General features: G+C 35.1%; 10 protein-coding genes across 15 annotated transcripts in view; 4 read left to right on the top strand and 6 right to left on the bottom strand.

Moving 5' to 3' along the window:
* Positions 1-1,168, bottom strand: part of LOC133703039 (WAT1-related protein At3g30340-like) — a 1,873-nt gene extending 705 nt beyond the window's left edge. Inside the window, exons 1-4 of the mRNA XM_062127435.1 lie at positions 938-1,168; positions 635-697; positions 434-550; positions 1-329 (exon numbers count right to left, since the gene is read on the bottom strand). The exon at positions 1-329 is cut by the window's left edge and continues 86 nt beyond it. Of these exons, the coding sequence (XP_061983419.1) occupies positions 1-329; positions 434-550; positions 635-697; positions 938-1,119 (691 nt within the window). The 5' untranslated portion in view covers positions 1,120-1,168. The remainder of the gene's footprint in view (positions 330-433; positions 551-634; positions 698-937) is intronic.
* Positions 1,169-11,985: 10,817 nt separating this feature from the next.
* On the bottom strand, positions 11,986-12,978 carry LOC133702803 (AP2-like ethylene-responsive transcription factor TOE2). Its single transcript, XM_062127117.1, has one exon. It carries the CDS (start codon positions 12,976-12,978, stop codon positions 11,986-11,988), a length of 993 nt encoding a protein of 330 aa, XP_061983101.1.
* Positions 12,979-17,889: 4,911 nt separating this feature from the next.
* LOC133703263 (nuclear pore complex protein NUP98A) lies at positions 17,890-24,688 on the top strand. 3 transcript variants are annotated; one of them, XM_062127726.1, is made up of 13 exons: positions 17,890-18,047; positions 18,240-18,288; positions 18,613-18,921; positions 19,592-20,260; positions 20,395-20,613; positions 20,736-21,289; positions 21,623-21,671; positions 21,790-21,835; positions 22,172-22,310; positions 22,509-22,625; positions 22,741-22,915; positions 23,152-23,214; positions 23,707-24,688. In XM_062127726.1, exons 2-13 carry the CDS (start codon positions 18,270-18,272, stop codon positions 24,393-24,395), a joined length of 3,048 nt encoding a protein of 1,015 aa, XP_061983710.1. In that variant the 5' UTR covers positions 17,890-18,047; positions 18,240-18,269; the 3' UTR covers positions 24,396-24,688. The 3 variants fall into 3 exon arrangements, with proteins under 3 accessions (XP_061983710.1, XP_061983709.1, XP_061983711.1); XM_062127725.1 differs by having other exon boundaries at positions 21,623-21,707; XM_062127727.1 differs by lacking the exon at positions 23,152-23,214 and having other exon boundaries at positions 21,623-21,707.
* Positions 24,689-26,124: 1,436 nt separating this feature from the next.
* On the top strand, positions 26,125-27,635 carry LOC133703206 (large ribosomal subunit protein uL6-like). The gene is made up of 3 exons (XM_062127663.1): positions 26,125-26,590; positions 27,126-27,248; positions 27,413-27,635. Exons 1-3 carry the CDS (start codon positions 26,219-26,221, stop codon positions 27,497-27,499), a joined length of 582 nt encoding a protein of 193 aa, XP_061983647.1. The 5' UTR covers positions 26,125-26,218; the 3' UTR covers positions 27,500-27,635.
* A 118-nt stretch (positions 27,636-27,753) lies between these two features.
* On the top strand, positions 27,754-34,409 carry LOC133702802 (uncharacterized). Its single transcript, XM_062127116.1, has 12 exons — positions 27,754-29,825; positions 29,988-30,050; positions 30,239-30,355; positions 30,442-30,850; positions 30,967-31,118; positions 31,231-31,291; positions 32,123-32,469; positions 32,641-32,820; positions 32,906-33,164; positions 33,241-33,399; positions 33,475-33,626; positions 33,751-34,409. The coding sequence occupies exons 1-12, from the start codon at positions 29,578-29,580 to the stop codon at positions 33,926-33,928; spliced, it is 2,325 nt and encodes a 774-aa protein (XP_061983100.1). The 5' UTR covers positions 27,754-29,577; the 3' UTR covers positions 33,929-34,409.
* Positions 34,410-34,545: 136 nt separating this feature from the next.
* LOC133703207 (WAT1-related protein At4g08290-like) lies at positions 34,546-37,154 on the top strand. Of its 2 annotated transcripts, none has more exons than XM_062127664.1 (5): positions 34,546-35,480; positions 35,582-35,642; positions 35,729-35,978; positions 36,055-36,219; positions 36,293-37,154. In XM_062127664.1, the coding sequence occupies exons 2-5, from the start codon at positions 35,626-35,628 to the stop codon at positions 36,374-36,376; spliced, it is 516 nt and encodes a 171-aa protein (XP_061983648.1). In that variant the 5' UTR covers positions 34,546-35,480; positions 35,582-35,625; the 3' UTR covers positions 36,377-37,154. The 2 variants fall into 2 exon arrangements, with proteins under 2 accessions (XP_061983648.1, XP_061983649.1); XM_062127665.1 differs by having other exon boundaries at positions 35,582-35,646.
* Positions 37,155-42,626: 5,472 nt separating this feature from the next.
* LOC133703204 (probable cinnamyl alcohol dehydrogenase 1) lies at positions 42,627-45,177 on the bottom strand. Of its 3 annotated transcripts, none has more exons than XM_062127661.1 (5): positions 44,544-45,177; positions 44,109-44,213; positions 43,677-43,797; positions 43,351-43,581; positions 42,627-43,002 (listed from the first exon to the last, which is right to left on the bottom strand). In XM_062127661.1, the coding sequence occupies exons 2-5, from the start codon at positions 44,173-44,175 to the stop codon at positions 42,696-42,698; spliced, it is 726 nt and encodes a 241-aa protein (XP_061983645.1). In that variant the 5' UTR covers positions 44,176-44,213; positions 44,544-45,177; the 3' UTR covers positions 42,627-42,695. The 3 variants fall into 3 exon arrangements, with proteins under 3 accessions (XP_061983645.1, XP_061983646.1, XP_061983644.1); XM_062127662.1 differs by having other exon boundaries at positions 44,702-45,177; XM_062127660.1 differs by having other exon boundaries at positions 44,673-45,175.
* A 965-nt stretch (positions 45,178-46,142) lies between these two features.
* Positions 46,143-48,981, bottom strand: LOC133703203 (probable cinnamyl alcohol dehydrogenase 1). Its single transcript, XM_062127659.1, has 7 exons — positions 48,836-48,981; positions 48,374-48,478; positions 47,940-48,053; positions 47,614-47,844; positions 46,980-47,265; positions 46,700-46,850; positions 46,143-46,582 (listed from the first exon to the last, which is right to left on the bottom strand). The coding sequence occupies exons 2-7, from the start codon at positions 48,460-48,462 to the stop codon at positions 46,386-46,388; spliced, it is 1,068 nt and encodes a 355-aa protein (XP_061983643.1). The 5' UTR covers positions 48,463-48,478; positions 48,836-48,981; the 3' UTR covers positions 46,143-46,385.
* A 4,386-nt stretch (positions 48,982-53,367) lies between these two features.
* LOC133703074 (RING-H2 finger protein ATL79-like) lies at positions 53,368-54,405 on the bottom strand. Its single transcript, XM_062127482.1, has one exon. It carries the CDS (start codon positions 54,388-54,390, stop codon positions 53,533-53,535), a length of 858 nt encoding a protein of 285 aa, XP_061983466.1. The 5' UTR covers positions 54,391-54,405; the 3' UTR covers positions 53,368-53,532.
* Positions 54,406-59,141: 4,736 nt separating this feature from the next.
* LOC133703948 (large ribosomal subunit protein uL6) lies at positions 59,142-60,704 on the bottom strand. Its single transcript, XM_062128698.1, has 3 exons — positions 60,214-60,704; positions 59,549-59,671; positions 59,142-59,371 (listed from the first exon to the last, which is right to left on the bottom strand). The coding sequence occupies exons 1-3, from the start codon at positions 60,583-60,585 to the stop codon at positions 59,285-59,287; spliced, it is 582 nt and encodes a 193-aa protein (XP_061984682.1). The 5' UTR covers positions 60,586-60,704; the 3' UTR covers positions 59,142-59,284.
* Between the last annotated feature and the right edge of the window lie 7,398 nt (positions 60,705-68,102).

Genomic DNA, 68,102 nt, shown 5'->3' with positions numbered 1-68,102 from the left:
ATTGAATTGCACCGAAGAAGGACATAATGGCTGTGCTAGAATATTGACAGGGGTATCTCCTGCCAATATGTGATTGGAGTACAAACCAAGAAGACCACAACAAGGTTCCTGCAAGCAAAGCTATACAACCAAAGGTCCATCTCTCGGCCCTTCTAGCATGGCTCAGCTTTAGACCATGATCCATGGCTCGAGTTACAGCTTGATTGGGTGAATGGTTAAATAGTGGCGCTCCTCGGTAAACAGTCAACAGTATGGCACCTGCAACACACACCAGGGCCCCGAGTGTTTTGGCTTTGCCACTGTTGGATTTTATATGAACAGTCTCCATTCTGCAAGGCAGTAGAAGCAAAGAAAGTTAAAGCTGCGAACCTACGATGTAAGAACACAAGACTTTGCAGAACCATGGAAGTTGAAAGTAAATTGTTGTTCATACTTGAATGGTAGTGCCATTATAAATGTAACAACAGGAACCATGTTGACGAAGGCACATGCAAATGTAGCAGATGTGTATTGAATGCCGATAAGGAAGAAGTATTGTGTCAGTGATGCCCTGCAAGGAATAATTAGTTAGGAGTTTTCCATGATATTAATGGCAAGGACATTGGAAACTTGAAAAGGCTTAAACAATACTCACCCAACAATGGCACTAAGGAACAGGTAACATGAGATCCGAAAGGTGAGCTTTGGTCTGCTACCCCTGCAAGCAAGCTTGATTTATAAGATTTGTTGCTCTAATACCTCAAAATAGTATCAGAATTAATGCTACAAGAAAATCTTCTATCCTTATTCATTAACTTCGCCGAACATTTGATCCTAGCTAGCTACCTACCTACCTACCTACATGCCTGCATAGAACTATTCTGAAGAGGGGCACAAGTTTATACAGTCAAGAAATCAAAATAATACTAGGCAGAATGTTGGCCTAAAGAGCTACTACCTTTCCCAGAAGTAGCCAATTGGACCCAAGAAAAGAGCAGAAATCGAAAGCCGGTAGGTGATAAGGACCAAATGGTTAATCCCCTCATCAAGGACTTTCTTTAGAAGAATATTCACAATGGAAAAGGCAAAATCAACTGTTATCATCGCAATGAAAGGTTTCCATTCATTGCAATCAGCCATTGAATTGAGCACCCTTGAAGGAAGTAGAGTAACACCTCTCTTATCTCTCTCTTTGCTGTATCAGACACCACAACTTATGCACAGATTTATTGCTCTAAATAAATGGACTCAGGAATAAGTGGGAAGAAAGCAAGATTAAATTCTTCAAATCACATCAATGCTTTAAGCAACCAACTTTGACAATAGTTTAATATTTATTCTCTTCTTTACACTTTCTTTTGACTGATACTTTCCAAAAAATGGAGATTACAAGAGAATCATCTAGCATGGCTCATACAAAAACAGTGAAGAATCAATGCGTGATTTCATCCGCGAAAATGGCAGAAGCAGTAGATTATTGGCCAGAAGTTTTCATTTGCATTTTCTTCTAGACTTTATCTACGCGGATGATGTTCTTCGTTTGTTAATTGTTAGCCTTGCCAAATATAGTTTAATGGCATCTTTTGAGTGGAGATCTCCTGCTTATAGCATCGAATACTGCATGATGCATACCCCAACAATATAAAGAAAACAGTAAGCACGAGCTCTATATAATTTTGCCCCCATAGTATTACCTCATAAAAATTCTAATTTAAAATTTTATTATTTAATATTTATTTTAATTAGTTTATCTTTCTAAAAAGTATTCAAGTCCTAAAACAACCTTATAACAATCAAATTTTGTCAAGAAGTTTCAAAAATATAATTTTATAAAAGAGTTGGTTCCGGTCAAGATGTCCGGAAAGCCTCCAAATTAGATCTAGAAAATGTTGTTAGTATTAATTTTATTATTTTTTCTTTTTATTTTAGATTTAGATAGAAAATTACGAGTTTTCTTATCACTAATCACTATGTAACCCAAGACTTTTCTTGAATTTGATCCTATCCCATCTTCCATAAATATTTCTGTAAGAATATTTACATTACACACAACACGACATCTTTTTGAAACAAAATGGCTAGCATGCTCTGCATTCAGGCGTATAGAATTGTATTTCCATGAAAATGCCTAAATTTCATCAATCACACATACAGTACTGCATTTAATTTCTACAAAAATAGCTTGTTTTATTTTTCTAAATTAGGCTGAAATGAAGGCTATCATGCAGCAAATTCTATACAACAAAAGGGTAATTTTGAACCACTGTTTCCTGGCCTCACAAGAAAAACTAATTCTGAGCTCAAACACTGTACAATCCAATGGCTGAGTTATCTCGTCCATTATCGGTGCCCCTTCATGAAATGCCTGAGTCATTTCTTGCACCTTCCTGTTTCCTCGTATTCCATCCTAGATTTGTACTCCAAGCTGAAAGTATTCCCCTCCAATATCTCACTTAAGTCATTCATGGTTTACACCTATACTCAAAATCAGATTTCACTTCAGTCATTCTTTCCGATCTTTCGGTTGCTAGTACTTATTCTTCCACAGCTGGCCAGTAAATATTCAACGCGAATGCGGCACATGTAATCCTGGCAGATTGTACTCTTTTAAGTGCAGGTTAATGTTGGGTCATTCAAGCAATCAAAACACATCAAATTTACATGGTTCGACAACTTGTCTACTCCACGGAGCTACTGGTTTGTATTAATCAAGTTTAGAAACAATACAAACAACAAAACAAGGAGAAGGAGAAAATTCTTCTCTACTCAACTCAACTCTCCCTAGCTCTCTCTCTGTGTTTCTCTCTTTTTCTCTCTTGTTCTCTCTGCACTTCGTCTCTCTATCAGCATCTCTATTTATAGCTGAGACACTCTCCTTTAGTCAAATATGGCAGCCATCATTTTCAATGGTTAGGTAACCTACCATGCCTAACCTTGCAGCCATGTTTGACAGCAGCCATGCTTGACATAGCTGCCACCACCACCATCTTGTGTCCACACATAACAATTTTCCACTTGGACACAAATGGTGCTAGATCTGTCTTTTAATCTCTGAGACCAACTGAAGTTTTACACAGCTTTAGTTTATCAAGAGTAACTCCTTTGGTTAACATGTCAGCTGGATTCTTGCTTCCGCAGATCTTTTCTAGCATCAGTTGCTCCTCGTCTAGCAATTGTCGGATGAAGTGATATTTGATCTGAATATGCTTCGTCTTGGAGTGAAATGCTGGATTCTTGGCAAGGAAGATTGCACTCTGACTATCGCTATACAAAGTACCATTTTCATTCATCTTGCCCAATTCTTTCAGGAAACTCTGTAGCCATACTATCTCTTTTGCAGATTCTGAAACTGCAACATATTCAGCTTCGGTTGTTGAAAGAGCGACGATCTTTTGTAAGGTCGAACTCCAGGAAACAGCAGTCCCTCCTAGAGTATATACATATCCTGTAGTGCTCTTTCCGCTATCAACATCTCCTGCTAGATCAGCGTCTACAAAACCTTCAAGTTTCAAACCACCAGCTGTGAAGGTAAGACATGTCTTTGATGAACCTTTTAAGTATCTCATAATCCATTTCACCGCCTCCCAATGTTGCTTTCCAGGATTGCTCATATATCGGCTTACAACTCCCACTGCATGGGCAATGTCTGGTCTGGTACAGACCATAGCATACATCAAAGAGCCGATAGCTGAGGCGTATGGAATCTTATCCATGTATCCACTTTCTAGCTCAGTTTTTGGTGACTGGTCTTTGCTGAGCTTGAAATGATTCCCCAGAGGTGTACTTACTGGTTTAGCATTATCCATACTAAACCTGCTGAGAACCTTCTTGACATCCTCTGTTTGTGAAAGTTGTAGTATGCCTTTGTCTTTATCTCTAATGATTCTCATGCCAAGTATTTGTTTAGCAGCTCCCAGATCCTTCATTTCAAACTGTTTTGACAATTATTGTTTCAGCTTGTCAATCTCCTCAATGTTGGATCCTGCAATCAACATATCATCCACATATAATAGTAGAATGCTGTAGGAGTTGTCAAAATGTTTGACATAGCAACAATGATCAGCCTGGCATCTTGTGTATCCCGAACTACACATGAAGTTGTCAAACTTCTTGTACCACTGTCTTGGAGCTTGCTTCAAACCGTATAGGCTTTTCTTTAGCTTGTAGACTTGGTTCTCCTTTCCTTGTATTTCAAACTCCTCTGGTTGTTGCATGTAAATGTCTTCCTTCAATTCTCCATGAAGAAAGGCTGTTTTTACATCTAATTGTTCAAGATGTAAATTCTTTGTTGCTACTATCCCCAGAACAACTCTGATTGTTGTGAGCTTCACAATTGGAGAAAATATCTCAGAGTAGTCAATCCCTTTCTTTTGTTGAAACCCTTTTACAACAAGTCTTGCCTTAAACCGTTTGCTTCCGTCATGCTCAGTCTTTACTCTGTAGACCCACTTGTTTTGCAAAGCCTTCTTTCCTTCAAGTAGTGTGGTCAGCTCCCAGGTCTTGTTCTTCAGCAACGAACTCATCTCATCCTTCATGGCTAACTCCCACTTGCTTGAGTTTCCATCTTGTAAGGATTCTTTATAACTTAGCGGCTCACCACCATCTGTCAGTAAAATATAATTCAGTAGAAGTGTGAACCGTTATGGGGGCTTTATAGTCCTTGAAGACCTGCGAACATAAACAATTGGTTCACTTGGCTCTACATCGTCTTGGGTAGTGGTGGGTACAGATGTGCTTGAATCTTCTTGTAAAGACTCTTGAGTTTTGTTCTGCTCGGTAACATCGGGAAGACCTCTAATCTTATGAATTCAGATTTTTGTGGACTTGTATCTGAATCAGTCATATCTGTTTCTGCACTTGATCTGTCTTTGTACAAAACTTTCTCATTGAAGATCACGTTCCTGCTTCTGATAATCTTTCTGCTTCTGATAATCTTTCTGTTCTGATCATCCCAGAACCGAAATCCAAATTCTTCATCTCCATAGCCAATGAAGAAACATTTCTTGGATTTGACATCTAGCTTGTTGCGAGCATCAGAATCTATATGCACATAGGAAACACACCCAAAGACCTTTAAATGAGAGAGTTGTACCTCTTTTCCTCTCCATACTTCCTCGGGCAATCTGAACTCCAAAGGAACTTGATGGTCCACGGTTGATCAAGTAAACTGCAGTATGAACTGCGTCAGTCCAGAATGTTTGAGGTAGCCCTGAATGCAACCTCATGCTTCTAGCTCGTTCATTGATGGTCCGGTTCATTCGTTCAGCAATGCCATTCTGTTGTGGTGTGCCTGGAATGGTTTTTTCCATTCTGATACCATTAACAACACAATACTCCTTGAAACCTCCATCAATGTATTCTCCTCCATTATCAGATCTTAAGCATTTCAACTTCAAACCTGATTCATTCTCAACCATAGCCTTTCACTTCTTGAATGTTTCGAACACATCAGATTTATTTTTTAGAAAGTAGACCCATACCTTTCTGCTGAAATCATCAATGAAAGTTATGTAATACCGAGAACCTCCAAGAGATGCCACTGGAGAAGGTCCCCATAAATCTGTGTGCACCAATTCTAGTTTTCTTGGTCTTAAGGCCCTGCCAACTTTTAAGAAACTGAGCTTCTTCTGTTTTCCAAGAACACAGCTTTCACAAATGTCTAGATCAACATTTTTAAGCTCTGGCAGTTTTCTCTTCGACTGAAGTATCTTCATCCCCTTTTGACTCATATGGCCGAGTCTACAGTGCCATAGCTGTGCTTGATTTTCTGCTTCAGTAGAGGCAATAATGTCTGCAAATTTTGTGGTCATATACAAGGTGCCAGTTTACTTTCCACGAGCCAAAACCATTGCTCCCTTTGATACCTTCCACATACCTCCAGAAAAAAGGATTGAATGACCACTCTCATCAAGTTGTCCGACTGAGATCAACTTCTTCTGTAGTCCAGGAACATGCCTTACATTTTACAAGTTCCATGTAGATCTATTCATTGTCTTGATCTGCACTTCTCATATACCCACAATCTCCATTAGTTGTCCATCGGCCAGATAGACTACACCGTGATCTCCAGCAACATAGTTTTGCATCATCTCATGGTGTGGTGTACAGTGGAATGAAGCACCAGAATCAAGAATCCAATCATCAATTGGACTTTGTACAGCAAAGCGTCTTGCACCTCATCTGTGGTAGCGTTTGCAGAGTCAGCTTCATGTTTTTTCGGTTTTGTGCAATTCCTCATGAAATGACCAGGTTTGCCACAATTCCAACATTCAACCTGCTTTCTGGGTCCGGACTTGCTTTTACTTCTGTATCTTGATTTGGATCTGCCTCTGGATAAGCCTCTATCATGTCTCCTCCCTCGAGTGTTAATGTTGAGAGCTGATCCTGAACTTGAACTTTCACCTGAGTCTTTCCTTCGCACTTCTTCAGCTAAAATCAAGTCTCGGATGTCATCATATTTCAGTTTGGATTTTCCAGCTGAGTTGCTCACGGCTGTCTTCATACCTTCCCAACTGCTTGGAAGTGAAGCTAGTAAAATGAGTGCACGGATCTCATCATCAAACTCAATCTCTACAGATGACAATTGATTTGTGATGGTATTAAAGTTGTTGAGATGTTGTGTGACGGAGGTGCCTTCTGTCATTTTCAAGTTCAACAACTTCTTCATCAAGTGCACTTTATTGTTTGCCGAGGGCTTCTCATACATCCCAGACAAGACTTCCATTAGTCTTGTAGTGGATCTTTCTTTTGTAACATTGTGAGCAACTCTTATTGATAAGGATAACCGGATAATACCCAAAACTTGTCTATCAAGAAGTAGCCAATCTTCTTCTGGTATATTCTCTGGTTTGCTCCCCAACAGAGAAAGATGAAGTTTCTTCCCATATAAATAGTCTTCAATTTGCATTTTCCAATATCCAAAATCTGTTCCATCAAATTTTTCAATTCCTGCAGCCTTTATTTCATCTGCCATTTTTAATGTATCTCCGATTTGAATTTGTCAAATTTGACCTTACAGATGTGTCCGGAACGGCAAAAAATATTGAAAACGACACTGAGATCACCCCAATCGGACTTCAGATGGCTCAGATCTTAACAATCAAAGTTTTGGATCAACAGATGGTGCAGATGAAGCCGCGTGTCAGGCCAGAATAGTGTCTGCGAAGCACTGGATCAAAACCCACTTTGATGACGTGGCCAGATGACGTGTCCTCCAAGTAGGCCAACCGGGACCCCCTTTGCTGACATGGCAAATACACGCGTGATTCTTGCTAACGTGGCAGTGTCTGACGTGTCTGCTGACTAGTCGGATGAGGTGTCAGGCGACTTGCTGGTGTGTCAGGTGACGTGTCAGATGACTGTACAATATTGCTGGCATGGCTGCTGACTGGCTGATGACGTGGCGGGTCAACTCGGTTCAGATGCAGGCATCCGGGCAGAGACGACGCGTGGAGTGCGTGCTACGTGTGGGTGCGCGTAAGCAGTGGCTTCGTCGGCGCGTGTGGGCATGCAGGATGCCGGTTCTTCGCCGGGTTTTCACCAGTGAATTCGTCTTCTCTTGCTCTACAGGATGGTATGTTCAAAAACAAGTTTTGAGAACTTTGATTTTTAAGTTTGGATCAAACACCCTTCTTTTTAAGAACCAGGCTCTGATACCAGTTGTTGGGTCATTCAAGCAATCAAAACACATCAAATTTACGTGGTTCGGTAACTTGCCTACTCCATGGAGCTACTGGTTTGTATTAATCAAGCTTAGAAACAATACAAACAACAAAACAAGGAGGAGGAGAAAATTCTTCTCTACTCAACTCAACTCTCCCTAGCTCTCTCTCTGTGTTTCTCTCTTGTTCTCTCTTGTTCTCTCTGCACTTCGTCTCTCCCTCAGCATCTCTATTTATAGCTAAGACACTCTCTTTTAGTCAAATATGGCAGCCACCATTTTCAATGGTTAGGTAACCCACCATGCCTAACCTTGCAGTCATGCTTGACATGGCTGCCACCACCACCATCTTGTGTCCACACATAACAATTAAAATGGGGGATCTTAAGAGCTAAAAGTTATTGTGATTATTCATCACTAATGGAGAGAACTTTTACCCTCACCAAGCTACTGCTGAGCAGGCAATAGGAGGAGTACTGTTGTGTTGATTCGCTAAGAGATGCTTTAACACTATCAAGATATTGAATGTGTCAACTATCTCCATCTTTGAGCTTTTTGGTTAAGGCCCTAGTACCCCCTGCACCTTCATTTTTTTTTATCAAATCATAATGTAGCATCGAGAACCTTTTCCTGATTCTATATTCCAATTACCGACAACTTTCTGAAGGGAGGGCCAAAGCCATTCATTTGCTTATCGTCATTGTACGGTCGTACTATATGTGTTTCGGTAGCTGATCATAGCATGTCCCAGGTGATCTCTTTCGGGAAAGTAATAGATTGTAATGGACCATACAAGTTAGCCAGGTTAGAATGGATTTGTTGAATATTTAAGATAAGATTCAGAACATATGGTATTACCGGGTGTTAAATATGAAGGCACTTCTTGATGGATGGACATATTTTATACAATTTAGGCCTATGAATGGAAGCATTGGGGCCCAATTTGGTGGACCCTTGTTCCCCGCCACTTCCTCCAGTTCCTGGTTGAAACCTAAACTCGTTGCTAGAGGAAGTGATGCCTGAACTCCTAGGGTCAAGTCTGATTCTACGAGGGTCCATTTGGTTTTGATTATATAGAAGAGGAAGTTGTTAAAAGGAAGTATCTAATAATGATAGCTTCTTCTTCGGGAAAGGACAGAACTTGCTTAAAAAATCTTCAAATTCGTTTTTATATAGATCGTAAAAAAAAAAGTAAAAGAAAGAAAAGATAAATGACTAAGGTTATAAAATGAACATTTTTTCACTCTTATAGTTGATGGATGAATAACTTTTCATGTCATTTTGGATTTCTAAAAATCCACTTAATTACTTACTACATTAATAACAAATTATCACTTTGTTTCCTAAGGGATCTCTTTAGATTAAGGCAAGTACTATGGCCCCAAGGATCCCAACAATTCCATGATGGATCTTATGGGAAAAGTAAAAAGTTTTTTATTAAAGATGACCTTTCAATATGCAAAGACTTGAAGAGCTACTGATGGATTGACATATTTTATATGACTCAAGCCCACAAATAAAAAGGTCAAAGATAGAGTGATGACCTATCATGTATAAGCTTGATATGATAACAAGTCCGGGTGATATGGGTTTAGTTCTTTTGTTAAACCTAATAGCCTTGAATTCAGCTATATGTCGAGCCTAAATACCTATGGGTCTAACAAGATGTCAAACTCAACATCTTTAAATTCAGCTATACGCTGAGCCCAAGCATTTATAGATCTAACGAGATGTCAGACCCAATCCATTTTGGGCTTGGCTACACGCTGAGCCCAAGCATCTAAAAGTCTAGTGAGATGCTACACCCAACACCCTTAGACTTGGCTACGTGCAAAGCCTAGATGTTTATGAGTCTAGCGAGATGTCAGACCCAATTCCCTTTAGGCTTAGCTACATGTTGAGCTCAAGTACCAATGAATTTAGTGAGATGTCAAACCTAATACCTTTAGGCTCAGCTACATACTGAGCCCAAGTGCCTGTAATTTTAACAAAATATCATACCCAAATCTTTCATGCTCACACCGGGCCTAAGTGAATGTGGATTTGACACAACACCAGATCTTAGGATAATCATTTTTCTATACCTCTAGGTGTATGAAAATCCTCTAAGAGTTTGATATATTTCAATTGACATTAATGTTATGAAATGGTTATTCTCATTCACATTGATGTTGTGTGTGAAATAAGACATAAAAGCCTTGTATAGCTCTATTGTTTGTTTGTCGACACTAAAAATATGAAAAGATGATTCATATTAACATTAATGTTGTGTAAAAGATATTTTTATTAGCATTAATATTGATGTAAGAGATTTTCTTCTCACTTAAATATTCAAAAGGAAAAGATTTTCAGCCCATTGAAAAAAGAACATGTTTCGTAGTACAAGGACAATAAAAACCCTTTAAACCACCCAGGTAAGGGGTTTACAATCTTTATTCTCTTATCATATATTGTCGAAGCATCTATCATAAAAGACCAAAACAAATATTCTTATTCTTAGAGTTTAATACCTATTTCTTTATTTATTACAACCCTTTACTATAAAATTATTGACTTAATTATTGAAGGGTTCCAAAAACCCTACAAAAAAAAACTGTTTTGCAGGAATTGACTCCTCAACCACTAATCCCCTGCTCTTTCAATTTTTAAAAGTGAAATATTGACTAAAAAGTGTGATCATCCATTATTCAAACACTCCAACAATATTCATGAGCATATTAGATAAGAAGATCATCACTTCCTTATTTTGTGTTTCCAGAGGACTAGTCTAATTTAAAGATGGCTTTCGTATTCCTTTTCTTTTCCATTTTAGTGTATGAAATCCTCTTCCAATGAAGTATTATCAGGTATCTGATATCTAGTTAATCACATGATTAATTCTTAATTAGAGAATCCTGGTCAGGTAGTTGTATGGAAGTTGTAGTAGCTGCAATTTCATCAACCAACAGCAACAATGACAAAATGGGTAATCAGCCTCAAGGCCGTCAACAACGAATAAAGAGTTTCTCAAAGTTTAATCTGTTCTGTTAATTATCTTTCGTATTTAGTGAGATTACTTGAGCATCCCGCGTAAAACACACATTAAGATAATCTGTCAACGTTGATGATGATTAAGACCCTCAACTACCTAATCCCTTCTGTCCTTTCCCAATGGAGCAAGAGAGAGGATAAAACTGTAGTCATTTCAGATTGCTATAGGATTTCCCTTTCAGACACTATCATAAATAGTAAAATGGTGTTTAATTAACCTCGTCGGGCTCGCACTGTCTCTATCATGTCCCTGCACTGGGACAAAAATGCCATGTCAAGAACAAGGAAACATTTCATACTGCTAGCATATATCTTACCAAGTCCAAATGAAGTAACACCATGTTATTTTATTTTTCTTAATCTGATGTCTTTGGCTTTTAATTGCAGGGCCATTCTAGCTTTCCCTATCATGCTTCTTAGTAACATGGACTCAATCAGATATTTGTCGTTTCGACGATCATCACAAGGAAACAGTCATCTTACATTTCCAGGCTTCAAAAGTGCGAAATGTAACCTTCTTTTTTATTTTATTTTATGGACATAAATTCTAACAGTTGTACTTCACTATGAAGTACTGCAACTTGCAACTGAAACAATATCATCGTAATCTTCACATATTATGGTCTAGATTTATACATTATCGTCGTAATCTTCATACGTTATGGTTGATCAATAACTTACTGTGAGTAAGAAAGCCGGTTCTGGATTTGATGGTTAGGGATTCAAACTTCAGGATATGAACTGTTATTCCATTGTCCATTCGACTTGTAAGTGTTCTAGAGCTTGCTAGCCTTACCATTGCTTGCACAGGATTCCTGTTCCATTTGATAGTAAGAAAATAAATTATAAATTTGAGTGCTTAAGCTGCAGGGCAAGAAGAATAAATTATAAATTTGAGTGCTTAAGCTGCAGGGCAAGAATTTCCAGTCTGATAAGATTGCTTTCTCAGAAAAATATAAAACTGAGTATTTGACATTATCAGCAATGCTATATGCTTTATATTCTTTTATGCTTCAGAGGGAATTTTTTCCTTTTTGTGATTAAAAATAGAGAGAATAACTTCATAGTAGAGGCAGTATAATTCCTCCAATAAATAAAAGTTTGTGAAAGATACTTTGGAATATTACATGTAAAGGGAAAATTACACATACTTATCACTGATCAATCCCTGGAACGAAAAAAATTCTGGAACTTGAAGCCCTAGCTATATACAGGTGGGAGTTTATAGTGCATATCTAAAATAATGATTAGCTGGTAACTGTTGTTGGTTTCAAGTTATAGACACCAACAGAGGAGGGAGAAATGACAATGTGATCCTAACACTGAGGATACAAGAGAAAAGGATCCCAACTGCTGCTATTAGCACCAGTCCAACAACTATTATCACAGTGCAGCTCAGCAGACCAAACACCTTCTGTTGGTCCATCAATTTGAGGTGATGGCATGTTTGTTGTCATCGTTCGACTAATCTTGTTCATAAGCAGCTCAGTGGCGCACGGATACGGATACGTTGAATCAAAACTTGGTTGGGTTGTCGCAGAAAGTGGCCATGCAGAAGTAGCAATTGTAGTACTAGAGGTAAACAAAGCAGCCTGATCGGAAATATGGTTCATCTGTGTGGCCCAGGAGACTTCAGGTTCACTAGGCCATTCCATGTTTACTGTTGCTGTAGTTTGGCATGGTTGACTCCACTGAGCTGCCGCAACATGACCTGCCATCATGTCACCATGATCAAGATCTAAGACAAGGTCACCCTTACCTATTCCTGAACTACCAGGATCCTGAATAGCGTTGACAGTTCCAACTCCGTGAGTAATGGAAGCTATTGATGCCAGCTCTCTCTTAGAATTGTTTTTGTGGGAAATATTCGCAATCATGTCAGGCTGCACACTTGAAGAGCAATTAGCAGATGGAAGCACCCGCAATCCCTTGCCATCAAGCAGCTTGGCTTTGAGTGCACCGAGAATCCCTTCTGCTTCAGTTCCCGTCCCGCAAACGTCCTCAGACGAGAAACGCTCAACTTCTGAAAGATTAGCCCGACCACCAGGCCCAGAATTTGGTGCAGGCTGAGGCAATTCAAAGTTTGTACGAGCATTAGCACCGCGCAATGCCCGAGCTGCGTCATCATATGCTCTTGCAGCATCCTCAGCAGTATCAAAAGCTCCAAGCCAGAGCCGAACCTTTTGCAACGAGTCCTTAATCTCTGCCACCCATCTCCCTGATGGCCTCTGCCTAACCCCAACAAACCTGTGGTGTCCCCTTGTTGATGACTTCCTTCTGCCTCTTAAACCGCCACTTGGTGCCCCCATATTTTCTTCACCTACTACAAACTTGACCCTCTACTTAATCGAACCGTGCCAGGGTCCAAGGAGCTGGTTTTTATAATGCTAAAACCATGCAGGTACCTGCTGATTCCCATGTATGGACAAGTGAGAAAATGATAAGCTCAGCTAGACTGAATATTGCAGGTCATGTTGTTTACATCGAAACAAGAATAACATATTTGCAACATTACTGAATTCGTTGCTTTTAATAACTAGAACAATTCATGCGAGGAACCATTATCCGACATGGTAGTATAATACACAGTAATTAAACTCTGCTTTGCGGGGTTGACTTAGGCAGTGTTTGGGAACGCGGCTGCGGCTTCGTTCCCAAAAAATTTAAATTTTTTTTACTAAAATTTAATATGATTTGTACGTTTTGAATTATTTTGATGTCAAAAATAATTTTTACAAAATAAAAAAACATCATTGGCATGTATTTTGACACGAAAAGTTATTTGAAAAGCACCCGCAATCATGCTGTCAAACACACTCTTAGTACCCGACCTCAGTTTTATAAAAACTAATTTAGACTTCATTAGATGTTTGCTGGTTGCGGTTACTTTTTAAAGTATTTTGTATTTAGAAATACATTAAAATAATTTTTTTATTTTTTAAAAATTATTTTTGATATCAGTACGTTAAAATAATCTAAAAATATCTAAAAATATTAATTTAAAAAAAATAATTTAAATTTTTTCAAAAACTTTTTTGAAACGCAAAACAAACAAACTAATCTTCCACTTCAACTAGCAACTCAATGGTTTAAAAAGATTTTTTTAAAAATAATATTATTTTAATTTAAAAAAATAATCAACCTAACTTAAAAAAGATTTTTTAAAAAAATAATATTGTTTTAATTAAAAAAAAATAAAACTTAAGTTAATTGTACCTATATGTAACCTGAGTTTTAAACTAAATAATAAATTAGAGAAGTATTCCACGTACAGCTAGTAATTTTGGTTGTGTACTTCCGCCTTTCTTTTAAAAGAACATGAGTTTAATATAATTTCTGGCAATTTAAGCTTTGATAATTCAAAAATTAAATTTAATTAGCCATCATTTGGGCTAATGGGTTAATTAGTATTAATTACAAATATTTTTGTATTTTTTTTAATTTCTCACTTCTTTTCTTGTAAAATATAATTATTTATGATGATTCAAATGTTATTGTTTATAATATCATATCAAATATTATTATGTGATAAAGTATATATTTCCTTCACTTGAATAATCACAGGGTACTCGTCAATGAAAAATAAAAGATAATAAGGTCCCAGTGGTTTTAGTTTTTTTATTTATTATTTTAAAAATAATTACAATCCAGTCCCTCAACTTCTATTCTATCAACTTTTTAAATTTTCCAAACTTGCTTGAAGTTGTTTGATTATGAACATGACCCGAACTCAAAATCTGATGTGGAACGGAAATATATTACCACTAATCCCTTCAAACACAACACCTAGATTATAGTCTACATGTATATCTACAGAAAACAAACAAATAGCGTAGAGATAAGACTCGGATTGGGATTGATCTAGTTAAGGAAGGATTATCGAGTTATAGATTTTATTTATCCGAGTCAATTAGAAATTAGATTGAGTTGTTAAATCACTCCAATTTGATTTGTTTAAAAAAATCTAGCTTAGATTAGACTCTGGATCATTAGATAAATCAGTTGAGTTACGCCGAGTTTAATAATATCATAATTGAATTTTTGGTATTAGCATGGATTTGGAAACTAGTTATCTTAGGTAATTTTATGACACAACAAAATTAATTTAAACCCTTTTGCTTTTTGATTTTTTTTTAAAAAACAAAATCTACTAAATTGTCATGGGTCTATGTTCAGGGGTGTTTGGAACAATGATAAATGTTGTTATTTAAAATGATTTTGTTTGAAAATGTATTAAAATATTTTTTATTTACTTTTTTAAAATTTATTTTTAACAATAATTTTAAAATGGTCCAAAAATATGAAAAAAATAATTTAAAGAAAAAAAAATTGACAAAACAGAAGGTGAACCGCTACGCTAAAAATATCCTTAATAGATTGATAAGAAGTTAAAGCTATGTGGTACATTACGAAATTACATAAACACCCACACACATGAACGTTGGAATAACGCTACTTGTTTCGCTATCTGTATACCTACAAATGATATTTCACTTCTCCATTTTCTTTTCTCTAGCCAATAGTCATTACGAGAATGTTTGAGAGTGTGGTAATGTCTGTGTTTGTTTTTTAAATTTACTTGAAAATGCATTGAAATATTGTTTTTTAGTTTTATTTTTGATATTAACATATCAAAATGATTTAAAAACAAAAAAAATAATTTGAAATAATTTTATTTTTTCAAGTTTTTATATAAATCAGGTTGAAACTCAATACCAAACACCCCCAGATAAGTGAATAACTACCCAAAATGCCTCAAATGCTCCTTTCATGCTTTGAAATTATAGCTATAACCAAACCTACCTTTTGTTAAGGTGATTTAGAGCTTGTTTGACAGTGTGGTTGCGAGTACTTTTCAAATAACTTTTCGTGCCAAAATGCATGCCAATGATTTTTTTTATTTTTTAAAAATTATTTTTGACATCAGCACATTAAAACGATCCAAAAAGTACAAACCATATTACATTTTAGCAAAATAAAAAAATCAAATTTTTTGGGAACGCAGGTTAAACCGCGTTCCCAAACGTTATCTTAGAGTTCTTCATAAATGAGTTTTGTTTCAAATTAATTTTTTTTATTAAAATAATATTATTTTAATTTAAAAAATAAATTAATTTGTTGACTCGGGGTTGATTTGTACTTGAGCTAGATCAATTCTCATGCCATATCTTATAACTATACTTGGAATTACTCAACTCTCAAATAAAAGGTAATTGGAAAGATGACAAAATTTGACCATATCATTAAAAAGCCTATGAAATTTATAATTTTTCAATAAAAATAACATAAATAATAAATAGAGTAATGCCTTCTTGGAAACAAAACATAAAACTAATTACATAAAATCTACGAATAACAATTAAGTAAAGCAAATTCACCATGATTAGAATACCATCAAGGATTAGATGTTTAACAACATTCGCAATAGTTTTGAAACCCGGTCCAGCTTGGTAGGTCGATTTGGAACCCGACTAATTCAGAGCTGAAATCGGACCGAGTTGAAAATAATAATAATAAAAAAATTCAGGTGTGACTCGGCAAAATCAGGTCACACATTGAGCAGTTATTTATCAAAATAATATTATAAAAATTGCACTTTAAATTAAAATCTTAAGCCTTTTTGAGGCGTGTATGAAATGGTGGTAAAAATTATTTTAAAATTTTTTATTAAAAAATATTTTTTTTTTATTTTTTAAATTTATTTTTTACACAAACATATCAAAATGATTCAAAAATATAAAAAATTATTTTGAGAAAAAATTAAAAAAAACTCAAAACTTCATGGAATAGTGGTTGCACCACTGCCCCAAACATACACTAAAATTTATTTTTGACATCAACATATCAAAACGATTCAAAAAAGTTAATTTAAAGAAAAAAATCAATTTTTTTAAAAGCGAGGTTCGACCGCACTTCCAAATACAAATCACATTTGAATTTTAAACTGCAAGAATATTTAGCATTGAGATTCAACCTGTTTTTCATTAAAATTAGAATTTTTTTTCTTCAAATTAATATTTTTAGTATTTGTTGATTGTTTTGATATAATAATATCAAAAATAAATTTTAAAATTTTTTAAAATTTATTATTTTAATATATTTTTAAATAAAATATATTTTACAAAACATCTAATATGTAATTACAAACATCTCCACGACATTGACAGCACTTTAACGCTATTCTCTGCCACAATTACCAAAAAAGGTTCTGAATTCCTGATGCAGATTTAGAGCACGTTTGGGAACGCGGTTCAACTCGCGTTCTTAAAAAATTAAAATTTAATATAGTTTGTATATTTTGGATCGTTTTGATGTGTTGATGTTAAAAAGAATTTTTAAAAAATAAAAAAAATCATTAACATGCATTTTAGCACGAAAAGTTATTTGAAAAACACTTACAACCACATTAGCTCTTAGAAACAACGCTACTCTCTCTGTCTCTGCACTCTTTCACCCCTCCTTTTTATCCATCTCAATGCTTTGTTTGTTTGCACAAAAATAATTTTTTTTAAAAATTAATTATTTTTTATATATGATAATATTATAAAAAAATAAATAAATAAATATTTTTCAATTAACTATATCATAAAATATAACTTGAAAAACTACTTACTAATATATATTTATCTAATTTATTGAAAAAATAAAAACTAAATCTCACATGTAAAAAAGTTGAAAGAAAATAAAATTAAAAAAAACATCTAATTTCATAATTATTTTAAATAAAATAATTATAATTAAAAAAAATAAAGACCAAATCTAAGATAAAAAAAAATTAAAAGAGAATGGAATTGAAAATAAAACTCAATTTAATAAATTATTTCAAATAAAATAAATAAAAATTAAAAAATAGAGATAAAATATGATAGATAAAAAATTTTAATTAAAAAAACAAACAATAATAAAAAATAAAGATTAAAACTTATATAAAAATAATATTTTAAAAAATAAAATAAAAATAAAAATATTCAAAATAAAATATATAGTAATGAAAAAATTAAAGATGGAGTTTGATATAATTAATAAATAACAATATATTTTTAAATTTTCATAAATCTTCAAAAAAATATTTTTTATTAAAAATAAACTAAATTTTTATTTAACTAAAAAATATTTTTCTTTAATTAATGTTTTTAATAATAAACAAATATTTTTTTTTAAAAATAACATTCAAAAAAACTACTTTCATTAATGTTGCTCAAGTAACTCAGCAGCATAGCCCCTCTCTCTGCAAGATAGGGAGGAAAAAAAAAAAGAGCCAAACACCACTCTATTTTACACGCCCAAACCCTTCCTTTCCCTTCCCTGCCCTCCCCTCCCTCCTTCCTTCTCTATTTCAGATCCAAATTAATCCTCTAAGTTCCGTTACCACCTCCAGGTAAACAACCATTAAACCCTAACTAATTTTCTCTTAATCTCTATTATCTTTTCGATCTGTAATTTTGAATTTCTGTCGCAATCGCTCATTAATCGTAACATTATCTATTTCGATTATGTTCAGCATTCAGTTTTGATTCAGTGATTGGTAATGTAATTAGCGATGATTACTTTTGATTTTGTTTGAGTGCAGGAGGTAGAGGATTGGTCAATAAAAGGAAGGATGTTTGGCGCTAGCAATCGTAAGTTATTTTTTATGATTTTTAATTTTTTTTCTATAATGCTGAATTCGGATTTCTTTTGAGTTAGAGGAAAGAGGCGAAAAATAATGAAAGAAACACGAAATAGATACGGAATGGAAGTGAACTTAAAGCTGATTATAATTACAGTGCTGCCATTGCATATTTTTGTGATTTTTTGCGTCGCGAATAGATGGATGGATGATTGTTGACGTGCTATTTTCATAATTTTGGCTCATGTTCTGTTGGGAGTGTAATGTATTTGTCAGTGAGATTCCGTATGGGTAATGTGTGTGCTAAAGAGTTGAAATTTGTGTTTTGTAACAGCTTTTGGACAATCATCAAATAGTCCGTTTGGGACAACGCAGCCGGCTTTTGGTCAGACCAGTAATGCAAGTAATAATCCTTTTGCGCCGAAGCCATTTGGTAGTCCAACAACTCCTTTTGGTGCACAAACAGGGAGTTCTATATTTGGTGGCACTTCAACTGGAATGTTTGGCACACCCCAAACTTCTTCATTCTCTGCAACAAATGCTTTTGGTAGCTCAACGCCTGCTTTTGGAACATCTAGTACCCCTGCTTTTGGAGCGTCTAGTACCCCTGCTTTTGGTGCTTCGTCATCATCAGCATTTGGTGGTAAGTTTTTATTTTTATTTCCTTTTCCACCGGTTATCTATTCTTGGGTTATGATTTTGCTATGTAGAGGTAAGATTGTTGTGCTTGTACAGTAAATGCATATGGATTGTTGACTAACTCTGAGATGTCGTAAACTTTTGTCTTGGAAGTCTTATAGCAGACAAGTTTTCAATTCCTTAGAAAAGCAAGTGTTCTAGGAGGTGATTTGGTTGCACAGCGTGTTGGTTATTTTTCTAAAATCTGAATGCTTCTTGTTGTTTCGCCCTAGTTTTTGAGCTCATTGTTTCATTATTGTTTGTTTTCTTCAATGAAATTGGTAGATGTTGAGATTTAATTAATTATGATACATAATGTTTACTATTTCATTTTTTACCTGTGCATTTGTTTTGACTACTCTCCGCTCTCTGTAGCAGACTTATACTCGCTTGTTTTTCTTCTTAACTTGGTGATTTTCTTGCCTTTGTGTTCTTCCTCATCAAGATTTTACTGGCTAACTTCATCTGCCTTCCCTACTAGCATCTGTATATCAAGACAAACACATGCATGTGCTCAAACACTCATGCGCGCACACACTTTAAGTTTGTGTTAGTATCCTTTATCTGATTGGTTTTCTTTCCTGGTTTTACAAATGGACAGCACTTTCTCACTCTTTCTATATATTTATTTGCAGGTTCTTCTGTTTTCGGTCAGAAGCCTTTTGGAGGCTTTGGGTCTACTGCTCAAGCGAGTCCTTTTGGAAGCACAAATCAGCAGTCACAATCAGCTTTTGGGAATAGTTTATTCGGTTCCACACCTTTTGGTGCACCAACTCAGTCTGCATTTGGGGCTACAAGTACTCCAGCCTTTGGCGCTACAAGTACGCCAGCCTTTGGCGCTACAAGCACTCCACCCTTTGGCGCTACAAGCACCCCTCAAGCCTTTGGCGCCACAAGCACCACTCCAGCCTTTGGCTCCACAAGCACCACGCCAGCCTTTGGCTCCACAAGCACCGCCCCAGCCTTTGGCGCCCCAAGCTCCACCCCAGCCTTTGGTGCCCCAAGCACCACCCCAGCCTTTGGCTCAACGGCAACTCCTGGTTTTGGTAGCACAGGAACTACATTTACCAGTTCCCCGTTGTTTGGAACTGGTGGAGCTTTTGGAACTTCCACCACTTCAGGTTTTGGAGCTTCAACTACCACACCTGCCTTTGGGGCACCGACCACTTCTGCTTTTGGGGCTACTTCATCACCATCCTTTACGTTTTCATCCAGTCCAGGTTTTGGCCAATCAGCTTCTGCTTTTGGGAGCAGCCCATTTGGAAGCTCTACATCAACTTTTCCAGCCCAGACTTCTCCCTTTGGTGAGCCTTTTTAAGTTTATTGTTTTGCAATTTGCAACAAGACCTGTCTTGATAATGAGAGTTGTTTTTCTAGAGTAAAAGGAACTTGAATGGCTTACATTGCTTGACTTATATTTTTATGATATGGTATGTAGGAGCCCAGAGTACAACATCACCATTTGGGAACAATGGCTTTGCCCAGTCAGGTTTTGGGGCGCAACGTCCTGGAAGTAGAGCATCACCATATGCAGAAACAGCTGAGGCAGAAGGTGGTGCACAGGCTGGGAAATTATTGTCGATATCAGCCATGACTGCATACAAAGATAAAAGCCATGAGGAGCTAAGGTGGGAGGACTATCAATTGGGAGACAAAGGTAATTTGTTTGTGATTACGTCGGAAAGTTCTGGACATTTTTATTCTCATTGCTAATAACAATGAAAAACACACACCATGCATATTTTCTCCAACAACTAATGCTGTAATAATGAATTACAGGTGGACCACTTCCTGCTGGTCAATCTCCTGGCGGGAGCGGATTTAATGTCTCAGCCTCACAGCCAAATCCTTTTGCTCCTCCAACTGGACTTGGTCAAACGTCTGCAAATATATTTTCTTCAACAACTACAAACCTGTTTGCTCCAAAAACTCAAACATCTACACCTTCATTCAACACAACCTCCTTTGGCCCTTCAACATCTTCCAATCTCTTTCAGTCATCAACAACACCTGCATTCTCAGCTGGTTCATCTCCGTCTCTTTTTGGATCAACAAGTACACCTAGTTTTAGTTCAACACCATCCTTGTTTAGTTCTACTGCAGGCCAAGGAACTGCCTCACCATTTGGTTCTAGTATGTTTAATAACACCCAACCATCTCTCTCATTCCCATCAACCACACCTTCACTGGGACAGGCTACTGCATTTTCACAGCCCAGTCCATTTGGACCAAGTACCACTAGTTCATTGTTCAGTAGCCCTTCCACTGGTGGCCTTTTCTCAAGCACCCCGTCTCTGATAACTCCAAATCTGGGGGGGTTTAATCAAATGACAGTAAGTAACAATTAATGTTGACGAGTACTTTATCATCATATTTAATTTCTTCATTTTATGAGCAGAAATGATGGTATTGAGCATTATCAGTTTTAATACCTCCCAAGCAACTTAAATTCTCAGCTCCATCCCTCATTTATTTCAAGCTCTTTCTGCTTGTGTACATGGGTGGAAGTGGAATGAAAAACAAACATTCCAAATCAGAAATCCTTTTTGGCAATTTGTGTAGCTTGTTATGATTTGTATGCAACGTGTGTATATTTGCGAGTGATTTAAGTTCCAGTGTTGGCACATCTGGTAAACTTTTATGACTAACTATAACTTTATCTGTAGCCATCTCAACCAGCACCTTTTCAAATGTCTCAGCCAGCTCAGAATGCAGGTACTTTTGCCTCGAACTTTAGTCAGACACAAGCAGGTATCTTTGTTTTTCTTTTTCATCAGTTAGTTTTTAAGTATTTAATTTATGGTGCTGACATTAGTTGTGTGCTATTTTTCAGCTGGTATGAGTGGCTTTGCTGGTTTATCAAACAATTTGGGGCAATTGTATGTTTTTGCTTCACTCTCTATAGTAGTTGTCTGTATGCATGTGGCAGTTGCATGTCTTTGCTTCACTTTCTATATTTAGCTGCTGTGTGCATGTTTGTTTGATTTTTCATATCATGTATGCTAGATGTACATGCTTAGAAGACGTGTTCTCCTTCATGCTCTGCAATGCTTATGTTGTTTTTATTAAGACAGGCTTCCTGTCTGTTCTTAACATGTGCACTCAATGTGAATAGTGTTCTGTTACCCCTCTTTCTTATGGTTCGTGAAAAGATTCAAGCTACTGGGTAATTAATCAATTTATGATGCATATAACAATGTTTTTTTGTTTAACAGGTCTACCCCACAAAGTGCTGTTGCTATACAACCAGTTCCTGTTACAAATCCATTTGGAACACTTCCTGCAATGCCTCAAATGTCTATTGGTCGAGCTGGAACTACACCTTCAGTTCAATATGGGATTTCTTCTATGCCTGTAACTATAACCTGTTCTGAACTGAACTTGTTTACTATAGAGTGTTACATTGATTTTTGACTTTTTTTTTTGTTTTCATAATGTAAATCAGCTTTGCCTCATCTTTACTATTATTCTGTGTTATTGCCATTGATTCTTGTGTCTATAAAATGTAATTGGAGAAATAGCGGTGACTTTTGGCTCTTTATTTTCTATCAGGTCATTGAGAAACCCTCTCCTGTTAGAGTATCATCCTTATTGACTTCTCGGCACCTGTCACAGAGGAGGATTAGGTTGCCTGCTAGGAAATATTACCCTAAGCATGATGGTCCGAAGGTGATTAGATTTGCAAAATTTGTTCCTTAAAATGGCTATTGATTGCCTTGTCTATAACTGGATTTATGGAGAGGTTGCACATTGACTTGCTTCTTTGCTCAACTATTGCATTCAGGTTCCATTTTTCAGTGATGAAGAAGAAACGCCCAGTACACCAAAGGCAGATGCTCTTTTCATTCCGAGGGAAAACCCAAGAGCTCTGGTGATTCGTCCTATGGACCAGTGGCCTTCAAGGGCAAGTGCAGAGAAAGCATCTCCATTGAATGCATCTGCACCAGTACATGAGAATGGTAAATTTCCAATCTAACAATGCTACCTCAGGTCTGCAATATTTTTGTAGTGTGTTGGCATATTCTGGCTAACTTTGATTGACACATGGAAGGGATAGGCAATGATGCCCCAGTTATTCCAATGCTCTAGGGCTTTACTTTCCTTTCATTCCGTGTCATCATATTATAGCGTCATTGTTGCTGTAATTTGTTTTTTTTAACAGTCCAAATTTAGCTTATTACCTTCTTTTATCCAGGAAAAAATTCAGAATCAGACTTTGCCATTCTCTCAAATGGTTACACTGCTGGTGATAAAAATAGTAAGATATTGTTACATTTGTAATATTCACCCTTTCTTCATTTGTGCTGAATGATTCCTGAAATTGACATGGCCAAAACTGCTGCTGCTAGTTTATGTTGAAGAGTTTGATCTTGCCCACTTAATAAGATCTTTTGGGAGGTTGCGTGGTATATTCAAACTTCTGACTGAACTTCATATGACAACCGATTTCATGAACTTCCATCCGGTGAAGTCTACGCTTCGAATGTCATTTTCTTCAATAGGCACGCTTTTCCATGGAAACACAGCTGTTCTCCATTTGTTGCATGTTTAAATTTACCTTATGACACATACGTCTTGTGCATTATTCTAACCTCAAACCCAAATATATTCTTGGGGTTTGTGTAGTTTTTTATTATTATTATTAATTTCTGTAGCTTATTTCAAAAGGATTTTCTTTGGGTATGGCTTCTATTGTCCCTGAATGGATTTTATTTTTTTTTGCTTGTGCTCATCACTATTTATTATGCAGAAAATTTGGCTGAAAATGGTGCAATCAAGGAGCAAGCCCCCCATGTCAAAGTCAACCAGAAACCTAATGGAGTCCATGAGGATCATTCAGCTCAGAAAGAGGAGTCCTACATGACACTTAGTGGTCACAGAGCTGGCGAGGCTGCAATTGTGTATGAGCATGGAGCAGATATTGAGGCACTAATGCCAAAACTGCGACGTTCTGACTATTTTACTGAGCCTCGTATCCAGGAACTGGCAGCCAAGGAGAGGGCTAAACCAGGTTTCTGCCGCCATGTTAAGGATTTTGTGGTTGGAAGGCATGGCTATGGAAGCATCAAGTTCTCGGGTGAAACAGATGTTCGACGGCTTGATCTTGAGTCCCTTGTTCAGTTTAATAACCGGGAGGTTATTGTGTACATGGATGATAGCAAGAAACCACCTGTTGGACAAGGTCTCAACAAGCCCGCTGAGGTAACACTTCTCAACATAAAATGCTTTGACAAGAAGACTGGACGTCAGTTCACAGAAGGACCTAAAATAGAGAAATACAAGGAGATGCTCAAAAGGAAGGCCGAAGACCAAGGTGCTGAATTTGTTTCATATGACCCTGTTAAAGGAGAGTGGAAGTTCAAGGTCAACCATTTCAGCAAGTACATGCTGGAGGAGGAGGAAGAGGATCGGGATGCGCAAGCTACCGCAGATTGTTGACAACTGCAGGCAGTCCCGAGGGAGTGATGCAAGGGTTTTTGTTTGTTTTGAGGAGGCCTGGACTTGTATAGGATTTTTATCTAAGTTGTGATATATTAGCGCGAGTAATGTGTTTGTGTATCACTAGCTCTCGCTTCTTCCTTTCCTTGTCCAAGTTCTTACCCTTCATCTTTTCTGCACACCGGGCTTGTTGTTCTTTTAGTTTCACTGTTTCTGATCTCTGTAGGGGACAAAATGGAGGGATAGTCGATTTCCTTTTTCTAGTAAATTGATTCCTTTTATTGTGTTTGAAATTCCCATTCAAGTTTCTCTTCTTTGTTAAATCTCTTCTTTTACTAATAGAAATCACAAATCCCACTCGTTGGTGATTTTATTTGTAATCTAACAAGGGGTGAGGATAGACATAACCCTATGTATGGATTGCAGGCTGGTTTTCATGGGATCGAAACTTGGATCTGATTTCTTGTTGATTAGTCAAGACATTAATTTAATTTTATAAAACATGGTTAACTCTAGGTTCCTTTTTAGGTTAATGCTTACATGATCAAGAAAATAGTAATTAAGTTTCTACTAGTATCTCAAAAACGTGAACAAACTTGGAAGATTATTACAAAATCAAAATGGTATCATTATTCAAATTTCTTTTAAGCAAAAAATTACAAATTTAATTATATTATTTTTGATATAAAGCATATGCTAAATTTTCAAAATAATGATTGTGTTTTTATGATGAAAAAGAATGATATTTTTTTAAAAAAAAAATTATCTCAATACAATGACAGTGATAGCCGTTAATAATTGCTGTTATTGATAATACAGTAAATAATTATAATGATAATGGTAAAAATAATAATACAACTAATAATAATATATAATTTTTTTTTAAAAAAAATCAATTAAACCATCATTATGATTATTTACTGAAAAAAAAAACATCCCTTATATTATTTCAAAAGCAAGTTTTTAAGATTTGAGGGATGCAAAAAATAATTAAAATAAACTTGGAAATAAAACAAAATGAAAATTCATAGAGATAACAATTGTTGGGGGTACAAAATATATATTTCTTATAAAGAAAGTTTTAACTTTGGATGGTACAATTAAAAATATTTCAAACTTTTAGGATTGAAATGCAACCCTTATTACCATGATGATCAAGAACCAAGAAATTCTTTTTCATGGATTCTCACCTTCTATATCTCTCCTCTCATTCATTCAACAAGTGTTTTCCAACACTTAACATACTTTCTAGACACACTTGATCTCCAACAAATTCATGCCTTACAAGTGATGGATACCTTGAAAAACAATTAAATTGTTAACTCTTGCTATTTTTATTATTTTTAGATGATATTTTCTCTCTCCTCTCTAACTCAATGGCTAAAATGTAAAGAAATTAAACTTTTGGATTAGAAGTGAAAATACAAAAACTATGAAGACCGTACAAGAAAAAAAGAATTGGATGTAATTGGATAAAAATCAAGCACCTAAAGTTTTCCAAAAACTAAAACAAAATTCATCAAACAAGCTTTTGCATAAATAAAGGAACAAACAAAGGAAGGAAATGTGGGTTGGGCTGGGCTTCAGAAAAACCCATCCAGCAATTTCAAACTGGACCAAGCAAAAGGGCCTACATCACCCTATCATATTTTAGGGTTTAGGCCCAAAAACACAAAAACTTTAGGGCATTTTTTGTAACACTCTACCCTGCTTTACTCTAATAAGCTGCCGCCCGCTGTTATATAATTAATTTTGTTTTTCTGATTTTGTGGCCTTGGAGAGAAACTTGAGTTGGAGAGGGCTGCTGCCGACGCCGAGAAATCATGAAGACAATCCTCTCTTCTGAAGCGATGGATATCCCAGATGGGGTTAAGATCAAGATCAATGCTAGAATCATCGAAGTCGAAGGCCCAAGAGGGAAGCTTACAAGGAACTTCAAGCACTTGAATCTTGATTTTCAGTTGATCAAAGACGAGGAAGGGAAGAGAAAGCTCAAGATAGATGCCTGGTTTGGGTCAAGAAAGACCAGTGCTGCTATTAGGACAGCCCTTAGCCACGTTGAGAACTTGATCACTGGGGTTACCAAGGGCTACAGATACAAGATGAGGTTTGTGTATGCTCACTTTCCCATTAATGCCTCCATCGCCAACAGCAATACTGCCATCGAGATCAGGAACTTCCTTGGCGAGAAGAAGGTAATGATTTCTTATTACTTTCGAGAAACCAATTGTTCTTTAAGGCTGGTGTTAGTGTTTGATACGTTTTGCTTCGAAAATTTTTTAATTTTATTGATTTTAGGTTTAGAAACTGAAAAAAATCGTATTTTTTTTAAAAAAATCTTATTGTTCAACTGTTGATATTTTAGCTGGTAGCTGATGGTTTGTGAGATTATTCTATTGGTTATTTTTAAATGATGTTGCTATTGTATGACAAATATACAAAGATTATTCTATTGTTTATTTATTGCTGATCTAATGCAATATTGATCTGAGACATAGTAAATGTATTGAAATATTGTTGTGAGATTAATCTAAAGGAAGAACATTCATTTGGTTTTGGTGTAGTTCTGTGTTGAATTGTTGTCAATGGATATGGATATGATATGAGTAGTTGTTGCCAGTCAGCAGTGTTATGAGTTTTGACCATGTAAAAAAAACCTGATGTTTACTTTTTGCGGATGATTTTTATTGGTGGATCAATGGTAATGCTGTTTGTGTTTGGTTTCTTAAGGTGAGAAAGGTTGACATGCTGGAAGGTGTGTCTATTGTTCGGTCTGAAAAGGTCAAGGATGAACTCGTCCTAGATGGCAACGACATTGAACTTGTCTCCCGGTCTGCTGCTTTGATTAATCAGGTTCGTGTGTGCGATGATGCTTGCGTACCTGAATGTGCACTTCTGTATCTGAATTTATTCTTTTGTTCAAAAAACTTCGGTGCACCTTATTTTATATATGAATCATGCATGCCCAGCAGCTTCCATTTTTCTTCATTTGCTGAAAAAGTTTTTTCTTTGAACAGAAATGTCACGTGAAGAACAAGGATATCCGCAAATTTCTTGATGGGATCTATGTGAGTGAGAAGGGAACTGTTTTTGAGGAAGAGTGAGTCAAGGAGTTTTAGTTTTGTTCATCTGGTAGTTCTCTTCGTGCTCTATTAATACCCTGGATGCTTAAGATGTTTCATCGATTTTGTCTGGAGTTTTCATTTCATAAAATTTTGATTGTTCTGCCTATGTTCTCAATATTTGGTGTGCCATGGGATTGCTCTCTTGCTCTCTTTTTAGCTACCAGCACCGATGCTATTGTTACCAAATCTTGAACATTGCTGGATAGTTTGGAGTCATAAACCATGGAACGGAGTCCAAAACTATTTACAGGATTGGAAATGCAAAATGGAAGAAATTTCTGAAATCAAAAAGTTGACCTAGGAGGTTGAAATTGAAAAATAAAAATCGAGAGCCAAAAAAAAGAGGCAATTGAGAAAATAACAAAAATGTCACATGAAAGCAGCTAAAGAAATTGAAAATTTTACTGACGCCACTTTCTACTAATGAAGACACCAAACTAGAAGACGAAGTCACCAAGTAGCACTGGTTTTCTTGCTGTGCTCTTGAAATAAGGGGGGAGTAGATTTGTACATCTTTGACAATATTTATCTTTGCTGCATGAGAGTGGATGCTTTAGATTTATGAAATTATTCGTGTTAAGAATCTACGTAGAGGATCATTGCTCTCAATTCTTTCTCATAATTGTTGGGTACAAACACCAAACTAGAAGACGAAGTCACCAAGCAACATTGGTTTTCTTGATGTGCTCTTGAAATGAGGGGGGAGTAGATTTGTACATCATTGACAGTGATTTATCGTTGTGCTGCATGAGAGTGGATGCTTTAGATTTATGAAATTATTCATGTGAAGAATCTACGTTGAGCATCATTGCTTTCTTTTTTTCCTCATAGTTGTTCATGCAAAGGACCTGAATCGAATAAAAGCGACGCCTCAACCCTAAAGATAAAATCAAACATTTTCATGAGGGTAGTGGTGGTCACGTAAGCTTTTCAAAACAGTGAGCATTCAGAGAGATTACCATCCAACGAGGGTCAAATACAGAGGTTAACGTCGAAGAGAGCCAAAGCAGCTTTCTCAAATAGAGGGTCAAAAAAGCAATCTCAAATGCTTTTCAAAAACAGAGAGCAGCCGTAGAGAGACATTACCGTCCAAGAGGGCCAAAGAAGCAAATCTCAAATGCTTTCCAAAACTTTGAGCAGAGACATGGCCATCCAAAGAGGGTCAAAGAAGCAATCTCAACTGCACAGTAGTAATGGCCCTGCTATCCAAATCAAACAATTCCAGAGCACGCACTTGTTTGTCAGTATAATTATTAATTTATTAGAAGAAACATAAAGGAGCTAAAATATAAATATAAAATATTCCAATTCTAACCACCATGTCTCCTGGATAAGAGTACGAAACAACAGACTTTATGAGAGACGGTGCAACTTTAAAACAAAAAGAAACCTAAACCTATAAATGGAAAGAGATCAGACGTATAGCAAAAGAAGGGAAACGTCAACAATTTTGAAGAACACCAACCTTGAAAAAGAACACATCTTATAAATAGATTACTTCTACATTTTCTCTAACTGCACAATGTGTGTAATCTTGGAAGAAGACAAAAACAGAACAAAGGATAAAAGTCAAATTTGGAGGTGGTTCGAACAGTTCGCTGGATATCTTTGATGTTCCTCTCAAGAATAACACAGTGGAGTTTCTTCGGCACGATCCCTCTGTATACAGTGGAACCTATAGTGGTGCCCTTTATTATAACAACTTACCTTAATCCATTTTGTAGCATTTTTCTCTATTGCTGTCAATTCATTTATTCCAGTCTCGAATAATAATGTAAAGTAATATCAACTTGTAAGGGACTTGTATGTTATAATATTGGCTCATCCCATGTCGTCGATTTTTGACTCACATCGAATTAAGAAAGTAAGAGGAGATGATTCTGTATGCTTGTCCAGTCATTTCTAATGATCTTGAAGAGGGGGACACTTTCCACCCGCGAATGAATTAAGTATCTGGTGTCTTTGAAAATGACAGGGATGCGATTCACTGCTGACACTTCCCACAGCCATGTTGTAGGTTTACTTCATTGCTAGTAGTTTTCACTTCCTTTATATATATGTTGCCATTCGAGCGCTCTTCTTTATCCATCATGGCCTGCATAATGAAGCTTTACAAAGCTTTGAAGGGTGCGGCAATTAGCCATCAAGTCCTGTTGGCAATGACTTTCATTCAGTTTGGTTTTGCAGGGATGACCTTAATATCAAAGGCAGCGCTAAATGCTGGGATGAACCCTTTAGTGTTCAATGCCTATCGGCAAATGATTGCCACGCTTGTGTTGGCACTCCTTGTTCTCTTGATGGAGAGGTTGGTGCTGTTCTTCTCATTTCTATCTTGATCATTTCATGTTGTTTTGCTTTCATGTTTGGCTTGACTTCAAGTAAAATGATTCCTACATGTTTTTCATTCACTGGCAAGCGGTAAAACGGGGTGGATGAACTAACACTCTCTATCACTTTATCCCTGTAGGAAGAAGAGCGGATCGGTGTCATTCAGCCTCTTCTGCAAGATTTTTGTGGCTGCTTTATTAGGGTTAGTTGATGTATCGACAGATTTTTCAATATAGAACTGTTTACTTACACTTTTAACTTTTGTTTGACAGGGTTAAACTACTTTCAAATTCCTAACTAAATGGTGTCTTTTGTTAATGAAACAATTTGTAATCATCTTCATGAGTGAAGCTAGATTAATTTTTATGTGTCTGACTGATGAAAACGTAGGCCAACATTAAGCTTGGATCTATACTACGTAGCACTCCATTTAACCTCAGCAACATTTGCAGCTGCTATTCTCAATTCCATTCCAGTTGTCACATTTTTCTTAGCTATCATTATGGGGTAAGATGGATGATTTTTCTTTTGCTGAAGAAAAAAAAAAGAGCCAAAGATAGTTTGCAAAATTATCTGAAAATTTGAAATGGTAGGTTGGAGGCTGTAGGTTGGAGATCATTCTATGGTGGACTAAAGATCCTTGGAATAGTCATAACTGTTGGAGGAGCCATGCTGCTTAGCTTCTACCGAAGACCTTCGACGAGACATCCTAACTCGCCAAGTCCTGGCAGCAACGATGGAACATTCTTTGTTAATAAATTGGAGGGTAGAACGAGATTGATCTTAGGACCTGTTCTAATGTTCCTTTCTGCCACAGCTTGGTCAACATGGCTTGTCGTTCAATCAAAATTGCTGGAGCTTTATCCAGCCAGGTTACGCCTCTCCACTCTACAGTGTCTCATCAGTTCTGTGCAATCTACTATTATAGCTGCAGCCTTGGAGCGAGAACGTAACTCATGGAAGATAAGATGGGATATTCAACTTGCTTCCCTTGCGTATTGTGTAAGCCTTAGCTTTCCACACACTACTTACTGTCATTACCATCTCACCGTCATTAATATTTATATCCTCCTTTTGCAGTTCATATTCAATTTATAACTTGCTTGAACGAATTGCAGGGTGTATTCGTAACTGGGGCTGCATATGGACTCCAAATTTGGTGTATAGAGAAGAAAGGGCCGTTTTACGTTTCCATGTTTTCTCCACTTGCATTGGTTTTAACTGCCATCTTCTCAGCAATTTTATGGGCTGAACGATTGAACTGGCAAAGGTTTGTTGCTTTCAAGGGAAAGATACAAATAGTAATAATAACCACAATTAAAGTTTTTCTATTGTGCAGCCTTCTTAGTTTGTATCTTATGTTTTTGGTGTTCTTTCCACAGTATATTGGGAGGCATTCTGATTGTTGGAGGTCTTTATGGTGTCCTGTGGGGAAGAAGCAAGGCTGAGAAACAAGAAATACATAATGGTGAATCTCCAGCAGAGCAATCTCCAGATATTGAAAAACACTGACTGTTTTCTGTGCTTGTGTGTTTCTCTCATGTATAAAGTAGTGTAGCAAGTTATATCTAGTAAATTCCTACTCAGACTGACAATAAATTACCTTTTCTTAACCTCAAATGTCCTTTTTTTCCCGTTCTTCTTTTTGTCTGATAACAATATTCAGCAGAATGACATTAATTATTCTATCGCAAAGATGGAAAGGAATTGGATGCTCTCAACTCAAGTCTTTATTAACCAACCTTTTTTTCCTCCAAAGGAATCACTATCGCTTATGAATGTTGTTTCCGGGTTGCCAAGGGTGATATTCACCGCTGTAGAAATGCAGAGTTAAGAGCATCCAGTTCTAGCAAACATACACAATTTAGACCACATACATAAAAATTCCCTTGGTATTTTCTTACATGGACAAACTAACAACAGGCTGATGAAGAACCTTACAAAATATTTTGTGAATTTCATGTCAACTAACCATAACCAATCGACAAGGAGCCAATTGGGTACTTGAAGAATAAAGACATAAAGTTGCTCCCTCTAGACATCAGAATTGAAGCATAAACAAGCTGATCTATTATTCCCAGGAAATGAGGTTTAATCTTGAACAGAACATGTTCGTGTCACAAAATACTCTTAATATATATATTTCAGATAGTGGCCATATAATTACAGCAGAAAATGTGGATATGGAAAAGGAAAAAGCAACTTCAGAAATAGCTGGCTACTGGTTCGTAAAGAATGCTCTTTCAGTAATAGTGGGGCATCCTTCTTATCTAGCATGTTGCTACACTGATTGTGAATTCCACTAGCTTAAGAAAGAGGTGTCATTCTTCCACACGAGACAGAGAATTTATTATAGAAGAAGTGGCTGAGATTGATCCTTTGTTACTATTTAAAGGGAAAAATGATGAACTATTTTCTCTTCCATTGCAGTGGAAGCAATTCTTAACCATGCAAGCCTGTGCTCCATATGCAGCGATGTTACTAGTTCAATTCGCTTATGGAGGATCTAATATCCTCATGAAAATTGCTCTTGAGAAGGGACTGAATCAAATAGTATTTGTGGTTTACCGTCATGTCATTGCAGTGATTTTGTTGGGCCCTTTTGCTTATGTAATTGAAAGGTAAACAAGTAAGATTGTCGATGCATGTATTTGTGGGAAATTAAGTTTTTTGATGCCTTGATGTACTCTAAAGCATAAAACATAAGTACTAACAGAATGGTTTAAGACATCATGGATTCCTAAGGAGAATATGAGAAAATTTGTAATTTTTGGAATGTATTTGTAAAGCAGGAAGCAGCGCCCTTCGCTTTCATTGTCAGTGATCATAAAGATTTTTGTTCTTTCATCACTAGGAACTACCATCCATCTTAATGTTTACTATGCTGGTTTAGCATACACTTCTCCGACAGTTGCAAGTGCGTTGAGTAATGTTATCCCGAGCTTGACATTCATCATGGCAGTTTTACTCGGGTATGTATGTGCTCAACCGACCTTATAATGAATCAATTTCAAGTTCACCAGATCAAATTTATTGATTTGCTTCCATCTTACTCAGGATGGAGAAAGTGAAGACTGAAAGCCCTAGAGGATGGGCGAAAATGTTGGGCACCGCTATTTGCATAAGTGGCTCTCTGGTTTTTACCTTCTGGAAAGGAGGATATCTGTTTAAAAGTTTTGAGAACAGAGCATTAATAAACATCTATAGCACCAAAGGTTCTGCTGGTGAATACAGGCATGCTAAAGAAAACTGGATTAAAGGTTCTGCACTTATTCTTACCAGTCATGTTGCGTGGAGTGCATGGCTAATTCTCCAGGTAGTCATTCGTTTGTTTTATTTGAAGTGGATATGTTCATTAAGGTCTAGCTGATAATTCTCACCTGCTCTCTCAGGCTGTGGTTTACAAAGTCTATCCAGCTCGTTTATCGCTGAACACTTTGATTTGCTTCTTCGCATCAATCCAATCTTCTTTTCTTGCGCTGGTTTTCGCAAGAACTACTGCAATATGGAAGCTGGACTGGAATGTGCAGCTCCTGACCATTATATACTGTGTGAGGGTTTCTGAAATAACCATCTAACTTTGAGACTGCTAAATTGCTTGTTACTTATGTATATTATGTTTATAGGGAGTTGTGATCTCAGCATTAGGCTACTACCTGCAAACCTGGTGTATTAGTCACAAGGGGCCAGTTTTTGTAGCTATGTTCAGTCCACTACTACTTGTCATTGTTGGACTATTCTCAGCATTTGCATTTGCGGAGAGACTTCATTTGGGCAGGTGAGCTATTCAATTCTAAAGTTTCTCCACCCTTCCCGTTCATCAGTTAGTTACAGGTTGCCATTTCAAAACAATTCAAGCTGTCCATTCTTATTTATCAGTACCATTATTTGGCATTTCCCAGCTTGATTGGAACAGGTCTCATTGTAGTGGGTCTCTACTGTGTACTGTGGGGTAAAAGGCAAGACAATAGCGCTGCTCAGAAGCCTGATGAAAGAAGAGGCTTGGCTAATGGTAAAACATTGGAAATTTCCATAAATGACTACCCACTGACAAATCCTGACACAAGCGGAAGGAAGTGAAGTTTCAGACTTACCTAGACTAATTCAAATGCAAGACTGTCAGCAATTATCAATGTGGCTTTTGAAGTCTCAGTGGTATCTTGTATTTGAATAAACTTCACCAAACACACTTCTTTTCTACTCATCAACAAACAGTGATAAATGGGATCTCTTGCTAATTGCTGACAAAGGATCCACCAAATACAATGACTAGTTAGTGGGAGTTAATGCCCTGAGGCATCGTCCATTTGCCTAGTAATAGTAATGTTGTGATGAATGGACTATTTCGTTTCAGTGTACTGGGTGGTATTCTTATTGATGGAGGTCTTTATGGTGTCCTGTGGGGGAGAAGCAAGGCTGAGAAACAAGAAATACATAATAGTGGATCTCCAGCAGAGAAATCTTCCGATATCGAAAAAGACTGTTTTCTGTGCTTTTGTTTCTCTCATATATAAAGTGGAGTGGCATGTTATATCAATTAAACTGCTTCTCTGACTGACAATGATTTCCTTTTTCTGTTCCTTTGCTGTCAAATTCTCTCTTAACCTCTAATATCAATTTCCCCCCCTTTTCCTTTCTATCTGATAAAAATATTCTGCAGCATGACATTGATCAATCCATTGCAAAGATAGAAGGAATTGGATGCTCTAAACTCAAGTCTTTATTAACCACCCTTTTGTTCCCACAAACGAATCATCATCGTTCACAAGTTTTGTTTTCCTAAAAAGAATTGTAACAACACGGGATTTTTTTTCAGATATCACCGTAGAAATTTATAGTAAAGAGCATCCAATTCTAGCAAACACACAATTTAGACCACATACATCCGAATTCCCCTTCTATTTTCTCACACAGACAAGCTAACATTAATAGGCTGATAAAGGACCTCACTAAATATTTTGTGAATTTCATGTCAAGTAACCATAACCAAACGACGAGGAGCTAGTTGGATACGTTGAAGAATAAAGACACAAAGGTGCTCCATGTAGACATCAGAGTTGAAGAATGAACAAGTTGAACTATTATTCCCAGGAAATGATCAGGTTTAATCTTGAACAGAACATGTTCGTGTCACAAAGTACTCTAATATATATATTTTCAGTTTGTGGCCATAGAATTACAGAAGAAATTGTGGATTTGGAAAAGGAAAAAGCATCTTCAGAGATAGCTGGCTTCTGGTTCGTAAAGAATGCTCTTTCAGTAATAGTGGGGCATCCTTCTTATCTAGCATGTTGCTACACTGATTGTGAATTCCACTAGCTTAAGAAAGAGGTGTCATTCTTCCACACGAGACAGAATTTATTATAGAAGAAGTGGTTGAGATTGATCCTTCGTTACTATTTAAAGGGGAAAATGATGAACTGTTTTCTCTTCCATTGCAGTGGAAGCAATTCATAACCATGCAAGCCTGTGCTCCTTATGCAGCGATGTTACTAGTTCAATTCGCTTATGGAGGATCTAATATCCTCATGAAAATTGCTCTTGAGAAGGCACTCAATCAAATAGTATTTGTGGTTTAACGTCATCTCATTGCGATGATTTTGTTGGGCCCTTTTGCTTATGTAATTGAAAGGTAAAGAAATATGATTGTGAATTCATGCATTTGTGCGAATTAAATTTTTTTGATGCCTTGTGTGCTTTTAAGCATATAACATAAGTACACTTCTCCGACAGTTGCAAGCGCGTTGAGTAACGTTATCCCGAGTTTGACATTCATCATGGCAGTTATACTCTGGTGTGTATGTGCTCAACTGACCTTATAATGAATCAATTTTATGTTCAACGGTTCAAACTTTATTGATTTGCTGCCATCCCATCCAGGATGGAGAAAGTGAAGACTGCAAGCCCTAGAGGACGGGCTAAAATGTTGGACACGGCTATTTGCATAAGTGGCTCACTGTTTTTTACCTTCTGGAAAGGAGGATATCTGTTTAAAAGTTTTGAGAACAGAGCATTGATAAACATCTATAGCACCAAAGGTTCTGCTGGTGAGTACAGGCATGCTAAAGAAAACTGGATTAAAGGTTCTGCACTTATTCATGTTGCGTGGAGTGCATGGTTAATTCTCCAGGTAACCATTCATCTGTTTTATTTGAAGTAGATATTTTCATTAAGATTTTGCTGATAATTCTGACCTTCTCACTCAGGCTGTAGCTTACAAAGTATATCCAGCTAGTTTATCACTGAACACTTTGATTTTTGCTTCTTCGAATGCATCAATCCAATCTTCTTTTCTTGCGCTGTTTTTTGCAAGAAATCCTGCAATATGGAAGTTGGATTGGAATGTGCAGCTCCTGACCACTATATACTATGTAAGAGTTTCTGCAATAGCTATCTAACTTTGACACTGCTCAATTGCTTTTTACTGATGTTATTCTGTTACAGGAAGTTGTGAACTCAGCATTAGTCTACTACCCGCAAACCTGGTGTATTAGTCACAAGGGGCCAGTTTTTGCAGCTAATGTTTAGTCCACTGTAAGTTGTCATTGCTGGAATATTCTCAGCAATTGCTTTTGCGGAGAGACTTCATTTGGGCAGGTGAGCTATTAAACTCTACCTGGACCAATTCAAATGCAAGACTGTCAGCAATTATCAAAGTGGCTTTTGAAGTCCCAGTGGTGTCTTGTATTTGAATATACTTCACCAAACACACTTTTTTTTCCTACCCACAGTAAAATAAAGTTTAAATGGAACGTCTTGCTTATTGCTGACAAAGGATCAACCAAAAACAATGACTAGTTAGTGGGAGTCAACGTCCTCCGGCACCAATATCCATTTACCTAGCAATAGTAAGGTTGTGATGAAAGAACTATTTAGTTTCAGTATTCTACTGTATGGCTTAGATTTTTGTTCTTTTCTGAACTGAACTATCAGTTCAGTTTAAAGTAACATCGCATTGCGTTGGCCATATCAAAAAAGCCATGCTATCACTTCTAGGAGTTCTTAATATCAATCACAAACAGGACTTCAAGTTATTCTTTACGTACTGAATTGGAATCACTTCAATCTTGGGGTAAGTTTTGCTACAGTAAGTTACCAAATTAAGGATTGCAGGGCTGAATCTGACTTGACTTGGGAACCCAACAAGAACAAAAACACCAGCAGGTCTTCAATTAAGACAGACATGAATGGATCAAAACGGTGATTCCCCGATACTGTGTTGATCATAAAGTCTAGTAATTTGGATGAGGCCTGCATAAAAGATATTAGACATCAAAGAAAAAAAAAGGAAAGAAGGAAAGAGAAAGGAATATACTGTGTTGAATAGTGGGGCATCCTTTTAATTATTAAGCATGTTGCTGGAGAGATTGTGTCTTCCACTACCAAAATAAAGATATGCCATCTTACACTTTTTTTTTTTATTTATTTACGTGGGGTGTCCGGGCCAGCTTACGCGCACCACGACTATTCCTCACGGCCCGCTGGACATCCTGCAAGCTCAGGAGCATGTAAGGCACCGCGGGGGTGACAGGCGTACACATAGAGGGTCGAACCCGGGACGGGGGCGGAACAAGTCACACGAATTGACCACAACAGCTAAACCCTCAAGTGCGGGTACACTCGAGGACTCGAACTCAGGACGCATAGGCAGGGCGAAGCCTGCCATGGCCACTGAGCTGCAAGCCTCGTGTTGCCATCTTACACTTAAGTGATGAAGTGGTGGCATCAAAACTAGAGATTATTTTTTAGCCATTTCTTTTTATTTGTTATGATTTTTTACATATATATTCTGATTTTTTGGCTTAAATTTAGCTAGATATTTGTTTGACTTAGAATAAGTCTATGTAGTTATGTAATCCCATAGATAAATTAGATTATGGATGTTATGATTCCTTTTTTTTATGATTAAGATCTTGTAATCTTTGATTTTGCCTATAAATAAAGCTTGAGGGTTGGCAATAACCTCCATGTTCTTGTTCCGCTCCTGGTTCTTTGTTATTTGATTAAGCTAAGTTCTTGAAATACCATTTAACAACATTTGGTAACTTCCATGTTCTTGTTCTACTCCTAGTTCTTTATTCCTTGATTAAGCTAAGCTTTTTTAATACCATTTAACAACATTTAGTATCATAGCCCACTTTTATCTTTGAAGGGTTGGAAGTAAAACACATAGATTAGTGATGTTTGAAAATGGAAGCTTCAAGCTTTCCAGCAAAAACACCAATATTCACAAGGCAAGATTATGATATATGGGCTGTTAAAATGGAAGCTCATCTTATGGCCTTTAATTTGTAGGAGAGAGCAATAAGCAACCAGCTTCACTAGAAAACAATACCACAATTGCATAAATAAAGTTCTTTAATGAAGAAAAGAAAAAACGATACAAAGCTCTTACTTATTTTTTTAATGTTGTGAGTGAAGAATCAGAATTATAGCTTGTCAAACTACCAAATAGGCATGAGATAAGTTAAAAGTTAAATTTCATGGTGATGAGAAGCCCATAAAAATACAAATCTTGAATCTCAGAAGACAATTTAAAGGTCTGAATATGAAGGAAATCGAGACTGTCAAAGACTTCTCAAATCAAATTTCAAATATTGTTAATCAAGTGAGGCTATTGAGGGAAGATTTTCCTGATTCAAAGATATGAGAGAAGGTTCTAGTAAGTTTACTAGAGAAATTTGAGCACAAAAATTGCTCTTTAAAAGACTAAAAAAGATATATTAGAAATGAGTCTTCAAGAGTTAGTAAATACATTACAAGTAGTAGAGCAAAGGCAAGCCTATCGACAACAAGGCATAAGTGAAGGAGCTCTTGTTGCAGTTTTAAAAGAAAAGAGTCAGGCTAAGAACTCTTACAGAAGAAATCAATAAGGAAAAAGAAAAAAGAAAGGAGAGGTTAGTAATCTAATAATTGGCAACAAAGTAACAACACTAAAGGTAAAGAATGAAGAATTTCCTTACACGGGGCTTGACTTAGTTCGTAATGATAAGGGTATTTATAAAGGTGTTCACGGTTCGGTTCGGTTCGGTTTAGACTAAAAAAACCAACTGAATCAAGTTATATTAATTTTATGAAATATTAACCGAACTAGACCGAAATTCTGTTCAAACCGAACTGATTCAGTTCGGTTAAATCCGGTTTTTTGGCAAAAAACTGGAAAACCGAATCCCTACACAAATCAAACACTAATTTTTCCTTATTTAGAATTTTATATTTCCTGCTATTACAATCTTGAGTTAACAAGCGAGGAACAGTGCAGTTTAGCTAGCCATTCAGAGGATTTTGTAATAGATCCATCTTTGTTGCAGTAAACAACAAAAGCTATAAATTCATCTTTGGTCATTAATCATTGTTTCCTATTGATATACCTTGGATCCCTGGTTAAACACCAAGTATTGGGTCAAAAATTACCTTGTTATCTTTTCTCTACATGAGCCATCTCCTTCTACTACTGCAACTGCAACTACTTGCACAGAAATAAAGAAGGCTTATGCAAAAGTAAAGAGAAGAGAAGTTAAAGAGATGAAGAGATGAGTTTGTGTTTGGTTCACTTTTGAGATGGAGATAAATGTAGATGAAGAGATGAGGCTCACTTTTGAGATGAAGATAAATGTAGAAGCAGAGCAATTGAAATTTGAAAGGGAAAGGAAGATTGAGATAAATATTCTCAGGGGTCAAACGACGGCTTTTAAGGTTAGGTTTCAATATTTAACTATTTATACCCCTCTTAATTTGTATAGCTTTGGTTTTTTGGTTGGTCTGGTTCGATTTGTCGGTTTCAGTTTTAAAACCGAAACCAAACTGGACCTATTATAATTTATGGTTTTGAAAATCAGTTTAATCGGTTTTTTATCTCGGTTCGGTTTTTTCGGTCAATTTTTCTTCGGTTTTCTTGGTTTTTTAAACACCCCTAGATATTTACTTTAGACTAACAATGGAAGGGGGAGGGCTTCGTAGCTTATAATTCATTAATTTCTTGGTACTTGACTATGGAGGTGGTGACTTTTTGGGGTTTTTGTTGCATCCGTTTATGTTTCATCCATGGTTTGAGTTTGTGGGGATCCCATGTTAAATATGTTGCTTCCCAAGGCTTTGTTGATTTTGTTTCCGTGTTTGTTATAGGAGTAAGAAAAGCCTCCACTCTCCTTTGTTGTACTTTTACTTTTTATTTTCCTTTAACTTGTACATTTTTTTTATGGTTAGTCTTTTGATAACCATTTAATTAAATCCTCGATCATTATCCAAAATGTGGATGGTATATCTTTCAATTGACTGTCAAGTCTACATTTTTAAATGGTTTTTTAAATGAAAAAATATATGTTAAACAACTTTATGGTTTTGAAAAAATGAATGCAACAAATAAGGTATATTTGCTTAAGAATGTTTTATATAGACCTAAACAAGCTTTAAGGGCTGGTATAATAGATTACATAGCCACCTCTTAAGCTCAGGCTTTGAAAGGAGAATGAATAAAGTAACTTTATATGTGAAGCATATTGGTAAAAACAAACTAATTGTGTTAGTATATATAGATGATTTGTTGATCATATGTGATAAGGAGCAACTTGTAGAAGAATTTAAAGTCAACATAAAGGATAAGTTTGAGATGAATTAACTTGGTTTGATGACATAATTTTTAGGCATTGAGGTATCTCAGTCTATATATGGTTATTTTTTATGTCAAAAGAGATTCTCTTTGAAGCTATTAAATAAGTTTGATGTCAAAAAATTGCAAACCATTTAGTACTCCTATAGTGCCAGGAGTGAAGTTTAAAAAAGAGGATGGAGCTTCAAAAATAGATGGTAAAGCCTAAAGAAGTTTAGTTAACAGCTTGTTATATTTAACTGTTACACATCCAAATATTGTGTTTGCTGTCAATTATCTTTCTAGGTTCGTGCAAAGTCGAAGTCAAACTCATTTTGTGGAAGCTAAGAGGGTTCTAATATATCTGAAAGAGACTGTAGAGTTTGGCATACATTATATGAAATCTAGCTCTATTAAACTTATTGGTTTTTCTAGCAGTGGCTGAGTTGGAAGAGATGATGAAATGATGAGCACTCAAAGAAGCAATCAGTGATTACACATTTTACTGCAAAGATAGAGTACATAGTATCTTACATGACAATAAAGCAATAATTGATTTTGTTAAGAAAAATATTGACCGATCTGATAAAACTTCAACAATAACTATTTTAAAAAATTTTATTTTTCATAATCCAATTAAGCACATGAAAATTAAGTTTCATGCTGTTAGACAATTTCAGTAAGAAGGAGAGTTAAAGTTAGTTTAATGCATCTTAAAAGAATAGTTAACATATTAGTTTACCAAGCCTAACTAATAACAGATTTAAAGCTTCGAGGGAAAGGATTAGAATGTGTAACTTTAGCATCAAGGAGGAGTGTTGAATAGGTGGCACCAAAACTGGAGGTTATTATCATTTATTTTTTAGCCATATTTATTTATCTATTATGGTATTTTGTTTATGTTCTGATTTTTAGGCTTAAGTTTAGCTAGATCTTTGTTTGATTTAGCATAAGTTGATGTAGTTCCATAATCCCTTAGATAAAGGAGATTATGACTGTTATGATTTCTTTTCTTTATGATAAAAATCTTGTAATCTTTGATTCTGCATATAAATAAAATTTAAAGCAATTTGGGATCATCCACCTTTCTTTATGATGAAGTGGCTGAGATTGATCCTTTAGATACAGTAGTCAAAGCAATTTAATTCATAAATATGCAAGAATGTGCTTCACATGTAGCGATGATACTAGTTCAATTACCATCATGCCATGGCCATGGTTTTGTTGGGCATTTCTGCTTATGCACTCGAAAGGTAAAGAAAAAGCCTGAAGAATCCCTCCGACCCCTTATAGAACTTGATTTTTGGAACCTCCTAGTAAAATTTGAGCACAATTCAACATTTAGATTGAAAGTTATGAATCTTTTGATTACACCAATTATTTTAAGCAACTCAGACCTCTTCCTAAACTTAGCTCTATCTCATCGATTCATAAATATGTCTATACAACTATCCATTGAGCCCAGGTGAGGCAGATCCATGACTAACTGATCAGAACCACCTGCATCATTTACCATCTATCTTTACTATGATGGTTTAGCGCACATCTTCGGGAGTTGCAAGTGCATTAAGTAATGTCACCCCAAATTTCACTTTCATCATGGAAGTTTTACTCGGGTACGTGCCTAAATGAGCTCATAATGAATAACTTCAGCTAAATTTTTACCATTTCACTGATTTGCATGCTGCTCTCTTATTGAGGATGGAGAAAGTGAAGAGTACAAGTCCTAAAATGTTCTGAAAAACAATTGTTAACACACTCTCAAACACCTATTCTAACATGAAATATTGCAGGTAGTGCATCACTAATTCTCCAGGTAGTCAATCATCTGTTATATATGAAGTGGATATGTTCATTATGGCCTTGCTAATAATAATGCTGTCCAACTTACTCAGGTTGTGGTTTACAAAGTCTATCCAACTCGTTTCTTCGTGTCAATCTAATATATAGGTTTTGTCAGCTAATAATAATGTTAAAATGGTAGAAGCTGCTCACATCAGAAGTTATGTCCTTGGTTATGCAGGTACAGCAGCAACCATCATATATAGGTTTTGTCTTAACCTTCAACGTTCTCATGCCACTTTCTAATCGAAGTCATTCAAGTCGATTTGCATGTAATCATGTGATATTTGGCGGTAACAGTACTCAGAAGTCAGAAGCATCAAGAGAGAAACGAGGACACCTCAAAAATACATAAACTGCTATTTCTTTTATTGGATAGAGCGCCACACTTAATCAAACAGTAGGTAACAAATATTGTTATTGCTGCGGTACAATATTTCTGGATATAAATGATTCGTTCGCGAAATTCTGGATCATTATTTCAACAACACTCAGGGCTTCCTCCTTTTTAGATACGCTTGTGCTTAAAACAGTTACTTTCAATCCAAAAGCCTTGCCAAAATTCACTGCCATGTGACCCAGACCACCGAGCCCAATCACTCCAAGAGATTTACCAGGTTGGTTCATCTTATGTCGCATCATGGGGTTGTACACAGTGATTCCAGCACAAAGCAGAGGTGCTGCAGAGGCCAAAGGATAACCATCAGGTATCCGAAAGCAGTACCTGTAGATTCAACACAAACGATGCGGTGAAAGCTGGCTCAGTTTTCGAAACAGCAGATTAATAGGTCAACAGTATCATATTAACTCTAGAAGCCTTAGCATTGATTGTTCTTTTTTCTTTTTCTTTTTTGATGTTAGATCCTTGCACTAAGAACATGCATTATGTTACTATTTGATACTGAAGAGATGGCTAGGCTCTGAAATACGGCAAATCATTGGAATTTCATGGTGACAAAGCAACAGCAAAGTCAACTTACTTCTCATGGATAGTTCATCTCTAAATTTCTTGATGTATAACAAAATAAACAGAAAATATAAGAACAAAGACAGAAATTACAAAAGTATTTACCTTTCATGGACAACGATGTAGCTAGAATATCCACCCTTTGTAATCGAGCCATCAGCATCAATGCCATTAAAAGTGAAAACCAATCCTTTTTCACAACTAACTTCTTCCTTGTCATTGCAATGCTCACATTCTCTGCAAGAATTAACATAAGTGCCTACTCCAACATGGTCACCAACCTTGAAGTTGCTGACACTGGATCCAACTTCCTTTACAATTCCAGCAATCTCATGTCTGTAAGCGAATAAACATAACTACTTAAGTTTAATAAAACTATAAAATTAGTTTCATCATCAAAGTTAGTGATATTATTCAATTAGACCACATACCCAGGCACCAATGGATAGCGCGAATCTCCAAGCTTGTTCTTACTCCAGCTAACATCAGCATAGCAAACTCCACAGTGCGTTATTTTTAGCGAAACATCATCTTTTGAATTTCCCAGATTACCTTTAGCCAACGGTTACAAAAGAAAAAAAGAAGAAGAAAGAAATGCAGACGTACAACCAATTCATTCTTGGTTACGTCTAACAACATCAAACAGCTCGTGACTTTGATTGTTATTTTCAACAAACAATACAGAATCTATTGAAGAAAGCAAACATTTTGTCACCAGTTCTTCTAGCTTATACATGACAAAACCTCCATGAATTAATCGAAAAACTCTTATTCGAAATCTTAGGCTGTAAATCGCAACGGCTGGTATAAACATTGCATGTAAAAAACGGAAGTCAACTGTCAAGGGAAAACCTAAAGCATACCTGCGACTAAACTTGTAAGGAGAAAAGACTCCAGAAGGGTCTCCCGCTGCCCACGCAAGACAGTCATCTTTAACACCCTCAGAGCTCATTGCCAAGTAGAATTAACTAAATCACCATAAAAGCCATGGCACATCAGTTTCCCAAGGTATGGAAAACAAGAAAAAGATATGGTAACAATAATAAATAAAATAATAATCTTCAAGCATCATCACCGTCTAGGGACATTAATAAATTGCACAGTAAATTGAAAAAAAAAAAAAAGATTGAAATGCTTTTGAATGGAACTTGCCTCTAGATTTGATTGTAACTAATGTTTGAAGACATACAGCAACATATGAATCTAAGATGGGATTGAATTGTAATTCTAAGCAAGATTTAAATAACAAATTCGCAGAGAAATACTAGATATCAAATTGAAAGAGATTCTGTTATTACTGCAAAGATGTAGTGCTGTGAAGTAGTTGAAAAGCAAGAGTGGTAGATTGATTGTGTTCTGTTTGTCCGTACGAAAAATAAGCGTTGAAGTGCGACTCTTAAATAAGCTAAGGTTCTGCCAGGTCTTGCCAAAGCATGGTCGTCAGCTAAGATCTTACCAAAGCATGTTCGTCAGCTAAGATCTTATTAAAAGATGGAACCATTCTCGTTAAACGGCGAGTACGACATGACACGGTCACCAGCCTTGAAATTGGGGATGTTGTTCAGTTCCTCCATGTCAGCGTCCGAATAACACCCTTCCTCCAATAACCCTGAACAGAATTTTTCAGGATTACCTGAGAGAAGATATTTGGGAATTCAAGAAGAGAAACAAAATATTATTTTTTTTGTCAGAGTCGCAGGGGGTTAGGCCCAAGCACGAAGCTGGCTCTGTTAATAATGTTGAAGCCCAGGTTTCTTATGTAACGAGGATCGCACATCGGTTTTGTAGAAAACTAAAGGCATGGTTTCTCCACGAAGAGAAAGGGCTGCAGAATTCTTCCTTCGGGGACATCCGATAAAATTGCAACGGAAGATTAGCATCAGCAGGGATGACAAGCAAATCAAGTAATACTATAAACTAGATTGATTTCACAAGCTATACTGCAAGTTGAATTAAAAATAAAAATAAAAAATATTTAGATGTTTCTGATATTTTCCTAATAAAACAAATTTTTAATCATATGGAGTTGACTCAATGCTATTAATATATCCAAAAAAAACTTAAATAACCATTAAAAAATTAATTATACTCACAAAAAAATTAATAGCAACATCGACGATAACATATTAAATTGACACATATTAACTTGAGTTAACCTGAAAAATTTACGACCTATATCATTAAACTACGATAACCTCATATAAAGTAAATTGAAACAAATTATACAGTCGAATTCTCAATCAACTCAATGTTGAAGAACGAAACTGGAAAAAAAATCAATTAGAAAAAGAATAAAACAAATGACCCGAATAAACTCGAGTTAACCTGCCAAAGTCAGACTTGAGTTATGAAACAATGATAAACACAAAAAGAAATTCTAAAAAACAACTTGAGTCAACTCCGGTTAACTTATCAAACATGTAACTCTGGTCATGAGACTAGAATAACCCTATATATAGTAAATCAAAATAAATTATGATTTACAATTTCTAATCAACCCATTATTGAATGGTGAAATTAAAAAAAAAAATTCTTTGTAAAAAAAGAATAAAACAACCCGAATTAATTTGAATTAACCTGCAAAACTCATGATCCGAGTTATAAGACCAAGACAGCCTATAAAAAATAAACTAAAATAAACCATGAAGCCTAATTAGTAACCAATCTAATATTAAAGGATAAAATTGAAAAAAAAATACCAATTAAAAAAAGAAAACAAACCAAAACGAATTAACCCATCAAATTGATTATGAGACTAAAATAATCATAAAAACAGCAAAGTGCAACAAATCATGAAGCTAATAACTCTTTTCATGTAATAAAACATATTCATGTGATACTTGGAAGTAACAGTACACAGAAGCATCAAAAGAGAGACAAGGAAGGACACTCCAAAATTACATAAACTGCTTTTTCTTTTATTGGATAGAGTGCTACATTTGATCAAACAATAGATCAAAAATATTGTTATTTCTGGATATAAATGATTCATTCGCGAAATTCTGGATCATTATTTCAACAACACCAAGGATAGGATCAAACCCTAATATATTTCATAGAAGAAAACCCCCTGGCATCCAACATGCATATTATGACCGTATGCATGAAATGAGGAGATTTCCCTGGTTGCCTCCATGCTATCACTTCAAGGAGTTCTCAACATCAATCACAAACCGGTACTTCACGTCGTTCTTTACCATCCTCTCAAGAGCTTCATTTATATACTGAATTGGAATTACTTCAATCCCGGGGTAAATTTTATTAGCAGCACAGAAGTCCAACATCTCTTGGATCACTCTTGTACCACCTGTTATGCTACCAGCTACAGTTTTCATACCTGCCAGTGTGGTAGGTTAAGCTATCAATTCCGCTTGCAATTTCTTATATCAACGGAAGACTACAAGAAAGTTCAGCTAGAAAAAAACTAAGAACTAAATTTGCTAGAGGAAGTTACCGATATTGAGGCTCGCAGGACTGAATTTGACTTCACTTGGGAACCCAACAAGAACAAAAACACCAGCAGTCTTCAAAAGAGACAAGTATGGATCAAATGGGTGATCGCCGGATGCTGTGTCGATTATGAAGTCTAGTGATTTGTACAAGGCCTGCATAAAAGATATCAGATATCAAAAAAGGAAAACAACAAGAGGAAAATAGGGAGCAAACATGATTATTAATATATTGCTTATGTCATTAAATAAAAACATGCTTCCCAGAAATTCTTGTGACTTCACCTTCATCTGTGCTTGATCGGATGTAATCACGAAATTGTCTGCGCCGAGCACACTCAGGGCTTCCTCCTTTTTAGATACGCTTGTGCTTAAAACAGTTACTTTCAAGCCAAAAGCCTTGCCAAACTTCACTGCCATGTGACCCAGACCACCGAGCCCAATCACTCCAAGAGATTTACCAGGTTGGTTCATCTTATGTCGCATCATGGGGTTGTACACAGTGATTCCAGCACAAAGCAGAGGTGCTGCAGAGGCCAAAGGATAACCATCAGGTATCCGAAAGCAGTACCTGTAGATTCAACACAAACAATGCGGTGAAAGCTGGCTCAGTTTTCGAAACAGCAGATTAATAGGTCAACAGTATCATATTAACTCTAGAAGCCTTAGCATTGATTGTTCTTTTTTCTTTTTCTTTTTTGATGTTAGATCCTTGCACTAAGAACATGCATTATGTTACTATTTGATACTGAAGAGATGGCTAGGCTCTGAAATACAGCAAATCATTGGAATTTCATGGTGACAAAGCAACAGCAAAGTCAACTTATTTCTCATGGATAGTTCATCTCTAAATTTATTGATGTATAACAAAATGAACAGAAAATATAAGAACAAAGCCAGAAATTACAAAAGTATTTACCTTTCATGGACAACGATGTAGGTAGAATATCCACCCTTTGTAATCGAGCCATCAGCATCAATGCCATTAAAAGTGAAAACCGATCCTTTTTCACAACTAACTTCTTCCTTGTCATTGCAATGCTCACATTCTCTGCAAGAATTAACATAGGTGCCTACTCCAACATGGTCACCAGCCTTGAAGTTGCTGACACTGGAACCAACTTCCTTTACAATTCCAGCAATCTCATGTCTGTAAGCGAATAAACATAACTACTTAAGTTTAATTAAACTATAAAATTAGTTTCATCATCAAAGTTAGTGATATTATTCAATTAGGCCACATACCCAGGCACCAATGGATAGCGTGAATCTCCATGCTTGTTCTTACTCCAGATAACATCAGCATAGCAAACTCCACAGTGCGTTATTTTTAGCGAAACATCATCTTTTCCAAGAGCCCTGGATAGAATTTCCCAGATTACCTTTAGCCAACGGTTAAAAAGGCAAGAAGAATTGTGGAAGTACAGCCATTTCATTCTAGGTTACAGTTAACAACATCAAAGAGCTCGTGTATTTGACTGTTATTCTCAACAAACAATAGAGTGTTTTGAATTAAGCAAAAAAAAATTCACCAGTTCTTCTAGCTTATACATGACAAAACATCCATAAATAAATCAAAAAACTCTTATTCGAAACTTAAGCTGTAAATTGCAACCGCTGGTATAAACATTGCATATAAAAAACGGAAGTCAACTCTCAAGGGAAAACCTAAAGCATACCTGCGAGTAAACTTGTAAGGAGATAAGACTCCAGAGGGGTCTCTCGCTGCCCACGCAAGACAGTCATCTTTAACACTCTCAGAGCTCATTGCTAAGTAGTATTACCTAAATCACCATAAAAGCCAAGGCACATCACTTTCTCAAAGTATGCAATAAAAAGAAAATGGTATACATAAATCGTCTAACACAGTAGACATCATAACCTCAGTAGCATATAGAGGCACTCATAAATTATACAATAAATTAAAAAAAAAAAAAGGATTGAAAAGCTTAGGATGGAACTAGCGTATAGATTTGATTGTAACTAATGCTTATACACAGACAGCAACTTGTGAATCTGAGATGGGATTGTAAGTTAATTCTTAGCAAAATTTAGATAAAAGGGCAATCAAATTTAGTGCCATAAACAACAAATTCACAGAGAAATACTAAATATCAAATTGAAAGAGATTTTGTTATTACCCGTAAAGTCCAAAGATGTAGTCGTGCTGTGAAGTAGTTGAGATTTGAGAAGGAAGAGATGGGAGAGTGGCAGAGTGATTGTGTTCTGTTTGTTTGTACGAGAAAAAAGTCTTGAACTACGACTTTGGCTGATGAGTTATTAAGTTAGCAAATCCAGGTGAAGGGGCTGCTAAGGTTCTGCCACGTTATCAAAACACGACATTGTTACGTAATAATATAAATTATATTATATAATTTCATTTAATAATTCTAATTATTAAATTAAAATAGCTTTTTAATATAATATAAAAATTTTGAAGACGTTAACCTCATTATTTTTATTTATTTAATAAAAAAAACAAATATAAAATTATACGAGTTTATATAAATTTTAAGTTTAAAAAATTTTAATTTAAAAAATATATAATAAAATATTATAAATAATTATTTAACAATCATCGGCTAATTATTAAATTAAAATGAATTTTTTTTTATATTTTACAGCTGAGATCTCATCCTAAAAGCATCTATAAAGGGTAAACTAAATTGAAAACTATATATTAAAAAATATTATTTTAGCTTTTTCATGTTGAATTTACACACTTCAAAGAAAGTACTAAATAAAATATTAAAATATATTTTTTTTCTATAAATGTTATTTCTACATATCTCTTTAAGAGCCAAAATCAATAAAATAAGGTCATTAAAAAAATAAACCAATTAAATATAATCATGTAAAAAAAATAACATTAAACTTATTAAGAAATGATAAAACACTTGTTTCTTCCATTCTAATATAAATAACTCTTCAAATGGTTTTTTTTAATTGGAATAGATATGGTAAAAAAAAACTATATTTATATTATTCAAAATGTTATTTTATTAATTTAGTTTTTCAAAATAGTATTTTGTATTGAAGATGCTCTAACACGGAAAGATATAAAAAAATAATTTAATTTTTTTTTGTAATGCAACTAGATTTAATAAATCTACTTGTAAAGCTAGTTCTCCACAGCTCCACAGCTTTAGATTGAACGTTTTTTCTTTATTTTTTATTAATGAAAACCTTATTTTATCGTTTTCAATATAAATCATTACAGGAGATTATTATATGTATTTGGTGCACTCTTAAGATTAAACTAATAACATATCTCAAGTTATAAAGGTTGCTCAAATAAATTTATTGACATAATCAACATATAATAAATTGGATTCATGTAATAATTTCTCAAGGGTCATCTGTGATTAAGCAGATCGGAGCAATTGTTGGTGCTTGTGCCGAGTTCAGTTAATACACAACCTTCATCCGGCCATATAGAATCGATAAACGTCTTGGGCTAATCCATTGTTGATGGTCCATTATCGAAATTCAGAACACAAACCTTTTCGAGCGTGCATGAAGAGAAGAGATTAGAGAAAATGAGCAGACGGCAAGTTCCTCATAACTCCGTGATGGTCACTTCTGGGTCTTACTTGTGTTGCTTTTTCCTCTTCATTAAAGGGTTCTTGGTCTGCAGATTCAGTTTTTGGAACCTTTTGATTGGCCGGATTGTGGTTCTACAGGTAAAGTGCAAAGCAGAAACTTGTTGCTGGAAACAGCATGGCAGCAGAGCAGCTTTAGCATACCCCCCATCTCATTCATCTAATCTTCAAGAGAATTCTGCTGTTAAACACAGTAACATTAGTGTCCTCTTATGAAGCAGAAAATAGAAAGAGGAGATTAATAGGTGTAGAAAATCTGAAAATCAGATTAGGATCCAACTTTCAACCAGTAACTTAGCCCGACAGAGAATGATATCTTTTTTAATGCAAAGTTGTTCGACGAGTCCATTACCTGTGTCATGGGATGACGCTTTATCTCAATATTTTATTAAAAACTTATCATCTTGAATATTTTTTAAAAGCCAGACTATTTTTTTACCATTAAAGCATTCATGTCTGGGTAGTTCTCATAAAATTTATTTGAAAATTCAAGTTAAGAAAGAAAATGGAACGAGAGGTTTTAAAATTGATCCGTTTTATCCATCTCGATGATACTTCTAAATAATTCCTTGCGCTCTTAACATTTTTTGAAGTAGCATGAAAATCAAGGTGGTTGCATCTCCTGAGAGAAAATACAGTGTCTGGTTTGGTTTTGCTCCTCTTTGGTTTTGTTCTCTCTCACCTTCAGAGTCACAATATGAAATGAAATAAAAAATTATTCACAGTGTAGATTGCCTTTTATCTTCTCCAAGTCATCGGCCCGTATCACTACACTCATTCAGTCTTTTCCTGCTCCATGTATACTAGACGAAATGGAATGAAATGCACGGATGTTCCCTCGTTTCTGAGATTTTGTTAGCATGGTCATGGCTCGTGCACTGTGAATCAGTGATTAGCTCACCTGATTTGAGTAAATAAGCTCTCTTTTATTACGGAATAAAATTTTCATTTAATGAATAATGAAATCCCAGAAGCCTACCACCCTCAGATAGCTTGCATGCACCTTCGAAGATTGCGGAAATGGGAAAGGAATCAAACGCTAGTCATCATCGGTGTACAGAACTTTGTTAAAAATAGCTTCTCCTTTTTTCAGATTCTCCAAGGTGAGAATCTTTGATTCTTACAACTTATAACGATTTGTAGTATTTAAACAAACACACAAAAATCAGGCCCTCAGATTGGTTTTCGACCAGAGAGGTGAGGTGGTATATCTATGTGTCCACAAAGGGAGAGGGGAAAATGGAGAAGATGGCGGTTTGTGTGAATACGGCAAGGCCTGATCTTGCAGAGGCCTGTGTATTTACTTGCTCGTTAACCAGACCAGGCAGGTAAGGTGGGCTGCCTGACCACCCAGTTAACGAGCCAGCACCACGCTTTAAAGTGAAAAATCAACAACCAACCGTTCTCTATCCCCTTCTCTCTTTCCTTTCCCGGCATTAAATGTATGAGCTTCACGTTTTACCGATGGGATTGAAGACATAAAGAAACAAGAGTGCTCTTTTTACTTCCACTCTCTCCTCTCCTTACCTAGCTAGTGCTCTTTTTACTTCTTAAACAAAAACGAGCACATTCTCTTAAGGTATGTTTTTTCTTTTCCTTTTTCTTTTTTCAAAAAAAAAAGGTTTGTTTCTTGAGTTGTCTATCATGCTTCTTAGCTATATTCAAGAACAATCAGATGCTTTACTTTTGATATATTCTGCTTCTTTTTCTGTTGATAGATGGATTATAGTTCTCCACTAAACCGTCGGCTTGTATTATTTTTCTTGTAAAATATTTAAGTGTCGCATCGTATTTAAAAAAAACCCCAATAACTCGAGTTACAATCCCAATCAATTAAATAAATTGATTTTATTTGAATTAAATGAACAAACAAAAGGAATGATAGCAAATAAATACAAATATTTTAAAAAATAAAATGATCACAGTAAACAAAGAAAAAACCTTTATTCAAGAGTAGAAAAATAATTATGTTTAATTTTTAGTTAATTAAATATAGAAAGATGGAATATGATAAAAAAAAATAAAAAAATCAGTATGATCAATTAACTCGAACTAACATGATAGACATATAATTTAAATATTAACGAACGAGTCAGTTTAAGTTAACTTGCTAAATATGCATCCTAAATTATAAAATTATACATATAGATTCTTGCTAATATTATTGCTAATATTATCTTTTTGAATATGTGATTTGTTCAGATGGAACAAGAAAAAAAAAAGTTAAGTAATGTGGATCATAGGTTATTTTGACTCCTAAAACATGCTTCATAATCTTAAATAAAACTACAAAAAAAACAATAAAAAAATTTTAAATAAATAGAAAAAAAAATTTAACCAAGTCGAAAAACATGTCAAATTAATCCCAAAAACTAATTTATCTGATATCTCTTAGAAAAATTTCAGCCTCGTTCAAATTAAAATTTATATTCATTAACATAAAGCTATGTGTTAGAAAAAAAATTCCTGCATTTAATTTATAGAATTATATAAGAAAAGATAGTAGAATAAATGATATTGTATAAATTGGAGGATAATATCAACCATGGCAGCACTGAGGAAATTCTGCCTACTGTTTGTGATAATAGCAGTGGAATGATTGAGGTGAGGAGCCTTATTCTTTTAATAGTTTGTGTTGACTCTGTGCTGCGTTGATACGGAAGCCCTTTCCGGTGCTGGTAAATGACCCACGATTTTTGTGCAGACAGTGAACTTGTTGAGATACGTCCGGCACATTCTCCTCGGTGGATTCTAGAATTCCCAGAGAAATGCAGCTGAATTAGGGCGAGGAGTTGCCATCAGTTTTGCGGCCAAGCGATGCCTGAGGAAAGAACTACACATTTGCATTGATGCCTTTGAAATAAATCATGATCAAGGAAAGAAGTGGCACATATTCGATACCCATTTGCAATAAAAGGATAATTCTTTGTTTGTAGTGAGTTGAACGCAAGCTTCTCTTTGGTTCAGCAACAGAGAACAAAAGGGCGAGAGTCTTATCATTAGCCAAAACACATTCAATACCTAGGAGCACAACTGGCGTTGCTTGCTTGAAACCAGAAGGGACAATGTCGTTGAAGGATTTAAAAATACACAAGTTTTATTAAATATAAGTATCTCAACGTTTCTGTATTCGCAGAGAGGCTTGAAGCCAAGACCTCTCAAGGGGAGAGGTCCGTGTGGTTGAAGGGCTTAAAAATATGAAAGTTTTATTAAAACAAAAAACTTGCAAAAACTAGCTACACGGGTATGTTTTCATTAGCACTGAGATTGGCTGGAGCTCTTTCAGGTTCTGCTGATTGAGAAGAGTTGTTGTCGAGGCCATTCCTTGCGCAGCAATTGGCAGGTTCTGGTGAGGAAAGGGAGGAAGCAAGACAACTACAGCGGCAAGTAGGACAGGAAGAATGACTAGCCAACCACTTTTCTACACAGTGGAAATGGAATCCATGGTTACATCTCCCTAACACCCGAATCCCCTCGCCTTCCACGAATTCTGACAAGCAAATTGCGCAATCAGCCTCCGCCCCAGCAAGCTTCATTCCAGCATAATACACCTGTGTTGTAGCCAGTACTAGTGATGCCATGTCTGACTCCTTGTTGGGTTTCCTCTGCTCCTCGAGTTCGCGAAGGTGGTCCGATGAGCTATCATTGTCGCTTCGCAAGAACCAACGAATGGCTGTATTAAAAGCCAGTGCACAAATGAGTGCACAGAGGAGAATCATGAGGATCGTAGCTGTGTTAGCTCCAGCATCATTTGAGTTTGAGTAAGGCCACCATTTGCAGCTGTGAACTTGAGGGTCACATGATGGAGGTCTAGAAGGGAGTGGTGGTGGTGGGGATAGATGGTTGATGTCTGCTGCTGCTGCTGTTTCTAATGATGCTGGTCTCATTTTGGGACTTGAAAACTTTCTTGTGTTTTTTGTAATGTGCGATTCTTGGTTCTTGCCGGTTATGCTCGTGTCCTGAGATAGGTTTATCAGCTCCACAGAGTGAGAAAGAGAAAGATTGCGTGGAAGTTCAGACTGAAGTGAATTTATAGGCATCAAGGGATTCCACAACTTTCTCTGACGATCGGATATTCCCCAGCCAGTTTTCATATATTAAAATAATGAAACAATTAATCTTTATTTACTTAAGTATTTGGTAACTTTTAATTATATTTGTCTCTTCTGCCTACATTAATCATACATAACCAAATAAATTATTTATAGTCAAAGTAATGCATTTATAATATAATTTATTTATTTTTCATATATATATTCAAATCCGAAATGTTTGTGGTAGAAAATAATTCACAAGCTCTCCCCAAAGTTTTGGTTTTTACAGTTTTCTACTATGTGAAAATTGTTGTTCTGCCTTATCAAAATGGTTCAACGAGGGGTCCTGGTGATTTGCTTTTTTCTTCAAAGCTTTTACATCTCACCTAATTTTTTACACATTTAAAGCATACCCTTTATCATTAATGATCTCTTCCTCAAAAAAAAACTCTACTCAAATTTATGTTCTATACTATTACTATTATAATCACAATTACAAGTTAAAAAAAATCAAAACTCTAAAGGAAAATATTGTTAATTCAGGAACAAAAATTTTGTAGATTATAATAATGTAAGTTTCTTTTCTAGGTCACCCAAGTGTTTTTGCTCTTCAATTTTATTCTTTTAAATTAGATTGGATTGAGATTGGACTTAATATTTTATTTTGGCCGACTTCGGGTAGGGTTCTTAAGATGTCAAGGGAAAAAACTCAATTTGAAAAAAATAATTGAAATTATATTGATTTAAAATAATTGAAGTTATGAGAAATGAATTTGAACAATAAACAAATAAGGTTTGTTTTAAAATTGAACTTTATAATTTTCTCATTTCACCTTTTATTAGGCTATCATGTGTGGATAGTCTGGGCCGCAGGTTTGAAGGGTATACCTAGGTTCACTAGTGTTGTTGTTTTTTGTTAATTAATTTTTTTTCTTCAATTTCATCCTTTTATATTGGGTTTGTTTGAAACTCCGCTTCGTAATTTTTTTTATTTGCTTTCTATGGTGTTATTTCAGTCTTAAGACTCGGGCATGTTTACCATGCTGATTTTGGTTGACCCGAGTTTTTTTTTTTATCATTTTCTTTACTTTTAAAACAAAACCATCATTCAATATTGGTTGTCTAAAAAATGAGTTTCATGATTATTATTTTTTTCCTTTTAATAAGTGCAAGTCATCATAATTATTTTTTTGTAATTTGGTTCATTTAATGTTCTTTTTTATTATTCAATAAATAAAATTAACTTATTAGACTCGGATAAATCTATAATTTAAGTCATAAATTTTTTTTACTTCTTTAAAATACGTTTGAACAACTTTTTTTACATTAAAAAAAATGTGAACACCAATCCAGTATTATCTATACATGATCATCAATAATATTTTACCCGATATAGAAAGGTAAATAGTAGTGAAGCAAAAAATCTTGTTGCTTAATTAATGGTGATGTCAAACTCTACAAGCTCCCGTAGGCAACTACTAGGATAGAACCTAACTATGATCTCACAACATAGGGTTCGATCATAAACATGTCCGAACAAATAACATTTACTAGGGTTGATGTAAGCTCCACATGGTCACCTCTTAAATGAATCCTGATAAGGTTAACGATGGAACAACCAAAGAAAACAACAGATGGTTAGGGTAGTTGAACTAATTAGGGTAATATATGGCATTAATAATTAATATATGGCACTAATAATACGATATATCAGGTTCTATATCATAGTTAGAAAATCGAGTCAGTAAATTAAGCTCGATGAACTCATGTATTCTGTTAAAAAAAACTTGAAACAACATTATTTTAAAAAAAATCTGGTTTTTTCATCGACTCGGCCTTGGTTGGTCGAGCTCTAGATGAGCTGGTTGTTGAGTTAACTTACCGGATTGAACCAAGTCTTACAATTAGGTTATAGCTGCAGATAACCTTTCACTGCAGAAAGCAAAGCAAACCAAACCCAACAATATTATAATAATTATTTAGGCCCTATATACATCAATCTTTGCTAGGTGTTGCAAGAATTTAATTTGGAGCAGTCTTCAGGTTCTGTGGTATGGAGGCACTGAAATTGACGAGAGTTTAAAATTAGCCTACCCGTACTCCAAGTCAATTCAAGGCGTGAAGGTGGGGCGACACAAATACATGTACAATTGTACTGTTGTATACCCATCAAGGAATTTATCAGGGAAAGGAAATAACAATGGAATTGCCTTGCTCCAAAGGCAACTGCACAGTACCAGGTGGAATGGAGTTCATCTAATTATTATTCAACTCAACTGTGTACTGAAGACAAATTTTCAGAAGGGTATGGCCTTGAGCCTTTCGTATTGAAGAACCATGCCATGCCCATGTTGGCAAGTCATCTGTTTGTTGGCAGCCATAGAAAGTACAATAATTTAGCGTGTCATCTCTTATGCTACTAATCCATGACGAGTTTGGTGGTTCAATTAATTCTTTGAAAGTCGGACGTTTGAGTAGTAATTCGATTTTCTCTCTATTAGATTCAAATCTAAGAGCAAGTTTCAAGAACAAGTCGTCAGGAGTTCGAAGTTCTGTATATTACCCCATGATTGATCGCATGAGCTGCTGGTTTTAGCGTGGCTCAGCCTCGAGGATCCCTTTTCTTTCAATTTCTGAAAACAGATGTTGTTAATGGTTGAACTTTGAAGAGCTTTCTGGTCTGCCCCGTAAATGTTTTAGCCAATGGGGTCTTTTTCGTGCCAGATGGAACACGGCCAATGTTAATTATGTTTGCCTTCTGATTTACGGCAAGAAGAATTAATGGGCTGTGATGGCTACCGGCTAACCACCACATGCTTAAATACATTGAGAACAAGAACCTCAGCGGCAAGGAAATCCGGCAGAGCCCGTAGGATTTTGCCATTAATGGCTGACAGGAACGGGCTCCTCTTCCTATTATTAGAATAGACCCAGCCATCAAGGCTTCTGGGTGCATGTACCTCCTTCTATTGTTTGATTGGTATTGGAAGTGGTCAAGGATCTGTGCAGACGAGTCTGACATGGATTGCAAGATTTAGGAAAGAGACTGCAAAATGGAGATCATTTTGCCGTCGACTGAAGATCCCTGCAATTGTCGTTTCTGTTGAAACACCTTCAGTTGAATGTTTATATCACCACTATTCATCAATTTTGCTGCCTGGTGAAGCAAGATGCATTCGTAGGGAAGATTTCATTGGATTATAGATAGTCAACAAGAAGGCAAAAACAGGCAAAGAACATTAGAGGACATTAAGCCAACCCTTTGCCCACCAATCCTTAAGAGAGCAAAGACTTGGAGGCATCGAGGTCAATCCTTGCATAACTCGACTGGCTCTACAAACATCATGTTCCAACAAGGGTTCCTAGCCAATCACCAGCACCACTACCTTCCTATAACAAGCCTGGAAAAGGAGAAGGTTGAACGGAGGATCGGATATAGCAGAGACATCAGCCTCAAAACAGTGCATTAACTCTAACCAGGTGCAAACTCGAAAGTGGCGATTGCACTAGGCATGCACTGAGAATCTAAGATCAGCCCCAAAATCATCAGAACACCAGGAAACCTTGAGTGATTTTTGACAACTATAGTTTTAAGGGTTCTTGACTGATTTTTGACACCAATATCTAACTGTTTTAGCTCCCAAGATAACTTTTGCCAACTCTATCACGATCATGCCACCGAGTCATGAGAGAACTTACACCTGTCATGTATGAAAATTTGGGAAACCAGTGGCTCAAAAACTATATGATCCTCTTAACCAGCTATCGTGTATGACAATTTGGGAAATGGAATAACAAGAATCATGTGAGAACTTACACCTGTCATTTCGAAAGAAAACAAGAGTACAACAGAGAATCTCAAGCTGCCAACGCCAAAGACACTGCTAAATAGAGTATTGCCTATTTTCTCAACAATTACAACCCAACTGCCTGAGCTTTCATCGAAAACAGTATATAATATGTTGTCAAATAGGGTTCTTCAAATTTAAAAAAAAAAAAACTAAAATTTAAAAGAAAAATGATCTCCAAACTACAGCATCCATCCTACCATTTAGATTTTTCATATCTTTTATAGGACTGGATCGTCCAAATCTCTCTGTTTAGTGTTTCTTTTGGTAATGGAACACTTTCTAGCATAAAGCCTGCTGTTACCCACTAGATCCGGATATTTGGTGCTGGAATCGGAAGAATTTCTTATTATTCTGATCCACCAATAGTAATCTAAAACATCCTCTCATGCCAACATGAGGCACAATGATAAATCATTGACAGTGAATCTTGAAGGAAACACACCACAAGTAAACATATACAAATCTACTTTCTTCACATTTCAAGTCTACAGCACGAAAACCAAAGCTACTTGGTGACTTGGTCGTCTAGTTTGGTGTTATCGTTCCAAAATATCCAGCAATGTTCAAGCTCTGGGAATAGTAGCATCAGTGCTGGTAGCCAAAAAAAAAAAAAAAGCGCAATCCCATGGCACACTAAATACTGAAAACATTGGCAGAACAATCAAAACTTTGGTGACTTGGTCATCTAGTTAGGTATTATCATTCCAAAATATCCAGCAATATTCAAGCTCTGGAAATAGTAGCATCAGTGCTGGTAGCCAAAAAAAGAGTAAAGGAGATGGCACACTAAATACTAAATATTGAAAACATAGGCAGAACAATCAAAATATTGGTGACTTGGTCGTCTAGTTTGGTGTTATCATTCCAAAATATCCAGCAATGTTCAAGCTCTGGGAATAGTAGCATCAGTGCTGGTAGACAAAAAAAGAATAAAAGAGCAATCCCATGGCACAATAAATATTGAAAACCTAGGCAGAACAATCAAAATTTTATAAAATGACAACTCCACAAAACATCGATAAAACATCTTAGCATCCAGGGTATTAATTGAACATGAAGAGAACTACTTGATGAACAGAACTAAAACTGCTCCTCTCCTTGACTCACTCTTCCTCAACTACAGTTCCCTTCTCACTCACATAGATCCCATCAAGAAATTTGCGGATATCCTTGTTCTTCACATGACATTTCTGTTGAATGAAAAATCCTGGTCAGCAAATAAAGAGAAATGGAAGTTGCTGGACATGCATGATTCATTTACAAAATAAGGTACTCCTGAGTTTTTCAAACAAAATTGTAAATTCAGATACAAAAGTGCACATTCAGGTATGTATTGCTACAAATGCGAGCACACCACACACACGAACCTGATTAATCAAAGCAGCAGACCGGGAGACAAGTTCAATGTCGTTGCCATCTAGGACGAGTTCATCCTTAACCTTTTCAGACCGAACAATAGACACGCCTTCCAACATGTCAACCTTCCTCACCTTCAGTAACCAAACACAAACAGCATTACCAAATTGAACCATCAGTAAAAAAATCATCCAAAAAAAGTAAAACCAGTTCTTTTTTACATGAACAAAATTCACAACACTATTGAATATTCTTCCATATCATATCATATCCATATCCATTGACAAAAATTCAACACAGAACTACAGCAAAACCAAATGAATATTCTTCCTTTAGATTACTCTCACAACATTATTTCACTACCTTTACTTGTCTCAAAATCAAAATTGATAATCCAATAAAATTGCATTCTCTGTATATTTATCATACAACACCAAAATCAGCTAACAATAACCAAACCTAATAGAATAATCTCATAAACCATCAGTTACCAGCTAAATTGTCAATAGTTGAACACTAAAATTAAAAAATAAAATAAAATAAAAAATACTCACTTTTTTCAGTTTCTAAACCCAACATCAAGAAAATTATGAGATTCTCTAAGTAAAACGCATCAAACAGCAACACTAGCCTTAAGGACCAAATGGCTTTCTCGAAAGTAGTAAAAGAATCTTACCTTCTTCTCGCCAAGAAAGTTCCTGATCTCGATGGCAGCATTGCTGTTGGTGATGGAGGCATTGATGGGAAAGTGAGCATACACAAACCTCATCTTGTATCTGTAGCCCTTAGTAACCCCAGTAATCAAGTTCTCGACATGGCTAAGGGCTGTCCTGATAGCAGCACTGGTCTTTCTTGACCCAAACCAGGCATCGATCTTGAGCTTTCTCTTCCCTTCCTCGTCTTTGATCAACTGAAAATCAAGATTCAAGTGCTTGAAGTTCCTTGTAAGCTTTCCTCTTGGGCCTTCGACTTCGATGATTCTGGCATTGATCTTAATCTTAACCCCATCTGGGATATCCATCGTTTCAGAAGAGAGGATGGTCTTCATGGTTCCTGAGCAGTAGCGGCTCTGTTCAACTCTAGTTTCTCTCCAAGGCCACAAACGCTGAGAAAATAAATTTTTTGTTTATATAACAGCGGCAGCTCTCAGTAGAATAGAGTGTTAAAACATTGCCCCCAAACCCTAAAAAATGTTAACGTTAAGAAATAGGTTTTTCTCAAGCCCTATCGGCTGGTCCGGTTTGAAATTGTTTGATGGGTTTTCTCAAGCCCAGCCCAGACTAGCCCGCATTTTCTTCCTTTATTTGTTTCTATATTTTGATTTTCTGTTGTTTCTTACCATTTTTTTTTTCTTATTATGTAAGAGGATAATCGATTTTTTGTACTATAAATTTTTAATTATTTATTTAAAAAAATATTCAAATAAAGTTGTATGTCGTGGGCAATGCCTTATCAACACTAATTAGGGTGTATTTGGAATTACGGTGGTGGTTAAGTTTAAAGTGTTTTTTTATTTAAAAATATATTAAAATAATATTTTTATTATTTTTTATATCAACACATCAAAAAAATATAAAAACATAAATAAATAATTTTTAACAAAAATAAAATAAAATTTAAAAGAATACGGTGCTCGACCTTGCGTTTTTTTATGGTCTAGGTAATGGCAACCATGTTGAGAAATTTCTTTGAGAAATTAAGCAAATAAATATTAATTTTGTTTTAGAATACTTAAATGTTAATTTTGCATTTAAAATCCTTAAAAGGCTGGGCTTTGGGCTTGACCATGACGTGGTGCATTCTGCATCCAGGAAGGCTAGCAGGCATGTCTTTCTTGCTTCTGTTAGTCTCTCAGCATAAACGGCCCAAGGACAAAGTCACCTGAATTCTGCACCCAAGGAAATTCGGCTGCCTCTGCGGTTCTGAATTTGGGTTTACTCGTGGGCCCATCAGTAACTTCATCGGAATCTCCCATCGGTGGATTTGGTAAATAATTACCGACCCGGCCGACTGCATGGATAGATGTTTTTAAAAATTAATAAATAATAAAAAGAATATTGGTACTTGAAACTTTTCTAAATCTACCCCAAAAATATATAAATATATTTATAAAATATTATATATACACACACATATTCATATTGATATAAAACGTATATATAGATGATATTTATCATTTAATATATATATATACACACTTTAAATATATTAAGTATTTTATTTTTTAGTAATTAATAATAAATAATATATATTTAACGTATATATATAGATGATACTAATATTGATAAATAATTTATGAATATTTAAATTTATTATCCAGTAAGTAAATAATAGATGTGATATGAAAATAAAGAAATCGAACACGCGAGGACCAGTTTCCATATCCCTGTTGGTAGGATGAAAAGAGAGATGTGCAGAGAATGGATGGACAAGACACGATGTCGTTTAGCTTGATTGGGTAAGTTTTTATCCAAGAAGGGAGGAACATGTCCAGGATCCATCACTTTCTCTTTTGAGTTCACATGCTCCTGTTTCCCTCCTTGTCTGACAGATTCTGAAGACAAGGCATGTGCTAAGGAAGCTTCCTCGTTTGTTTCGTGTTTTTTTCCTCTCTGTTCTTTGGACATTAATTCTTCTAAATTAACAAAGTGGGTGCTATTTTTCAAAAAAAATAATAATAATTTGTGTTCATTTGCCAATTTTTATTATTATTGACAAAAAATTAATTCTTCAAAATGATGCCATCATTTACGAGTGATGAAACAAACCTTGCTCGCCCATTGCATTGACAGAAACTAGACCGTGTGGTGTTTTATCTGTTAGAGATACTTTGTTTACTATCTCGTAAATTATTTTTTGTTAGTCCTTAAACTTTATTTTTTATATAATTAAGATTTTTTAGTTCAAATTAGCATATAATTATATATTTTTAAAGAGATGATTGGATTAAAAAATAAAGGATCAAAATGAAAATGACCGGTTAAAATAAGTGGTAGCTTCAAATTTCATACAAAAAATTTATTTTGACCCCTCATATTTTTTAGTTTATAGGTGATTCATCCCTTTAGTTGTCAGAATTTTAATTTTACAATCAAAGTTCATTTCTCTCAATTTTCAATCTATTTTTGTGAGAGAAGAGAGAGGATCGTCGGATTCTTGTGATGATATAAAAAATTATCGTTGACGAAGATTTTGGTCGTAAAAATAGTTGAAATCGTTGTCAATGGTTTCCATTTTATAAGGAGAGTTTCACCTAGATGTGTTTTTCCTTTTTCTCCATGCCCGAGGAGGAAGATCTAACGCGATAATTTTTTTAGGTTTTTTTAAGGCCACATGTAGATTTATCAAGGTGTTTAGGGTGTTTTCAGCCAAATGGGTTGAAAACAATTTTCTAAGCAAAAAATAAAACCAGTGCCCTGTTTTTCTAGTGACCTCTTGTCGCGAATTCTATAGACATGTTGGGCCACTAGGCTCACGTGCTTGGGCTACTTTTTTCTTTTTAGTTTTTTAAGTTTTTTTATTTTATATTCGGGTTAAAAATTGATAAGATAAATCATTGAACTTAATTGAGCTCATGAACTGAGTCATAAGTTTAATGGGTTAATATAAGGCATTTGAGCTATTATTTGTTTTTCTTTGTTCTTTTTTTTTTATTTAATACCTTTTTTCTGTTCCTTGATTTTAAAAAATACAAATTCATCTTTTGTTGTTGATGATCTATTTTTTATTTAGCTCGAAATTAAAAAAAATATAATTTCATCATTTATTATCAATAACTATCACAATTTTTTTTTCTTTACAAAAATTATTTCATACAAAAAATTTCATACAAAAAAAATTTCATGCGCTTTATCATTATACAATTAAATGAAAAATAATTTATGGTATAAAAAACTTGTTGCATCTGATAACATGAATGACTTGTATCGTGAGTTTGCTTGATTAACACGAGTTTACTTAATTCTTTTTAGTTCATCACTACTTTTTTAAAAACTATTTAGTCAATCGATAATTGAGCTTCAAACTTTATTTTTTTTCAAAATTATCCCTATGATTTTATAATGTCAGCCAAAATTCACTAAAGTAGATGTATTATCCATTATTGATTGAGTTTTAAAACTTTTTATTTTATCGATTTTGTCTTAAATATAATCAATATTAGATAATATAATCACTTCATTCATTCACTTTCAATCACAGTTAAAAATTCCATCAAATTTACATATGTTCGTTTAGTATTTTCATTCAATGTGCTAAAACAATCCCCTGTCGTTTTTAAACGATAATTTTAATATTAAATCATGGTAAAATTGTTTTTTCCCTTCATTTTATTAGGTTGTGCTAGAGAGGTAGCAAAGAAGTCATTTACTGATAAAGTTTAATAAACTTAGATAATTTAATAACATCAATAAAAAAAAATATAATGATAGTAAATAAAATAAAAAAATTATAACAAAAAAAAATAAAAAAAAAACTCAACTCGAATCCATTTGGATTAACACCATTAAATATGTGATTAGACCATGATAATAGGGTGTCCTCGTGCAAAAATAAATTGAATAAAATTAGAAATTTTAATTATTAAACAGTCTAAAGTTGAATGGTAAAATTATAAAAAAAACATTTTTTATCAAAATTGTTTTGATTTTTATCAAAAAAAAATCAAATGATAAAGAATCTTATATAATACTAAGGAAAAAATTAAATAAAAATAAGATAACTTTATATAAAGTAAAATCAAAAAAAGCCAAAGCTCAATTATTGTTTTTATTTTTTATATTGATATATAAAAAATATCAATTTAATATTTTTTTTAAATAAAATATGATTTAAAAAATACTCTAAAAAACGTAAAAAAACAAATATTCCCTTCATTTTCTTTTTCGACAAAGGCAAGTCACGGGATACCAGGCTCACCAGCTGATTTATTCCTGCTCGAGACAATAAATAAGGTTACAAGTGTATATTAATATGAGGGAGAGCTACTTGTCGGTCAATTATCGATGGCCTAAAACGACAAGAATGCAAAATCCTTAGGCATCGTTTGGGAACGCGGCTGCGGCGGCATTCCCAAAAAATTTTAAATTTTTTTTTGTTGCTAAAATTTAATATAGTTTGTATGTTTTGGATCGTTTTGATGTGCTGATGTCAAAAATAATTTTAAAAAAATATCGTTAACATGTATTTTAGCACGAAAAATTATTTAAAAAGTTAAGAAAATGTATGCGTTGCCACCAACTTCCATCACATCATCATCTAACACTATCTCCCTTTATTTATTATTTATTTTTTTATTTACGTGGTATTTCAGCTAACATGATAGAGTAATTTTACGGTTTCTTAAATTAAATATTATATAAATTTTTAATAGTTTTAAAATTTAAAAAATTCAAATTAATAATTTTTTTAAAATAAAATAATAATACTATACCTTTTTATTCTACGTCCCTTTATCTTCTAGATGTGGGCAGCTGCTTTCTTGGCCCTCCTCGATCCTTCTTCCTTCTTATCTCGTGTGATGCTCTGCCTTTATTATCATCACTTTGTAGAATTTATTTCTCACCTATATTATATACAACTGTGTTTTTTTCTTGTCATTCAAGGTATCATAGAGCTAGCTTCTTTTTGGCATGCAGAGCTTTAGGGTTTTTTGGTATAATTTTTTATTAATACATGTCACAATTTTTAATTTTTTTAAAAAATATATAGTCACACAAGTTACCATGATACTAAGCATATACTTACACGATTTAGGGTACGAGATCTGACATGAAAAATGTTCTGGATTGTTGAATCGTTAGGTAAATTTTTGAGTCAGTGGATCAACTAGAATTTATCATTTTGTTTGAAATCAACACCGTTTTAATTTTTTAAATTCCATGGTCTTGACTTTACCCGATTTGAATCAAGTTTGACCCGGTTAATCTTATATATCATCTTGGTTTAACCGAGTTGATGTTAAAATTAGTTCAAATTAAAACTCGACCTAGGTTAAGTTTTGAGTCCTGAATGCATTAGGTTAGCTCATATAATTAGATCAAGTTTAATAACTACGGTAATGGTAATGCAATGTGCATAAAAGAACATGTTTATTTATTCAGTTATTAAATTGATGATTAAATTAATGAACTAGAATGAATTTCGATTTCTTTTAGCTGTAACTTAAGATAATCGAGCAAGCTCATTTATTAGCTAAATAAGGGAAGGTCTATTTTTATTGTGTAGTTCAAAGACATGTGAGTGAAACATATCAATAAATAAAAAGAAAAGAAAAAAGCACAAAACAGCAGCTTAATGCAGTAATCCTCCTATCTGCTTCTCCTAACCTCTTTCATTATTATAATTGCTTGTGCTAAAAGAAAGTAAACAATATTTATCATAGTTATCATACATCATCTGATTTGGACAGTGTTTTAAGATCCGATCTAAGATTAATATAGAAAAAAACACGGCCAGGAGGATAATCCTCAAAAGCTTTTCATCAAAAAAAAAAAATTTCAAAACGATGCTATTTAAATAAAAAAATATTCAAAAAATAAATAAATGGGTTGATGATTAGGTTTTGACCTTGTTAGACTCGAGTTACCAGAGTTATTTTTTTTTTTTACTTCAATATGGACCGGTTCAGGTTTCGAGCAATATTTATTATAGTTATCATTCATGATATGGGTAGATTTTTAAAATCCAATCTAGAATTGATCTAGAAAAAAAGCTCGGTCAGGAGGTTAATGCTGAAATTTTTTTTCAAAAAGTAATTAAATAAAGTTATTATAACAAAAAAATATCTTAAAAAAGAATGGGTTAATGATTAGGTTTTGACTTGTCAGACTCTAGTTAATATAGTTATTTTTTACTTTAACATGGACCGGTCTAGATTTTGAATTTACTGGATCACTAGATGTCGGGTTAATCTGGATTTTAAAATAACGAATCTAAAGAGTGACCTAAAAAAAAGTTTTAATTTATTTTAATTGTGTTAATAGTCACTAAAAATTATTTAACCAAGTTCCGGTGCCCCCCAGTCATATTTTAAATCCCAAGTTTTCCCGGTGAACAAACAACTATGGTATTAACAGATCCGCCCACAGGTTGGGGGTGCCTTCCAACGTAGAAAGAAGGGGAATTTCTTCAAAAACAAATCCAATCGTGAAATATAACCATAAAAGTGTCTCAACTTGGGCCTTCATGCACTCACCAATCACCATATTATATTATATTCATGAAATCATTTTGCATGGATCTTTAACAAGCTGACAACGGCACTCGCTGCTTTTCCTGCCTGTACAGTCACTTCTGAGCTCGAATATTATTATTATCTATGGGCAACTAGGCATACCACCTCTTGCTATTCTCGAGGCCATGTACAGGGCACATCTGGTCTCTCTTCTCTGGTACAGTTGTCGACTAGCCTCGACTCCCTGCTCGGTACACTACACTGTCTTGGTGAAGATCTGCTGTTCCTTTTCTTTAATCTTCTTCTTCTTCCTGCATTAGCAAGCAATGATTGCATTTCTGAATCACTCGGAGATGTCATGTGATTACAAGTCTTCTATGGACAAACACATATATGTGTTATTCACTCTTCATTAAACTTTTTCTCTCTTTTTTCAAGTCCTCAATTTTATTTTATTTTGACTATTGTGTTCTTTTATGGTGAAATTGAACGATAATTTATTCAAATTTATTAATCAGGAACAATATGAAAATAACGATAACTAGTGTGGAAAAGGCATAAAAAATAGATGGTCTATTTGAAGTTCTCAGGAATTTAGTCCTTCATTTTTACAAATTATACCCATTTGGTCTCTTAATTTTTTCCAATTCAATTTTGATATATATATTTTTATTTTCAATCTCTAATCTAGAAGAGAGAGAGAGATAACTAGATTACGAAAGAAAAAGTTGTTTTTCTAAACCACTAAAACAATTTATTTTGAAATTTACATGTTGTATACGATGAGAGAAGTTTGATAGAGTTTATTTAGAATCTTAATATTATCTAAAAAATTGATATAAGTCGAGGATGACAAATCTAACCTTGTTTGATTCCAGATTTTTGAATTGTTTTTTTGAGAATTTTAGGTTAAACAACTGGTTTATAGATGTTATAAAAGTACTCGTAAGGTGTTTTTAGATTAAAATTATTTACAAAATAGATTTGCTTCAACAAGTGACATGCTATTTATCTTCTTTTTTTTTAAGAATTAATCAAGTCCATGTATGCAAGCCAGCTTTGAAGACCCACATGTCTGTGCTTTTCCTTAAAAAGACCCGGGCTTTAGGCCATAAGCTTGTATGTTTTTTTTTTATTAACCCTGGTGCATTTAATTTTTTATTCTTGGTCAACAAGTTTATTTTTTTGTTGATAGTAGAGGTACAATAGGGTTTTTTACTATACATTTAAAAATTAAAAAAACAGACATGCCACCGATCAATTTTTTAATTTCTAAAAAGCATATAAAAAAATCAAAATATCTTTACATCAAATACTTTTATTTTTCCCAAACAAATAATAGAATAATATTATTATTTTATGTGCACCAAGTATTAGCCACGAGAAAATCC

The sequence above is a fragment of the Populus nigra genome, chromosome 9, assembly GCF_951802175.1.
Source record: "Populus nigra chromosome 9, ddPopNigr1.1, whole genome shotgun sequence".
Lineage (NCBI taxonomy): Eukaryota > Viridiplantae > Streptophyta > Magnoliopsida > Malpighiales > Salicaceae > Populus > Populus nigra.
Note: the sequence above shows the minus strand (reverse complement) of the source record. Positions and strands in the feature narration are given on the sequence as shown.

Excerpts from the sequence above, each read along its gene's own strand:
- LOC133702803 (XM_062127117.1), bottom strand. The coding sequence starts at position 12,978 with ATGGGGGCACCAAGTGGCGGTTTAAGAGGCAGAAGGAAGTCATCAACA.
- LOC133703263 (XM_062127725.1), top strand. Across the intron at positions 18,922-19,591 it reads GTCATCATCAGCATTTGGTG|GTTCTTCTGTTTTCGGTCAG; the intron begins GTAAGTTTTTAT and ends ATTTATTTGCAG. Across the intron at positions 22,626-22,740 it reads CTAAGCATGATGGTCCGAAG|GTTCCATTTTTCAGTGATGA; the intron begins GTGATTAGATTT and ends TATTGCATTCAG.
- LOC133703206 (XM_062127663.1), top strand. The coding sequence starts at position 26,219 with ATGAAGACAATCCTCTCTTCTGAAGCGATGGATATCCCAGATGGGGTT. Across the intron at positions 26,591-27,125 it reads ACTTCCTTGGCGAGAAGAAG|GTGAGAAAGGTTGACATGCT; the intron begins GTAATGATTTCT and ends TGGTTTCTTAAG. Across the intron at positions 27,249-27,412 it reads CTGCTGCTTTGATTAATCAG|AAATGTCACGTGAAGAACAA; the intron begins GTTCGTGTGTGC and ends TTCTTTGAACAG.
- LOC133702802 (XM_062127116.1), top strand. The coding sequence starts at position 29,578 with ATGTTGCCATTCGAGCGCTCTTCTTTATCCATCATGGCCTGCATAATG. Across the intron at positions 30,356-30,441 it reads TTCTTAGCTATCATTATGGG|GTTGGAGGCTGTAGGTTGGA; the intron begins GTAAGATGGATG and ends TTGAAATGGTAG. Across the intron at positions 33,165-33,240 it reads GTGCATGGCTAATTCTCCAG|GCTGTGGTTTACAAAGTCTA; the intron begins GTAGTCATTCGT and ends CTGCTCTCTCAG.
- LOC133703207 (XM_062127664.1), top strand. Across the intron at positions 35,979-36,054 it reads GTGCATGGTTAATTCTCCAG|GCTGTAGCTTACAAAGTATA; the intron begins GTAACCATTCAT and ends CTTCTCACTCAG. Across the intron at positions 36,220-36,292 it reads TCCTGACCACTATATACTAT|GAAGTTGTGAACTCAGCATT; the intron begins GTAAGAGTTTCT and ends ATTCTGTTACAG.
- LOC133703204 (XM_062127661.1), bottom strand. The coding sequence starts at position 44,175 with ATGACTGTCTTGCGTGGGCAGCGGGAGACCCTTCTGGAGTCTTTTCTC. Across the intron at positions 43,798-44,108 it reads CCTTACAAGTTTAGTCGCAG|GTAATCTGGGAAATTCAAAA; the intron begins GTATGCTTTAGG and ends CGTTGGCTAAAG. Across the intron at positions 43,582-43,676 it reads CGCTATCCATTGGTGCCTGG|ACATGAGATTGCTGGAATTG; the intron begins GTATGTGGTCTA and ends ATTCGCTTACAG.
- LOC133703203 (XM_062127659.1), bottom strand. The coding sequence starts at position 48,462 with ATGAGCTCTGAGAGTGTTAAAGATGACTGTCTTGCGTGGGCAGCGAGA. Across the intron at positions 48,054-48,373 it reads CCTTACAAGTTTACTCGCAG|GGCTCTTGGAAAAGATGATG; the intron begins GTATGCTTTAGG and ends AATTCTATCCAG. Across the intron at positions 46,851-46,979 it reads CCGATCAAGCACAGATGAAG|GCCTTGTACAAATCACTAGA; the intron begins GTGAAGTCACAA and ends TCTTTTATGCAG.
- LOC133703074 (XM_062127482.1), bottom strand. The coding sequence starts at position 54,390 with ATGAAAACTGGCTGGGGAATATCCGATCGTCAGAGAAAGTTGTGGAAT.
- LOC133703948 (XM_062128698.1), bottom strand. The coding sequence starts at position 60,585 with ATGAAGACCATCCTCTCTTCTGAAACGATGGATATCCCAGATGGGGTT. Across the intron at positions 59,672-60,213 it reads ACTTTCTTGGCGAGAAGAAG|GTGAGGAAGGTTGACATGTT; the intron begins GTAAGATTCTTT and ends TGGTTACTGAAG. Across the intron at positions 59,372-59,548 it reads CTGCTGCTTTGATTAATCAG|AAATGTCATGTGAAGAACAA; the intron begins GTTCGTGTGTGT and ends TTCATTCAACAG.